Source organism: Momordica charantia (assembly GCF_013281855.1).
Source record: "Momordica charantia cultivar OHB3-1 chromosome 7 unlocalized genomic scaffold, Mcharantia_2.0 BLBB01000007.1, whole genome shotgun sequence".
Classification (NCBI taxonomy): domain Eukaryota; kingdom Viridiplantae; phylum Streptophyta; class Magnoliopsida; order Cucurbitales; family Cucurbitaceae; genus Momordica; species Momordica charantia.
The window spans coordinates 11194624-11266712 of record NW_028275165.1 but is presented as its reverse complement, the minus strand read 5'-3'; the positions used below and the strand labels follow the sequence as shown (position 1 = coordinate 11266712).

The 72089-nt window shown below is 42.6% G+C and overlaps 3 long non-coding RNA genes and 3 other non-coding genes across 6 annotated transcripts; 5 read left to right on the top strand and 1 right to left on the bottom strand.

The window, feature by feature from the left end:
* Nucleotides 1–1087: 1087 nt before the first annotated feature.
* Nucleotides 1088–3903, bottom strand: LOC148210343 (uncharacterized). Its single transcript, XR_015792181.1, has 3 exons — nucleotides 3723–3903; nucleotides 3600–3634; nucleotides 1088–2390 (listed from the first exon to the last, which is right to left on the bottom strand). It is a non-coding gene; the product is annotated as an uncharacterized LOC148210343 (long non-coding RNA).
* A 19013-nt stretch (nucleotides 3904–22916) lies between these two features.
* On the top strand, nucleotides 22917–23023 carry LOC148210342 (small nucleolar RNA R71). Its single transcript, XR_015792506.1, has one exon. It is a non-coding gene; the product is annotated as a small nucleolar RNA R71 (small nucleolar RNA).
* A 12106-nt stretch (nucleotides 23024–35129) lies between these two features.
* On the top strand, nucleotides 35130–37820 carry LOC111024005 (uncharacterized). Its single transcript, XR_002603263.2, has 2 exons — nucleotides 35130–35916; nucleotides 37516–37820. It is a non-coding gene; the product is annotated as an uncharacterized LOC111024005 (long non-coding RNA).
* A 12389-nt stretch (nucleotides 37821–50209) lies between these two features.
* LOC111024004 (uncharacterized) lies at nucleotides 50210–52008 on the top strand. The gene is made up of 6 exons (XR_015792177.1): nucleotides 50210–50906; nucleotides 50982–51149; nucleotides 51239–51343; nucleotides 51413–51485; nucleotides 51567–51662; nucleotides 51745–52008. It is a non-coding gene; the product is annotated as an uncharacterized LOC111024004 (transcript).
* Nucleotides 52009–56176: 4168 nt separating this feature from the next.
* Nucleotides 56177–56283, top strand: LOC148210341 (small nucleolar RNA R71). The gene has a single exon (XR_015792527.1). It is a non-coding gene; the product is annotated as a small nucleolar RNA R71 (small nucleolar RNA).
* A 3043-nt stretch (nucleotides 56284–59326) lies between these two features.
* LOC148210340 (uncharacterized) lies at nucleotides 59327–60478 on the top strand. Its single transcript, XR_015792180.1, has 3 exons — nucleotides 59327–59431; nucleotides 59526–59800; nucleotides 60265–60478. It is a non-coding gene; the product is annotated as an uncharacterized LOC148210340 (long non-coding RNA).
* Nucleotides 60479–72089: the final 11611 nt, after the last annotated feature.

Sequence of the window (72089 nt, the reverse complement as noted above, 5' to 3'; positions counted from 1 at the left end):
AGAAACTTCTAACACCTTTTACAATTGTAGGAGGGGGTAGTTTTGCAATCACATTTATTTTATCCCTATCAACCTCAATTCCCTTTTCTGAAATTATGTGACCTAAGACTATTCCTCCACGTACCATAAAATGACACTTCTCCCAATTAAGTACAAGGTTAGTCTCTTCACACCTTTTTAAAACATTCTCTAAGTTCCCTGAACAAACATCAAACGACTCACCAAACACAGAAAAATCATCTATGAATATCTCTACTGATATTTCTAGCATATTAGAGTAAATAGCAGCTATGCATCTTTGGAAGGTGGCGGGAGCATTACAAAGACGAAACGACATCCTCTGAAACACAACCAGAATACCTGTCTAGGAAGCAATAGCACTCCTTCCTTGCAAAACTATCAAGCATTTGGTCTAAAAGGAAGTGGAAAATGGTCTTTTCGAGTTACCTTGTTTAGGCGACGATAGTCCATACACACTCTCCAACCAGTTACCGTCCTTGTCGGGATCAACTCATTGTCATCATTTGTAATCATTGTCATACCACCCTTCTTGGGAACGCATTGAACTGGCTAACCCAGTTGCTATTAGAAATGGGGTAGATCACCCCGTTGTCTAACCATTTTATGATCTCCTTTCTCATTTTGGGGTTAAGTCTCATATGGCACTCAATAGAATTGGTGGCTTCTTCTTCTAGGATGATTTTGTGCATGCAAAATGTAGGGCTAATTCCTCTTATGTCTGCTATGGTCCATTCAATAGCTCTCTTATACTTAGATAAAACTTGCAAAAGCAAGGAGTCATGTTTATTAGTTAAGTAAGAAGAAATGATAACCGGCAAAGTATCATTTAGACCCAAATAAACATATTTTCAATGAAAAGGTAGGGGTTTCTTCTCCAATTTTGGAGGTTCAATGATGGAAGGTTGCAAGGCCTTCAAATCAGCTATTGTCGGCTGCAAAAGCTCGAAATGTTCCTGTTGGGGCAACATTGCGCCAGGTGCAATTTTGGCTTATTTTTCTGCGGCCTCCAAATCAGCTTCTAAGCCTTCCACAATCATTTCCTGTAGTTCCTCCATGATTGCCCCTATTGCAGAGCAGTCTTCAACTTCATCCAGGAGACGTATCGCATCAAGGACATTGAGGTTACCTGCTGATCATTGACCTTCATCATGATCTCTCCTTTCCGAACATTGAATACTGTGTCTCGAATTGCTAAAAATGACCTCCCAAGAATGATCAACACCTCAAGATCTGCTTCACAATCCAAAATTATGAAATCTGCAGGAAAAATAAACTTATCGACTTTCATAAGCACATCTTCTATTTTTCCTTCCGGTTTCTTTATGGACGTATCAGCTAGTTGTTAAGTCACAATAGTGGGACAAGCTTCTCCTATATTTAACTCTTTAAAGATAGAAAGAGGCATAAGATTAATACTAGCTTCTAAGTCACATAATGCTCTGCCTAAGTTCTTACCACTTATTAAGCAAATGATAGTAAAATTACCTGCATCCTTAGGTTTAACAGGCAATGGATTCCATAGAGCATCACTACTACACTTTGTTCAGGCTACCGTCTCATGCTTACTTAATTTCTTCCGCCTAGATATGTTGTCTTTTAAAAACATGGTGTAGTTAGGCATTTGCTCTAAACCATCTATGAGAGTTATATTTATATGCAACTATTTTAGAATCTCAAAGAACTTAAAATTATTATCTTGATTCTTTTTAACTAGCCTTTTGGGGAACGGTGGAGGAATATTAATATTACCTACCTGGGGGGTAGTGCTGGGCACTACGTGCTTACCTTTTTCCGCTTTCTTACCTTTCTCTTCTGAACTTATGGGTTCTGCTTTCTCTTCTTGTCGTGGATTGGAGGTGGATGCCGGAACATGTGTAACTGTAACGCCCCAGAATGTTATATACCATCCGAGGCAACGCTAAATACTTCACCCGGCTAGCCTTAACTCTAAACACGAGATAATCAACTCCCTGGGAAATAATTTAAATGAAATAAAGCTTCGACTCCCATACGTTCCACCAGAAATATCAATTTTATAAACTGTCAAAACTTCGCCCTCCGTGGGCAATTTAAAAAAAAAAACAAAGACATCTCATATTCGCCTCAGTGGCTAAAATTCTTAAATAAATAAAACAACCGCCCACCTAAACTCCAACGACAACAGTGACGCGTTTACCAGCATCATCGATAACAAAATAAAATAGTTCTAAAGAATACAAAATTTCTCCTTGGTCCACACCTAGCAATAACATAAATCCCAACGCTACTCGTACCAAACGACCCCTCCCTCTATCCTCACTAACTCGACTAGTGATCCCTCCTTGGTCAAGCCCTCTCCCCATCATCACCGCGGTCGACCCTGTTCACACCTGAAACAAATAATGATAAAGAGGGAGGGTGAGTACGTAAGGTACTCCGTAAGTAGCACTTCCTACCTAACACAAAAGTCATGCTCACAGTCACGGCATATTCAATAAAAACGATAGCAAGGCAATTAAATAGACAATGAGAGATAGCGAACAATAACTTGACATTTACATACAACAACCATGCGTCAGAACAACCAAGGCTACAACCAAAGATTCACTAGCCCTTGTACCACAGTATTAAACCTCCCTCTACACCCCCCCTGTGTTACTCCCCGTTTAACTTCTCGAGGCATGACGGCTCTTGACATTTATTCCCAAGATACCGCCCCCCTCCTTTTTCAGTACTTGATGTTCGACCTTGCCATTTATTCCCAAGGCCTAGCAGCACTACTTCGCAAGCACCACTCTACTTTAGTCCTTCAAGCCTAACTCCTCGAGTCGCATTGACCCTTGACATTTATCCCCAAGGCCTCAATACTCCTCTACAGAAACTTGATGTTCGGCCTTGCCATTTATTCCCAAGGCCTGAACTGTGCACCGGTCCTTGCCGTTTATCCCCAAGGTACCGATGACTTCCCCGCGTATTGGTCCTTGACATTTATTCCCAAGACCCCAATACTCATTTACAGAAATTTGACGTTCGGCCTTGTCATTTATTTCCAAGGCCACTACTCAAGGCTTTGAACCTCCAAGCGATTTATATGCATTTTCAGATCAGAACACCCATAGGTAACGGACTGCCAACCCGTCCCTTCACCCTTCACCCTTCACCGCTTCACTAACCCTCCCATGACCACCTACAGGTAAATTTCCCACATTCCAATTCACTGCACAGTTCACAAGCATGTTTTTCCTTGCAATAAACAAGACACACCCAACAGCTCACAACTAAAACAATGTAAACTAAATTATCAGTTTAACAACGCAGGAATTTCATTTACAACATATTTGCAATACGTCATGAGCCAGTTATTTCTAACCACAACAATTCAGAATCTACTAGTCACCTACAACAATAAGAACAGAAGGCATGTTTCCTCATAAGTGTTCAATAATAGAAAGACGACAACAAAATCATTAGAAGTTCATAAATCAACACTAACAACCCCTACATGCTCAATTAAATTATTTTAGCAAAAAAAAAATCAGCATCAAAACCATTCCGTTAGTGCTAAATAACGCACGCACTCGCCCCCTGGTGCTACTTACTCAACCACGTCCTTAAGTTTGCGTCGAACTCACACCTACGCACAAAACAGAAAAATACAGCAACATAAATATACTGTTCAGCCTTCGAAAACAACTCTAAGAGGGTTCAACGGGTCTCATTACCGCAAAACGACTTCGTGTAGGTGTGGGTAAATTAGATCTAGCTTGCACAGGGGTGGGTAGCGTAAATCGGGCTTCGAACGGATGGAGTTAATCACCGGATACCACCTAAAACACTGCTGTCCACATTTTTGCAGCAGCGAAAAATGCCCAAAATGACCTCCAACGGCTTCGATTTGATGTCTGTTACTACAAAACAATCACTTAGGTGTGGGTAATCTAAATCGATTTCGTTTAGGTGTGGGTAATCCAAATCTAACTTCGAACAAGGGTGGGTCAAAGAAAAATTACCGGGCTTCCCGGATCTAAGCTATTCGAGTCGTTGGAGTTTGTCGGATCGAGGGAAAACACCGTGAACAGCCACCACGCGTCGTCCCGCCGCACCTGCTGCTGCCCGAGACCACGCGCCGCTGCCTGCTGCTGCCCGACGCTGCCTGCTGCTCCGGCGCTGCTGCTGCGCTGTCCGACGTCGTCTGCTGCTGCCCGAGCCCGACGCTGCACCTGCTGCTCCGATGTCACCGCTCTTCGTCGCGTCGCCTGAACGGAGTTGCTCGCCGGAGAAGAAGAACCCAAGTGGGGGGTGGCCGGCGGCTTCAACAAGAGAGGGAAAGGGAGGAAGAAGAAGAGGGAAGAACAAGGGCTAGGGTTTTTTTCTTTGTTTTAAAACTTTAACCCCCTTTGGGCTTGGGGTTCTTTTCCTTTTGTTTAAGGCCCACTTACCCAACCCCTCCTTGTTAAAACAAGCCAATAATATAATTTCGTAAATGGCCCAATGGCCCAAACAAGTGTCATATAGCGGAATCCGTACTGAACCATAACTTGATAAATAACTACACGCTACTAACTCACCACTAATTCTGTAACAATACACACCAGCGGAGATGCCACACTTAAATTAAATAAAGATAACTGATGACTCAAATAAAATAAAATGAACTAAATAAATAAATAACTAAATCCAATCTATTTTGTTATAAAAATTTCCCGGAACTCGAGGCAAGCTAACCTGAGTAACGCGGGGCGTTACAGACTTCCCCCCTTCAAAAACTTTCGTCCTCGAAAGTTCGTTGCTCGAACAATTCAGGATAATGGGCCCTGATTTCGTCTTCTCTCTCCCAAGTAGCCTCTTCTATTTGGTGGTTCCTCCACAAGACCTTCACCAAGTCAATCACCCGGTTCCGCAGCACTTTGGTCTCTCTCGCTACGATCCCAATGGGTACTTCTTTATAGCACAAAGTTTCATCTACCTGCAGTGGTTCGTAATCCAAGACGTGGGAAGGGTCATGGACGTATTTCCTCAACATGGACACGTGGAACACGTTATGCACTGCACTCAACGACGGTGGCAGAGCCAACCGGTAAGCGACCGGGCCGATGCGCTCCAAGATCTCAAAAGGACCAATAAATCTTGGACTGAGTTTTCCCTTCTTACCAAAACGTAGGACTCCCTTCACCGGTGCCACACAAAGGAAAACGTGGTCACCGACATCAAATTCCAATGCTCTTCGCCTAACATCAGCGTAACTCTTCTGTCTGCTTTGGGTCGTCTGCATTCTTGCTCTAATCTTTTGGATGGCGCCATTAGTTTCTTGTACCAATTCTGGTCCTAACAGGACTCTCTCACCGACCTCATCCCAATGCACCGACGACCTACACTTTCTCCCATATAACGCTTCATATGGGGCCATGTCAATGGTCGCCTAATAACTGTTGTTGTCTGCAAACTCTGCTAAGTACTTGTCCCAAGAACCACCGAAATCCAATGTGCAAGCCCTCAACATATCATCCAGAACATAGGGAGGTTGTGCCAGGGTGAAACGAGGCGAGCATGGAACTCACAGTATAAACTTACACGGAGAACGTGAGGGAAAAAATATATATTTATATACCGCATATATCATATATACTTGGTATATTTTATATATACCTAATCCTCTCACTTGGTATTTTAAAACTAGGGTTTATTACTTAGGTAAAATCCAGCTAAATGATATTGTCTAAGTTTATTAGTTTTCCCAATATAACTTTTAAATTGGGTTTGTTTAACATCAACGTGTTAGTTCATTATTAAACACTTGAACGAACTAACCACATCACTGCATGCTATAAAATATTGACTAACTGAACCCCCAGGTCGATTCCCAACCTAAACAGAACCTTCATTATATATGATTCTCTTTTAGGCAATATTTTATATTAACCTTTTATTTCATCTTTTTAAACCTATGTAAAACCAATAATAAAAAGTATATAACCTAAGGTATAATCAATTTCAAACCTCTTTAAAATTAATTATTACAGTCATAGGGTTCATGCAACTATTGATTATAGACTTTAATTTCTATTTACCTAACTTATAACAGTTATAAATTGAGAGAAATTAAAACTATAATCATGCATCAATGACATACATAAGTATAACATTTATATTTATTAAAGTAATGTCATGTTCAATGCAACTTTATTTTCATCTAATAAATACAACACTCATATTAATCAATTATGAAAATAAATCATGATAGCATACATTACGACTATTATATACATATGATGCATGAACATGCTTAACTTATTGTGGCATTTTAAATTATATGACATACTCTTATGTAACATATCTTTAATTAAACATACATTCACAATGCATAATAATTAAACAGCAAAATCTACTAGTTTTTAGAATCCTATAAGAAATTAAACAAAAACAAAAATTATCCTAGTGCCTAGGTGCTGCCCCACTGCAATGCCTCGAGTTGATCTCGGTAAAAGGGTGCACACTACTTAGGTGTCACTGACCGGGGCCTAGGCACTAGGCACTGCCCACTCGACAGCGCTCGGGTCTTCTGCTGATCAGCGCCTAGGCACTGCCCCTAACACCAAGGTGCTGTCCTCTCAGGGTTGCACGGAGAACTCTGATTTTGCATAATTTTTTCTGGTACTCTTTCACAGCAAGTCCTTGCCACGAACGACATGGACTTACAGACTCGATTTACAGCATTAAACACCCAAAACAATGGGCATTACATTGATTGAATCAACGGAAAAGCTGTAAATATAATGCCAAAAATAAAAAAACATCTATTTTGTGAACCACATACATCAAATGTAGAAAACAATGCCCACCTTTCTTTTCTATATAATTAAAAAACAAGATCGAAAGCATAATCAGGGCTCTGATACAGATTGAAGGGATCAAATCCCACAGCGAAAGTGCGAGAACGCTTGTGCTTCGATTTTGTTTAAGAAATACGACAAAGAAAATACAAAAGCATTATTAAAAATTGAAGTAGTGAAACATACATTTGAAGACACTTCTTCAAAAATGACGATGTCGAACCTGACTTTTGAAAGTGAGGGAAGTTTGGATTTGAGAGAGATAACTTTAGAGAGTTGTGGTTTTTCAACAAAAACCCCAAAACACATCATCCATCCTAAAGGGAACACTTATTTACTCCCCTAAAGTCAGAGAGGAGTGAATTCTATCTTGTCAAGTTATGTTTCGAGCTCCCCACTCGGTATCGTCCCTAAAATGGTAGTAATCTCGGGTCCGTGACTCGGGTCACTCTCACCCATTCAAATCAAAGAACGAGACTTAACATGCACGAGTCCATAACTCCCTCAAAATTGAGATCAAGTTACATGATCAGCCGATTAAAATATTAATCTATTAGCCAACGATGTTTATTTTTCTTTTTCTTTCCCCCACTCTTATTTTCTCCCAAATCTCTTTATTTTTCAACTTGATTTTTTTGTCTTCTTTTGGACTATTTTTTCATACTCCTTTTCAAAAAAATGTTTACTTGCGTATGACTCTTTTCTACATATGACACTTTTATTGCTTGCATTTTCTTTCTGACTATTTTTCAAAACATAAAAGCATTTTCTTTCTTAAAACAAAAAGACAAACATTGTCCCCCCCAAACTTAAGGGAAACAGTGTCCTGACTGGGGAAAGAAATTTTGAAAGATGTAAAATTTCGGCACCAAAAGGAAATTACTTCCAAAGCAATGAAAAAGTTTAGGTTACAAAACAAAAAGAAGAAGAACACACGTTTATAACCAAAACAAAAAGTGGAAAATGACTTATGGCTTTATAATAAAACTAGGAAATCCAACCCATTCATGACGTTAATTATACTCATTGACATAATACAAAAACAAAGAACAAAGGAAAACATTTCATAAAAAAGATGAGCATGTTTAGAGTTTAGAAAAGATGCTATTGAAGAAACTAAGGACAAACTCGTAGCTAGAACAAGGAAGTAGGCAGGCTTGAACTTTAAACATATGCAAGAACACAACTTATAAACATTTCTAACAACACAATATCCCAACAACCAACTTATAAGAAAAACTAATCTAAACGACCTATCATGCAAACTAGAAGAACAAAAACAACCTACACAACATAACATGCAAACTAATCAAGATCTAAGTATCAAAGCAAAGAGAGGGAGATACTCCCTTAATCATCATCTAAAGATTCATTGTCGGTGGAATCAGTAGGAAGACAGGAAAAAGAGGGTAAGTCGGCCGCAAGCTCATCGGGGAAAGAAGGTGCATTATCACCGTATATCTTCTTGAGGAACTCACATATGGCATGTTGAGTAGCAAAAAGAAGCTCGTACTTGTGCCTAAGCTCGTCATATTGCTCCCTAGTTACCACTCCTAGGGTCTCGGGATCCATGGTAGTAATGAGAGAGTCTTCGTCTCGAACAATCGAATACCCCCGAACTTTTCTTAGGGATGTGACCAGCTTCTTGGGCGTCACTACATTCACATCATCGGCCTCCACTCCCACCTGCAAACATAACTCAGTTATTAGTCCAGGAAAAACAAGAGGACCTACCATTTTCTCCGAGCAACTTCGTATCTCATTTCTTATGAGTTCTCCAAAATTTAACTCAACACCCTTCATCAAGATGTACACCATCATCGCCCTGTTGCACTTAATGGAGGAATCGTGAGTAGTGACAATCAACCGGTTCTTCACCACCTACATCCAAACCGTTGCTTGTTCATTGATGTCGAGGGGCTTTAGGGAAAGCTTCCCCGTTGTTGAAACGGTCCATGTCTTGCGTGGTTTACAAATATGCCGACGCGCCTCTTCCACTTGCTCGTTCGATGGATGCACCAAAATTTCATTACCTATGACATTAAACACATCAAACAAACCATAGTGAATGTTAATAATGGAAGGCGAGAACTTTACCACTTTACCCCTAACTATCGCTACATCTCCTCAAGTAGCTCTTCTGACCCTCTTATCACCCTAGCCCTCTTGGATTTTCTAGATGGACAAGTCTCGACCTCTTTTTGGGCAGCCAAACGTGCTACAGCGGCTCGGTTTCTCGTCCTGGAAATTACGTCAGGCACAGTTTCTGCAACATTTTTCTTCTTTCGTGTTTTCTTCACCACTTCTGTGTCAAGCACACCTCCTCCTCTGAGATTTCTTCAGTAGCAACAAATTTAGGGTCAGAAACATTCAAACTTGATAAAGAAAGGACTTACCTTTAGAAGAAGAAGATGAAGAGAATTCTTCCATGGCGTCATTATGGACATCCAAATGACCTAATATTCCTTATTGCTCTTATGCAGGGGCTCCTCATTATCTTTCTGAGATTCATGCACCAGAGTTCATATTCTTACTTCATATTGAGAGATATCGTCATTTTCTTATTCCTCCTCATACTCATCTCCATGCACTTCTTAGGGTAATTCTCCAATATCTTTATCTTCTCCCTCAACATCCAATCTTTCGTGTGTTGCCCCATTAATTCCATCATCATCCAATGGAACCTCTCCACTTGATCATTCAAAGCCACCAAAATTTCGGCATGTTTCGATGTTGTCCTTTCCTGTTCTGAATCATAAAAAACTAGGAGTTTTTAGTCAAGATAGGATATGGAAAAGATTGAGACAAAATACCTTGTAGAGTGGCCGGTGGAGTAACCCCAAAAATTGTGCCAACCGTAATTTAGTAGTGAATTTCAACCGTGGCTGAATCTGAATGCTCCAAAGGCTCTGTGCCGTGTTTTGAGTCTCCACTAACCTGTTAATGACCTTCAATATTCATAGCAATAGTAGCGGAAATAGGGGGAGGGATAGATACTTATAAAAATTCAGAAACAGGGTAATCTTTAGAGGAATTCAACCTACGGTGCATACTCATACTATTTAACTCAAGTTGAATCTCATCACTCACTTTTCTTAAGTTTTCCATGAATTCTTTCCATTTTATGTTTAGTTCTTCAATCTTAGCACAAATACCCTAGTTCTCTTTATCCCTAATTTCTTTCTTTTGATTTTCAATGTCCACTCCGTTTGGGGATTAAGTACCCTGGACACGTGGAGGACCCCTATTGGTGCTCCAAGATGGCCCATGAGTCATGCCTAGCTCGGATAGCTGAGATGGCTGCCACCAACGCCGGCGAGAGCTAAGTATGAGGGCCGAGGTGAACCTGGCTCAGGTCCGACCTGCCCAGAGGCTCGGTAGGGGCCAATGTGAGCAACTGTCTACGGCGTGATTACCGGACGTAACCGTTGGTCCCGAGATCACCGGGCGTAACCGACGGTCCCGTGATTACCGGGTGTAACCGTCGCGAGATTGGCGGGACTACCACTCATAAGTAGAGGACCTCACTCCACGATCAGGTACGATGATTGCTGGCTTGAAACTGAACTTGGAATCCGACCTATACTGACTTGATCGTCGGAGTGCTCACCTTTTTGTGCAGGTCCGCCCAAAGGTTCAGGTCGGTACGGAGGCCGAGTTCGAGCTACAATCAGGAACACACTGTTGTGCACATCTTTGCATAAACATTTGGCGCCGTCTGTGGGGACGACAATCTAAGTCATCCCAATTCCTTTAAACCAACACGCGAGCGAACATGGTTCAACCAGCGAACTCGACCAATACGACAGACCGAAGGACTCTAGCTGCCAGCGATGCCCACCAGAGGGAGGTCGGAGCAGCAGCGGTAGAGGGGCAAGGTCACGACGGCCTAGTAACGGAACCCCTCCGCAGGTCAGCACGGATCACCGCACCTGCCCTACCGCCTACGCACCCGAGGACGTCCAAGGCCACCCGTGGCCGAGGTGGGACCTCTAAGAAGGGCGCCCCGGGTCCACCCACGGATCCAACAAGCGAGAACCTTGATGCGCTCAAGAGAGAGATGGAGGCAATGCGCACACAAATGCGCTCCATGGAGGAAATGTATAACGAAATGATGCTAGCTGCAGGCGCAGGGTCCCGATCTGAAAATCGAGCGACGCGCGTGGACGTACGCGAGCAAAGGGGTTCCCACCTCGGCCCGGCCGAGGAGGAACGTCCCGAAGATAACGAGAGCGAGGGGCATACTCGCCAGAGGGGAGACCTCCGTGAGCATCTCAACAGAAAGAGAGGCTCGTCTCTCCGAAAAGGGCAGTCACCATCCCGCTCACACAGGAGTTCCAACCAGCAGGCTGAATCCTCTCACAATCCCGCAGGGATAATCACAAGGGAGGAGTTCAACCGGCTGAGGGGGGAGCTCGATGCTCAGGTGGAGGCCTTAAAGGCCAAATGTGAGCAGAAAGACGATTCATTGAGCGATGGCGACTTGGGAGAATCGGCTTTCACCTCGGACGTGTTGGAAGCACCAATCCCTCCGAAGTTCAAAGCTCCTATCATGAAGCCTTATGACGGGATGAAGGACCCCAAGGACTATGTTGAGGTCTTTGAAGGCCTCATTGACTTCCAAGCGGCATCAGACGCAATCAAATGTCGCGCCTTTCAGATTGCGCTTACTGGCAGCGCGCGATTGTGGTACCGGAGACTGCCAGCCAGGTCGATCTCGACCTACTCTCAGCTGAGAAGGGAGTTCTTCTTTTCGGCACTACGACAAAAAGACAGCGACCCATCTCGCCACCATCAGGCAGAAGGAGGGTGAGACGCTGCGGGAGTATGTCACCAGATTCCAGGAGGAACAGTTGAAGGTTGCACACTGCTCCAATGACTCGGCCATGTGCTATTTCCTCACCTGTCTAGCCGACGAAGCCCTCACGGTGAAGCTTGGAGAGGAGGCCCCGGCCACCTTCGCCGAGGTACTCCAGAAGGCGAAGAAAGTCATCGACGGACAGGAGCTCCTCCGAACCAAAACCGGCCGACTTGAACGAAAGATCGGCCGGGGCAGAAGCGGAAAAGATGAAAGGACAGATCCCAAGTCCAAGGACAAGGGATCCTTCTCCAGTGCCCGACCTTACGAGCACTTCACCCCAACCACGATTCCAATCTCCGAGATCCTAACGAACATCGAGGATTCCGGAATGGAAAAACTACTCAAGCGTCCGGAGAAACTTCGGGGAGCCCCGGAGAGGCGCAACAAGGACAAGTATTGCCGCTTCCATCGGGAGCACGGCCACAACACGTTGGACTGCTGGGAATTGAAGCGCCAAATTGAGGATCTAATTCAAGACGGCTACTTCAAGAAGTTCGTGGGAAAGCCCAGGACCAGCTCAGTGACTGGGTGTTTATGCTGAACGCACGCGCTAAGCGTGGTAACAATTATATAGATGCAAGCGCACACCTGTCAGAGTAATATAAAATGGACGGAGTATCCAAGTATCGATCCTCAAGGACTTCTAAACAATTTCCAAACTCTAAAGTTTTAAAGAATAGTGAATGTTGGAATGAGTGATTCTTGTAAAATGGGAAGTGGTCACAAATAATGGTTTGGATTTGGGATTTGGACTTATAATAATAAAACCTAGCCCGATTTACTTCAAGTTAGCCAACAAAGAATCAAGGACATGCTAAGGATAATATGCATTTTACTTTAGAAACTAACGACTACGCTTCTCACTTTACTTATGTCTAAGCAAGTTCAAAGTCCTAAGACATTCCCTAATATGTCTATTATGAGATATATCTTAGTTTTAGGATGGAAATAGTCGCAACCTCGGGTTAAGGTCCTATGTCTAGACTACTTAAGCGGAACCCTTATGTCTAAGGCGCTCCTCTCCTCGGTTTAACCACTCAACAATGCAAATAAGCAACCTTTTCAGTATTGACTTGTTAAGACTTACAGTGGCCTTCTCTAAATCCTAACTTTTTGGGAAAACATGTTGAGCAATGAATGGAAAGCAAAAACACTACTTCTTAGCAACCCTTTTTAGACATAAAAGGCTAACTATCCATAACCGGGCTAGAGACGGGAATTTAGAAAGACATATTGAAGAAAATACAGCAAGTAAAATGGTTGAATGTGGAATGCATGTGTGAAAAACAAAAGTTAACTAACGGAGAGTTTTTATCGGGATTGAGAGCTTCGCCCTTCTCTTTCAAGCAAGGGGGAGTGTCACGTGCTCTTTCCTCCAAAAACACAACTCTCTTAACTAAAAATAAAGTAAAGGCAAAGAGAAGATAAGCAAAGTGCTAGATTTTTATATATTTGAATAAGTAGGAAATAACTAAGTACAAATGGAAACAAAACAAAGCTCAATAAAAGAATGTAAAGTACTCGGGATTTAAAAACCAAAAGCAACTAATGAAAGCAACTCAAAAGTACTTAGAAAGCAACAAAGAAACACTAAAAATGATCAAGAGAAGGAAGCAAGGCTTGATGAATTTGGTGGAGAAGTTGCTGGAATTTATAGCTGTGCAGAATTGGTTAGGTAGGTCCTAAAACGGTGGTGAATCACCCATTTCCAACTCTTTTGACTGACCAAATCGTGCTCAAACTGATAGTGGAACACTTCTTCTACACGTATGCATCGGTTGGAACCACCAAAACGCATTGGAAGACGCGTTTCATTAAGGGCAAAGTTGGAAGAAAACCTGTTTTTCTGCAGGCATCCCAGGCGCCTGGCGCCTCCCATGTAACTTTTTCGTCTTTTTGCTTCTTTTGATTAATTTGCACTCCCAAATGGTCCTAAAATGTCATAAATACAATATAAGCCATCGACAAACCATAGTATATGAATTTTGCATGAATTGGAACTCAAACGATCGAGAAAAATCCGAAACAAAGCTGAAACATAGTAAAAACAGCATCTAAAATCTTCTTTTTACGCATGTAAACAAGCGTAATCACACCCCCAAACTTAACTTTTTGCTTGTCCTCAAGCAAAACTTAGCAACTTTAATCAGCTTTCTAACACATGGACAAGGAAAAGCAAAAGCAACCGAGATGTTCAATCATAAATTGTCTCAGGGAAAAGATGTCAAAGCCTACCATTCTATTGCCTTTGTAAACTTAGTCACTATAAACCAAGTTTGAAATGATAAAAACTTTTTCTTTCAAAATCTTTTTTTCTCTTTCAAAAACAGAAAACGTTTTCAAATACCCCTAAGGAATCTGCACACTCCCTCCTTACACTAAGACTTTTACATCTGACAGACCGGCTACTAGCCCCTGAGGTTTTCACACACTAACATCGGTTCCAACCACAGCTACTCGTAGAAAGACTCTGAACTAACAGCTAGGTCATAAAACGACGACAATGAGAAACACGAAGTCACTTATCACCATCTTTACTGCTATTTTCAAAGTCAACACCCAACCTAAAACTAAATGGGTGTCTACAGTAGGACTCGGGAATCATAAATACATTTTCTTTAACTCTCAATGTTTTTACCACTCTTTTCTTTCTAACACAAGTCTTTTCCCCACTCTTATTTTCTCTCAACAAGACTCTTTTTACTCTTTTGCAACTTTTTTTTTTTTTTTTTTTTTTTTTGCTTTCTTTCGTTGTTATTTTTTTTAGCTAAATGCTTTTTCAACATTTTCTTTCTTTCCAACTGACTCTTTTTCAAAAGAAAATAGCATGATTTTTTAAATATAAATAACACCTTATCTTTTTGAAACAACGACTGACACAACGACTGTCACAACGACTGTCCCCCCCAAACTTAAGAGAGACAGTGTCCTCACTGGGAAAAGACTTTTGCATCGGATGAAAAAAAAAACTTAACAGTAAAAAGGACAAGGACTTCCTATATAGGGGCAAAGAAAAAGCTTAAAGTTTGTAAAGATCAAAAAGACATAAAAGAAAATGAGTTTATCACATAAACAAAGGAAATAGCTCAAAGCTTAGTCAGGCATAGAACAGAAAACTCAACAATCTCTTATAATCATCATCGACATGAAATCACATGCACAGCACAGATGCTTCAAAATAGGCATGTGAAAAGCTAAACTAAGGTTAAGTGAAGGCATACTTTAAGTGATCAGAAGATAAACGATACTAATTTATTCATGCTTCAACTGAGCTCGAAACATAATCAATACAAAAAAAACATGCGTAGTAATGCTAGAATATGCAAACTACGTCATTAACCAAAAGAAGAAAACACAAAAAATAGCAAAGAAGGAACCTCCCCTTCATGAAGTCGGAGGTTGTGGACTAGGATCAATGTCAATACTGGGAGATGGATGACCAAGGATAGCAGCTAGCGCTGGAGGCCATGAAGGTAAAACCGCAAAATCCAATGAAGTCCTTAAGTTGTAGATATGTTGCACGACTTCTCGAACCTGATCTCGCAGTTGTTGGTTCTCCTCTCGAAGACGACGGATCTCCGATGTAGGAGACATCCCAGTACCTTCCCTTCTTTGTAACGCATGGGCGATAATACGCCGAATATTCTTCTCTTCCACAATTGGGGCATCTCTCTTAATTTGATCCTCAGGGAGCTGTACACCTTGTCGCAAGCATAAAGAAGTGACCAAACGTGGGTGATAAAGCTTACCACGTGTCCGGTGGGCACACTCATGGATACTGGTATTTATCAATTCTCCATAATTCACATCTATGCCCTTTAGCATGGCATAAACCAGCAATGCCCTATCCTGAGTGACATGCTCATCATGCTCCGTTGGCAGAATTCTGTTTTTGACTATGTATAACCATCCTGCAGCAGCTAGGGAAACATCCTCGGGTTTTAGTCGTACCTTGCCATGAGTAGTCAAATCCCAAGTGGCAGAGGGCTTCCCAACACATTCTAGAGCCTCATCAAGCTGTTCCAGAGTCGGAGTCACTAACATCTTATTGCCCACAGCATCTCTGATATTCTCAATGTTGAAGGTGTAGTTGATCTGAGTGGCATCAAACCGTATTTCCTTCCCGCGCACTATGGCTATATGTGACTGGGGATGGACTGCAGCATAGAATTCTCTGACTAACTCCAAAGCCTCACATTGTATGGGCTGAATGAGTGGTCTCCATTCTTTGTCTCTAGCGGTCTCCCTCCAATCATCAGGCACATCTCCTAGGGTGAGATCAAATCCCAATTCTGTCATAATCTTACGGGATTTCATTAATGAAGTTCGAGTGGCGAAATTTGCTGCGTTCCATTTCGTCTCGACCTCCTCTCCCTCAGACAAGTCGAGTTCAATTGTATCAACTGGCCCAGGTGCCACTACCTTTTTCTTAGCTTCAGCTGCTTTAGCTTTCGCAGCTCTCGTTTTAGGTTCATTCATGGGCACTGTTGGCTTCTTAGCCTGAACTACACGTCGTTTTGAACTCTTTTTCTCCCGCCTCTTGTATTGGAACATTTCCCTTATCGTCTGCGTGTCCTCAAGATCTTCTTCGCTGGTAGGTTCTTGAGTACTATTCTCCCCAACCTTGGATCTACCTGTATCACACCCAAGCGGGTTAACTGTATTAGAAGGAATAGTGTGAGCATCCCTTACCCCTGGTAGAGTGGCCATCGGTGTGACATATTCATCTGTTGCCAACGGAGTAGATCCAGTTGCCCCAGTAGGCAACTCTTGGTGACTACAAAATGCTCCTTCTGTAGGTGTATCCAATGGGGAAGGTTCCTGAGTATCTGTTCTCACCACTTCGTTCTCGATATCCTCTGTTTCTGGCATATTTGAACAATGTCCTCGTGAAACCAGTAGAAAATCATCATTACCATCTTCCGGTGTAATAATCAATGGAGATGAATAAAACTGCTCCTCGTCCCTATTCTCCATAGATGAATCCTTAGGTGTCAGACGCCTACTACTCCCATCTTCCTCAATTTCTGGGTCTATCATCACCTCCTTGCCCTTCCTCTTTTGCCCTATCGAAACCCCGGGCTCTAGCCTATGGCTGTGGCTCTTCTCTTGCTCTTCTCCATGCTCATCTCCTGTATCCATTGGCATATTGATTGGGGTTGGCATCCTAGGAGGCTCTAAGGGTTTTAGTTGTCCCATGTTGAAGGTACTCGATATGTTAGGGTTCAATTGGGGTGCTTGAGGTCCTCTTTCTAGGAATGGAAGTTGAGGTGGTGGGGAAACTCTAGGTGAAATCATCCCATAATTATGTGAAGGTACCCAATGACCCATTCCATAATAAGGTGGAAGGCTAGGAAATATAGTAGATGGATTTGGCATTCCATAAGGATGAACACTAGCTGGAATTTGCATTTGAGACAAGGGAAAATGATATGAAGGAACCGGGTTAAACATAAACGGTTGGTACATACCCGGATTGATCATTGGAGGAAGTTGTTGAGAATTTTCAGCCCTAAGCTCACTGTTTTGAGGTATATTAAAGGTGGGTAGTTGCTGAAAATTAACATAACCATGTGGGCTCATTATAGGATGTTGTGTAGGAGCTTGGGATGGAGGACATTCAAATGTTTGAAGCGGGTTTCCTCCCCTAACAGCAGCTAGCCTAGAATCTGAACCCATGTGGTGTTGGAAGTTCTCCAATGGTGGAAAAGGAATGCTTGTGGCATTTGGAGCTTGAGTGGAAGAGGTAGGAAGTGAAGTATGTTGAGAAGAAGAAGCCATAGATGTAAGCAAATGCTGGAAATTTCTTCTTCTCTTTGGTGGTGGCTGAAAATCGAAAACAAGGGTGATGAAGGGAGTGGGTTTTTTTTTTTCGAAAAAACAAGGGGAAGAAGAGAGTTGTGTGGGTTTTGGTGGAGTTGTAAAGCTTAGGCAATGGGTCTATTTAAAGCTTTCCCCAAACTAAATCCTAAATGGAAAGGGATTGACATTTAAGTTCAACCAAGTTTTCCTAAACCTAAAAGGAAAAGAAAACAAATTTGAATACAAAATAGGATTAGGGAAACAAAATTTGAGTTTGAAGAGAAGTTCTTAAAGCTAAATCATAGAGGATTAATGTTTGACCCAAAATAAAGCCCATGCTATCGAAAATTAAAACCCAAACCGTGAAGGAAAACGGAACTCGAACTGCCGGAAAACAGGGCAGGCGCCAGGCGCCTGCGTGATTTATTTTCGCAAAGGGCAGGCGCCAGGCGCCTGCGTAAAATTTTTTCAATGTTTTTTTTTTTTTTTTTTTCATTCTTTCTTTTTGTTTTTCAACGTTTTCCAAAAACATTAATAAGCAAAACTTTTTATGATTAGACAAAAAGAATGTAAGATACAAAAATTTCCTTCCTTTACTTTTGTTCTTTCCAAACAGATAAGAAGGAAAAACATTTTTCGCAAACATTTATTGACCTGAAAGTTGAATAGAGGTTTTTCCTCTATCCACTGGTTCTCCAAAATACGGCTTAAGTCTCTGCCCATTTACTTTAAAAACATTTCCCTTAGAGTCAACTAGATCCACTGCCCCATATGGGTAGACTTTAAAAATTTGAAAGGGACCAGACCATCTAGACTTAAGTTTTCCAGGGAAAAGTTTCAACCTAGAGTTGAATAACAGAACCAGATCACCTTCTTGAAGATTGTTCGGCCGAAGACGCCTATCATGCCACTGTTTAGTTTTTTCCTTAAACAACTTAGCATTCTCATAAGAAAAGTGCCTGTGTTCTTCTAATTCCAACAATTGTAACTTCCTCGCTTCACCTGCAGCCAACAAATCAAAATTTAATTTCTTAGTAGCCCAAAATGCTTTATATTCTAGCTCAAGAGGCAAATGACATGCTTTTCCAAAAACTAGCCTATAGGGGGACATGCCGAGGGGAGTCTTAAATGCTGTCCTATATGCCCAAAGTGAATCATCAAGCTTAAAAGACCAATCCCTACGGTTAAGATTTACAGTTTTTTCTAAAATGTTTTTTATCTCCCTATTAGATATTTCGGCTAACCCATTCGACTGAGGATGATATGCTGTTGCAACCCTATGACGCACATTGTATTTAGTCAGCAACTTTTGCATAGACCTATTCACAAAATGAGCCCCCCCATCGCTTATCAGACAACGCGGGGTTCCATAACGCGTAAAAATGTGCTTTTGCAGAAAACGAATGACAACTTTGGAATCATTGGTAGCAGTTGCAATGGCTTCTATCCATTTCGAAACATAATCTACTGCTAACAATATATAAAGCTTACCATTAGAAGATGGAAATGGACCCATAAAATCTATACCCCACACATCAAATATTTCAATCTCCAGGATCGGGGTTTGAGGCATTTCCTGGCGTTTAGATATATTACCTGTCCGTTGGCATTTGTCACAAACCTGGGCAAACTTATGTGCATCTTTGAACAGAGTGGGCCAAAAGAACCCACTTTGCAAAACTTTGGCTGCGGTTTTGTGTCCTGCAAAATGTCCTCCATATGGAGACATATGACAAGCGTCTAATATCGCCTCGTGCTCTTCTTCTGCGACACACCTGCGTAAGATATTGTCAGGTCCTAACTTATATAAAAAAGGCTCATCCCAACGATAACATCGAACTTCATTTAAAAATTTCTTTACCTGTTGCTTGTTGAACTCATAAGGAACTATTCGACTTACCAAATAATTTGCTATATCGGCATACAACGGAACTGAATCAACTCGCAAGAGTTGCTCGTCAATAAACTATTCACGTATAACAGTTCCATCATCACAGAGCGGGGATTCCAATCTAGACAGGTGATCAGCAACTTGGTTCAGTACCCTTCCTGTCCCTAACTTCAATATCAAACTCTTGAAGTAACAAAATCCACCGTATCAAACGTGGTTTAGCATCTTTTTTAGCAAATAAATATTTTAAAGCAGAATGGTCAGTAAAAACAATGACTTTTGTGCCTATCAAGTAAGACCTAAACTTATCAAAGGCGAACACAACTGCTAACAGTTCCTTTTCAGTAGTAGTGTAATTGAGTTGTGCACCGGTCAGAGTCTTACTAGCATAATACACAGGATGCAAGATCTTGTTTTTACGTTGTCCTAACATAGCTCCTATTGCATAATCACTAGCATCACACATGAGCTCAAAAGGTAAATCCCAATTAGGTTCGATAATTATAGGAGCTGAACTTAGAGCAACTTTCAACATTTCAAATGATTTTAAACAGTCATCATCAAAAACAAATGGTCTATCATGTTCTAACAATTGACACAAGGGTTTAGAAATTTTAGCAAAGTCTTTTATAAAGCGGCGGTAAAATCCCCCATGCCCTAAAAAACTTCTAATCCCTTTGACATTTGTAGGAGGAGGTAGCTTTGAAATGATGTCTATCTTAGCGTGGTCTACCTCTATTCCTTGCTTGGAAATTTTGTGACCCAAAACAATACCCTCTTGTACCATGAAATGACACTTCTCCCAATTTAGGACTAGGTTTGTTTGTTCACATCTCTCCAATACTTTCTCCAAATTAACTAAACATGCGTCAAAAGAATTTCCAAAAACAGAAAAGTCATCCATAAAAACTTCTAAAATATTTTCTACCATGTCAGAGAAGATGGCCATCATACACCTCTGAAAAGTCGCGGGTGCATTGCATAGTCCAAAGGGCATTCGCCTAAAAGCGAACGTACCATACGGACACGTAAATGTTATCTTCTCTTGGTCTTCTGGAGCAATAGTAATTTGATTATAACCCGAATATCCATCTAAAAAACAATAGAAATCCTTACCTGCCAGACGGTCGAGCATCTGGTCAATAAACGAGAGAGGAAAATGGTCTTTCTTTGTTACCTTGTTGAGTTTGCGATAATCAATGCAAACTCTCCACCCGCTCACAGTTCGGGTTGAGATGAGCTCATTCTCCTCGTTGGCCACCACGGTTATACCCCCTTTCTTTGGTACACACTGTACTGGGCTTACCCAGCTGCTGTCGGATATTGGGTATATAACACCGGCGTCAAGCCATTTAAGAATTTCTTTCCTTACAACCTCTTTCATCTTCAGGTTCAACCGCCTTTAACTCTCAATAGAGTTCTTAGCATCTTCTTCCAATAGAATTTTGTGCATGCAAAAGGCTGGGCTTATCCCTCGGATATCTGCTATCGTCCATCCAATGGCCTTTTTGTGCTTCTCCAAAATCTGCAATAAAGAATATTCATGAGTAGGTGATAAATTGGAAGCTATAATAACTGGTAAAGTGTCGTTATCCCCTAGATACGCATATTTCAAATGCGACGGCAATGGCTTCTGCTCCAACGTGGGTGGTTCCACTATGGACGGAAGTAACGACTTGCATTCTTCTTTTTGTATTTTTTCAATAGGATTAGCCACATCTTCTGGTCCTTCTGCTATCTTATCAAGCTCTTCTTCAATCTCTGTAACCAATAAGTCATAAAACTCATCAAACATAATAGGATTCAAGCTATTTATAGCAGAGCACTCTTCAAAGTCTCCTGGTAATTTCATGGCGTCTAGAACGTTAAATTTAACTTCTTCATTATTTACCCTCATTGTAATTTCTCCCTTCCTCACATTAAAAACTGTATCCCCAGTGGCTAGAAATGGTCTTCCCAAAATAATGGGAACGTCTAAGTCTGCCTCGCAATCTAGAATGATAAAGTCCGCAGGGAAAATGAATTTGTCCACCTGGACTAAAACATCTTCTATCTTTCCCTCAGGTCTTATGATAGATCTATCTGCTAGTTGGAGGGTAACCGTAGTAGGTCTAGCTTCTCCTATGCCTAAAGATTTGAAAACTGATAATGGCATAAGATTAATGCTAGCGCCTAGATCACATAATGCCCTACCTAAGTTTTTTCCTCCTATGGAACATGGAATGGTAAAACTGCCAGGATCATTACATTTCATGGGTAGCGGGCTGCCTACAGCTTCACTACTACATTTTGTCATGGCTACCAGTTCATGCTCTCCTATTTTTTTCTTCCTAGAAACTATATCTTTCAAAAACTTAGCATAATTTGGCATCTGTTCTAGAGCATCTACTAATGGTATATTTATATGCAGTTGTTTTAAAATATCTAAAAATTTTCTAAACTGGGAATCATTATTTTTCTTTACTAATCTTTGTGGAAACGGGGGAGTAGGGGTAAAAGAAGGCTGTACCTGTGGAGGAACACTCGGGGTGTCCTCATTACCTTTTCTAATATTTTCTTTTTCTGGTGTTGTTGGATTTTCTGGTATCTTTACAATTGGTTCAGTGGACGGAATCTGTACATCTGTTGTTGGCATTGTTGGTCCATCATATGCCAGTCCACTCCTGAGGGTGACAGCTTTGCACTGTTCTTTCCCTTCTCGTTTTGGTAATTCAGTATGGCCTGGAAAAGAACCTTGTGGTCTATTCTTCAATTCATTGGCAAGTTGTCCCAATTGGGTCTCGAAATTCCTCATTGATGCCGTTTGGGATTGTATCACTGCGTCGGTTCGGGCCATGTACTCCTTCATCATATTCTCAAGATTTGAGTTGTTATTTTGAACTGGTGGAGTCTGTGTTCTCTGATTATACTGCTGTTGCGGTGGTGGGATGTATTGCTGTGTAGGTGGAACATAGGGCTGCTTGTTCTGCTGGTTCTGCCCTTGATTAAAACCGCTCGAACCTCCTTGTCCTCCCCATGAGAAATTAGGGTGGTGCCTCCAACCTGGGTTGTAGGTGTTCGAATATGGGTTAAAGTTCCTATTGTTCCCATGTCCTACATAAAAAACAGAAGCAGGGTTATGTGGACAATTTCATAAATATGGTTTTCACTGCAAAATGAACAAATGAGATCGTTGACTTGGCAAATAGGGGCAGGAGTGCAATAATCCGACTGCACAGGTTGTATCGGCGTGGCTAATGGATTTTTTATTCCCAATGCCATCTCTTTCAGCCTCTGGTTCATTGTAACCATCTCTTTTTGCATCGAGGTCGCAATGTCCAGAGCCAAAACTCCAGCTGGATCTTGCTTCTTTGGTGCTGCCCTAGATCTTTGCGAACACCATAGTTCGTTATGTGAAGCTAAGTCATTTAGGATGTCAACTATCTCGTTGAATGTCTTCTTTGTAAAGGCTCCGTTGGCAGCATTGTTTAGCATCATCTTAGTAGGATGATCTAAACCTCTAAAGAAATGTTCTATCTGGATGCATGCCGGCAAGCCATGGTTCGGACATTTCCTGATTAGTTCTTTAAATCTCTCCCACGCCTCGTGAACAGGTTCACGATCATATTGTCTAAAGGAGATGATCTCCTCTCTGATATCAGCGTGGCGAGTAGGTGGGAAGAATTTTGTTAAGAACTTCTCCACTAACGACCCCCATGTGGTGATGGATCCCGGTGGAAATGCATTGAGCCATGCTCTAGCTTGGTCCTTCAAAGAAAATGGAAAAAGTGTTAGTCTCAGAGCATCGTCTGTTATACCAGGTAATCGAAATGCATTTGCAATTTGAATGAATGATTTCAGATGATCATGTGGATCCTCATGTTCCTGCCCTCCAAAATGTCCAATTGTCTGCAACATTTGGAACATCATTGGTTTAAGCTCAAAGTTTGCGTGGGCTGGAATAGGGTTGACTATCCCTGAATCAAAGTTCTGAAAAGCCGTGGCGGCATATTCTCGCATTGCCACGTCTCTGTTGTCCGCCATCTGGATATGGTTGAATTCATCATTTCTTGCATGATCCCTCATATTACCGTTAACAGCAGGTGGATCAACCGGATCACGAGGTGGAATATCTGCCATTGATGTGCTCGTACTCTCTACCTCACTTTCAGGACTGATTTCACCTTCTCTCTCTTTTTGCTTTTCTAGTTGTTTTCGAAGTCTTTGCTCCTTTCGAGTTTTTCGAAGGGTCCGCTCAATCTCAGGGTCAAGGGGTAGAAGAAAAGATCTTGTGCTCATGCACTTTACTTATGAGATATATCTTAGTTTTAGGATGGAAATAGTCGCAACCTCGGGTTAAGGTCCTATGTCTAGGCTACTTAAGCGGAACCCTTATGTCTAAGGCGCTCCTCTCCTCGGTTTAACCACTCAACAATGCAGATAAGCAACCTTTTCAGTATTGACTTGTTAAGACTTACAGTGGCCTTCTCTAAATCCTAACTTTTTGGGAAAACATGTTGAGCAATGAATGGAAAGCAAAAACACTACTTCTTAGCAACCCTTTTTAGACATAAAAGGCTAACTATCCATAACCGGGCTAGAGACGGGAATTTAGAAAGACATATTGAAGAAAATACAGCAAGTAAAATGGTTGAATGTGGAATGCATGTGTGAAAAACAAAAGTTAACTAACGGAGAGTTTTTATCGGGATTGAGAGCTTCGCCCTTCTCTTTCAAGCAAGGGGGAGTGTCACGTGCTCTTTCCTCCAAAAACACAACTCTCTTAACTAAAAATAAAGTAAAGGCAAAGAGAAGATAAGCAAAGTGCTAGATTTTTATATATTTGAATAAGTAGGAAATAACTAAGTACAAATGGAAACAAAACAAAGCTCAATAAAATAATGTAAAGTACTCGGGATTTAAAAACCAAAAGCAACTAATGAAAGCAACTCAAAAGTACTTAGAAAGCAACAAAGAAACACTAAAAATGATCAAGAGAAGGAAGCAAGACTTGATGAATTTGGTGGAGAAGTTGCTGGAATTTATAGCTGTGCAGAATTGGTTAGGTAGGTCCTAAAACGGTGGTGAATCACCCATTTCCAACTCTTTTGACTGACCAAATCGTGCTCAAACTGATAGTGGAACACTTCTTCTACACGTATGCATCGGTTGGAACCACCAAAACGCATTGGAAGACGCGTTTCATTAAGGGCAAATTTGGAAGAAAACCTGTTTTTCTGCAGGCATCCCAGGCGCCTGGCGCCTCCCATGTAACTTTTTCGTCTTTTTGCTTCTTTTGATTAATTTGCACTCCCAAATGGTCCTAAAATGTCATAAATACAATATAAGCCATCGACAAACCATAGTATATGAATTTTGCATGAATTGGAACTCAAACGATCGAGAAAAATCCGAAACAAAGCTGAAACATAGTAAAAACAGCATCTAAAATCTTCTTTTTACGCATGTAAACAAGCGTAATCACTCAGCAGAGAAAAAGGAAGAGCGAAAGCGTTCGAGGACGCCACCCAGGCGCACCGACCGACCTGCGGTCATCAATACCATTTTTGGAGGGCCAAGCAGAGGTCAATCCGGACATAAGAGAAAGGAGTTAGCCCGTGCAGCCAGGCGCGAGGTGTGCATCATCAGGGAGCAGGGGCCGACCTGCCCAATCACCTTCGACGGTGCAGATTTAGAGGAGGTCCACCTGCCCCACAATGATGCCCTTGTGATTGCTCCCTTGATCGATCATGTGGTGGTCACGAGGGTGCTGGTAGACGGGGGCGCATCCGCTAATCCTGTCCTTACCGACCTACCTCGCCTTGGGCTGGACGAGGTCGCAATTGAAGAGAAGCCCGACGCCGCTGGTTGGGTTCTCTGGAGAGTCGGTCATCCCAGAGGGTTGCATCGACTTGCCGGTCACGCTTGGGCAGGACCAAACTCAGGTCACTCAAATGACCGAGTTCGTGGTAGTTGACGGCAGATCGGCCTATAACGCCATCTTTGGGAGACCCATCATCCACTCATTTCGGGCCATTCCTTCAACACTTCATCAAGTTTTGAACTATTCCACCCCCAATGGCGTGGGCACGATCCGAGGAGAACAGACCGCTTCGAGGGAGTGCTATGCCGCCGCACTCAAAGGCCCGTCGGTCTGCGCCCTTGAAACTCTCAGGGATGGGACGCTCGAGTTCGAGGCCAACCTGCCGAGGAAGGAATTTGCCGCACCCACTAAGGAGCTCGAGCTTGTTCCTCTGCTTAGTCCCGAGAAGCAGGTAAGCATAGGAACCAAGCTGGGGGCCATCGACAGAGAGGAGCTAATCCACTTCCTCAGATCCAACTCAGACGTCTTTGCGTGGTCCCATGAGGACATGCCTGGCATAGACCCGCAGATTATGACGCATCGCCTCAGCATAGATCCATCATTCCGACCTGTAACACAAAAAAGAAGACCTATGAACAAGGAGAGGAGTGATGTAATTGTTGAGGAAGTTAGCAAACTTTTGAAAGCTGAATACATAAGAGAAATTTCGTATCCCGAGTGGCTCTCCAATGTTGTACTAGTTAAAAAATCTAACGACAAGTGGAGAATGTGCGTAGATTTTACGAATTTAAATAAGGCATGCTCGAAAGATTGCTTCCCACTGCCGAGGATTGATCAGCTCGTGGACGCCACAGCCGGGCACGAACTGCTCACCTTCATGGACGCCTACTCTGGGTACAACCAAATCAAGATGCATGTCCCAGATGATGATCATACCGCTTTCATAACAGACCAAGGGCTGTACTGCTACAAGGTCATGCCCTTCGGGTTAAAGAACGCAGGAGCGACCTACCAGAGCAAGCAGATCGGCCGGAATATGGAAGTGTATGTGGACGACATGCTTGTCAAGAGCAAGCAGTCTAAGTCGCATCTCCCCGACCTGACCGAAGCCTTCGAGGTCTTGAGGGCATATCAAATGAAGCTCAACCCTGCTAAATGTGCCTTTGGGGTCACCTCGGGAAAATTCCTTGGCTTCATGGTAAACAACCGGGGAATCGAGGCCAACCCCGAAAAGATTAAAGCCGTGATCGAGATGGAGGCACCGAAAACGCTGAAGCAGCTTCAGTGCCTCAATGGCAGGATTGCGGCCCTGAACCGGTTTGTTTCAAGGTCGACAGACAAGTGCCTCCCTTTCTTCAAAGTCTTACGAAAGAAGGGGCCGTTTGAATGGACAGCGGAGTGCGAGCAAGCGTTTCAGCAATTGACGAGCTACCTCTGTTCGGCACCCTTGCTTGCCAAGCCCATACCGGGGGACAAGCTCCAATTGTACCTAGCAGTGTCTGACAGTGCCGTCAGCTCGGCCCTAATCAGGCAAGAGGAAGCGCGGCAAAACCCGATCTACTACACAAGCAAGGCCATGACCGAAGCCGAGACTAGATACCCTCAGATGGAGAAGTTGGCTCTCGCTTTGGTCACCTCGGCTCGACGACTTAGACCATACTTCCAAGCCCATACGGTGGTGGTGCTCACTAACTTGCCCCTAAAAAGCATCTTCCATAAGCCAAAAGCTTCTGGTCGCGTAATGAAGTGGGCAATGGAGCTAAGCGAGTACGACATCCAGTTCGAACCCAGAACTGCGTTGAAAGGACAAGCAGTGGCAGATTTCATAGCCGAGCTCACACCACCTTCCGAGCTGAGTGAGTCCGACCTACCGTGGAAAGTCTATGTCGACGGATCCTCCAATGAGAAGGGGTGCGGAGCCGGGGTCCTCTTGCTCGGACCAGGAGGCGAGCGATTTGAGTATGCCTTGCGGTTCAGCTTCCGGACTTCTAACAACGAGGCAGAGTATGAAGCATTTATTGCCGCCCTGCGAATCGCTCGAGCATTGGGGGCCTCTCGTGTTAAGGTCTTCAGTGACTCCTAGCTGGTAGTGAGCCAGATCAAGGACAAATACCAAGCCAAAGACACCCGAATGGAGAAGTATTTAGGCAAGGTCAGATCATACCTCGCCCATTTTCGAACTTACGAGGTGAACCGGATTCCGCGAGCAGAAAATTCTAATGCTGACGCCTTGGCCAAGTTAGCATCGGCGTACGAGACCGACCTCTCAAGGTCGGTCCCCGTCGAGATCCTAGATAATCCTTCGATCTCGGAGCCAGATCTGATGGAGATCGGCGCTCCAGAATTCTTATGGATGGACCTGATCGCGGACTTCATTAAGGGCAACTCACCATAAGACCCCAAGGAGCGCAGAAAGTTGGCAAGGCGGGCAGCTCGGTTCGTGGTTCGAGATGGGGCATTGTACCGACGTGGCTTTTCCCTGCCTCTATTGAGATGCCTAACCCCTGAAGAGGGCCTGTACGTCCTCAGAGAGATCCACGAAGGGGTGTGCGGCAATCATTCAGGCGCCCGGTCGCTGTCAGCCAAGGTGATCCGACAAGGATATTACTGGCCGACCCTCAGCCAGGACGCCAAGAAGTTCGTTAGAACTTGCGACAATTGCCAATGCTACGGAACCATAATCCACCAACCTCCCGAGCTGCTCACCCCCATCTCAGCCCCGTGGCCATTCGCGCAGTGGGGGGTAGATATCATTGGTCCTTTCCCCTTGGGCAAGGGCCAGACCAAGTTCGCTGTGGTTGCGGTGGATTACTTCACCAAGTGGGCCGAGGCCGAGGCGCTCTCCCACATAACGGAGTCCAGGGTCACGTCCTTCGTATGGACGAATATCATATGTCGCTTTGGTATACCGCAGGCCATAGGACAGATAATGGGAAGCAGTTTGACAACGCCAAGTTCAAAGACTTTTGCAGCAAACTTGGCATAAGTCATCTCAGCTCGTCCCCCGCACATCCGCAAGCCAATGGGCAGGTGGAGGCGGTCAACAAGATCATCAAGCGAGGTATCAAACTTAGACTAGACTCCAAGAAAGGCAGGTGGGCCGAGGAGCTACCAGAGGTTCTATGGTCGTACCGGACCACCCAAAGGGAATCGACAGGTGAGACCCCGTTCTCCCTGGCCTTCGGCTCCGAAGCTGTAGTCCCGGTTGAGATCGGCATGCCATCTGACAGAGTCGAGCGTTATGAGCCTATAGCAAACGCGGAAGAGCTGCTCCTCAACCTCGATTTGTTGGAAGAAAGAAGAGCAATGGCCCAGCTACGCTTGGCGGAATATCAGGGCAGAATGGCCAGACATTACAACGCCCGCGTTCGACCTCGGACCTTTCAGGTCGGACATCTGGTCTTAAGGAGGATCCAAACCCATGTGGGTGCCCTTGATCCGACCTGAGAGGGCCCGTTTGAGGTCAAAGGCATAATCCGACCTGGGACGTACGTATTGGTCGATCTGAAAGGAGACGTCCTCGCGCACCCGTGGAACGCGGAGCACCTGAAGCGTTACTATCCTTGAAATAACAAAAGGATTTTCAATGCACCTGTAAACACTGTTCCAAAGGAATTTTGGTCGGAATAAGTGTGATGATTTAATTTCATGCTTCCGAGTTCGACAAGAAATTAAATGGGGGACACGGACTCCCACGCGATCGCATTCCAGCAGTTGGTTCAAATTCAATCCTTCGAAGCCTAAGGGTACGAGGTGCGATGTCAGAACCGCTGGCGAACTTAAAATTCAAAGTGGTCAAGCCTCCGAACTTGAGGGTACGAGGAGCGATGTGAAGAATAGCTACGGACTTGGGATTTTAGCCTTTTAACGTTTTTAAGTTAAGAGTGCGATGTTAAAAAATCCAGAGTTGGTGCAATGCATTGAATGCTAGACAGAGATTCAAATTCAAACTTTCAAATTATGTTAATTAAAGGCGCGACTTCAAAAGTAGGAGGTGCGAGGTGACGTTAGCTGCAGTTCAAAGGAGCAGCAAAGAAAAACGGTTGCCAACAACAAAGTGGAAGCCAATGGGAGTCTCTTTATTAAATGAAGAGCAGAGCCAAGGCTTATAGACCTTGCAGCTCTGCCCTGACACTTACAAAAAAAAAAAGAGGAAGAAGAAAAGGGGGGTCGCCTAAGAGCCTGCTGGGGGAGCGCCCTCCTGAGGAGAGCCGACCTGGTCCTCTTCGGGATCGGAGTAGTCAAAGTCCAGATCCCTGACATACTGATCCACCAATGCTTGGGGGCCAGGGGTGCTGCCAGGACCAGACGCCCACTTCTCGGCATACCTCCTTTTCAGACCGCTAAGATCGATCTGAAGGTCAGGCATGTCGGAAGCAATGCCCTTCATGAGGAACTTGAAGCCCGCGTCGGAGAAATCTTTGGCAAATCCATCGAAGTCAGGATGTTGCCTAAACGCTTCCTCCAGTAGGACTCCATTGTTGAGGCGCTCTTTCGCCGTCTCCAGCTCGGCAGTCGCATGCTCCAGCTCCTTATCTTTCGCTTCGAGCGCCTGGAGCATGTCGTCCTTTTCCTTCAAGAGCTGGAACTTCTCCCTCTCCAGGCCCCTGGTAATAGCGTGGGCAGCTCGAAAGTGGGCCTTGCGCCTGTCCTCCTCCTTCTTCAGCAGCTCGGCCTGAGACTCCACCTCGGCCTTCAAAGTCTCCACCTCAGATTGAGCCTTCAGCAGCTCATCCTTCATGGTGGAAGAAGCAGCCTCCAAGGCAGCGGAGAACTCCTCTTTCTCCCTCGCTGCCAGAACTTCCCTTCCATCCAGCTCGGCCTTGACAGCCAGAGCCGATTGAATGGAAGCAACGAATGCCTGCGAAATGGTACAAGGGAAAAGTTAGATCGAACTACCTGTTGGGCGAAATCAAGCAAAAATGGGGCACTAGTCTGACCTCGGCGGCGTAGTCGATGTTCCTCTGCAGAACGGACCCAGGGGCGCTCACAAATTTGGACGCCCTCCTCAGGCAGCGGTCCAAACTTGCAGCTGAGATGCGGGTCACCTGCTCCCTCACCCCGAAACTTGACGGCTCAATTCTGAACCGTGCCGTCACGTCGGACATCCAGCCCATCCTGGCCGCAGGATCGTCCACCCGATCAGCAAAACCTGCAGGCAAGACCCTGCTAGCTCCGACCTCCGAGGAGGAGATCGCCTTCTTCTTCTTCCTGCGCTTCGGAGGAGCTTCCTCCCTCGCCTCCTCGCCCAAAGGCGGGGCGTCCGGCGCCTCGGTCTGGGCGTCCACCGCCTCGGTCTGATCCCTGGGGCGCTTCTCCCTCGAGGGACCCCCAGAAGACTCCAGCTCGATCACCGGGGCTGGATCTTCCGAGGCAGGCCCTACCACGGCAGGGGTGGCAGGTTCCGAACTCTGGGCAGCCTCAAGAGCATGGGCTCGGCCCTTAGACTTGCGCTTCACGCCGCTTGCAAATCCGCAAACCATGGCTGCAAAATAAAAACAAGGGTCAGCACAAGGTTAGAGGAAAAAGAGAGAGGCAAGCTCGGCATACCAAGTTCAGAGTTCGGTCTAGAGGATTCAATGGGACGAACTGCAGGGTTGTAATCTAGTAGCCCGGACTCAAGCAGCAGTTCGTCGGTCACCAGGGTTCCGACCTTCCTACCCCTCGGAAAGCGCTCCTTGTAGTATTTCAGCGTATCGAATGAGGCTTGCGTAAGCTCGGGAATTGGTCGGATTGAAACTGCACGAGGACAAGATCCGAGTTAGACCTGAATGACAGGAGAAATTTACGAAAAGTAAGAACTATTCCGTACCTAGGTTCCCAAACCTAGTGGGGACGTCGAAGAAGGAACGACCTGACTCGTCCTTTGCGAGCCATTCCCCGGACGCGTAGAACCACTTCCTCACCCATCCCTTGATGGAGGTCGGCCCCTTAACTATACCGTCTGCGCCTTTCCTTGCGCACATGTAGAACCGACCAGGCTTCTTAGCTATCCTTTTCGCCTCGAAGCACGCGAGGAGCTGGTCTACGTCCAACAGCTCGGCCTCCTCACTATCCCGAGCTCGTAGCCAAAAGAGGATGGCCGAAGCAAAAATGACACCCCACCCATTGGGGGCCACTTGAGCCGGTGCCAACCCAGTCCGGAAGAGAAATTCTTGGACAAAAGGGTGAAGGGGAAGTCTGAGGTCGTACTCAAACATTTTGAAGTAGAGAGTGACCCATCCCTCTGGAGGATTGTCAGCTCTCTCCCCTTCCTCCGGAAGCCTGAGGAGGATGTTCTCAGGGATAGAGAACCCCCTACGAAGGGATCCGAGGTACTGCTCAGGTATCCTACAAGGGTATTCCAAGCCCTGACCTGAAGTGGAGGCGTCACTATCCTCCCCGTCATCGGAGATTCTAAAGTTTTCTATCTCCTCGAGCTCGGACTCTAACCTACGAGCTAACTCGGATCCTAGGTTGCTACTAATAGAGGACGACATGGCAATTACGTTCGAAAGAAAGAGGGAAGAGACCGACCTACCAAGGGTTCGAGCTGCCTTCAGATCGAACTCCAAGAATTCAAGGAACGTAAGGTATGAACTGAAGGATTGGGGGTATTTATAGCCCGTCGGAGGAATTTCCCACCGTACACGTGTAATCAACGAGCGGCTAGGATCCTCTATGAGATCCGAAGCGTCGGAATATTTGAATATTCCGACGATAAATCTTCCGCAACGGTTGTATTTTCCCACGAATAGGAAGTCGCCACGTGTCCAAAGCAAGTCGAATGAACTTCTCTGCCAGGTCGAGATCGGACCAGACAGAGAGGGGGCCAATTTTTGGGGATTAAGTACCCTGGACACGTGGAGGACCCCTATTGGTGCTCCAAGATGGCCCATGAGTCATGCCTAGCTCGGATAGCCGAGATGGCTGCCACCAACGCCGGCGAGAGCTAAGTATGAGGGCCGAGGTGAACCTGGCTCAGGTCCGACCTGTCCAGAGGCTCGGTAGGGGCCGATGTGAGCAACTGTCTGCAGCGTGATTACCGGACGTAACCGTTGGTCCCGAGATCACCGGGCGTAACCGACGGTCCCGGGATTACCGGGTGTAACCGTCGCGAGATTGGCGGGACTACCACCCATAAGTAGAGGACCTCACTCCACGATCAGGTACGATGATTTCTGGCTTGGAACTGAACTTGGAATCCGACCTATAATGACTTGATCGTCGGAGTGCTCACCTTTTTGTGCAGGTCCGCCCAAAGGTTCAGGTCGGTACGGAGGCCGAGTTCGAGCTACAATCAGGAACACACTGTTGTGCACATCTTTGCATAAACACACTCTCTCATCTTTGCAGCACTTTTTCCTCCAAGGATTTGTTTTTTTTAAGATAGACCTTAGTAACTCCCCCTAATTTCTTTTTACAATGAACTTCTTAACTAACCCTAGCATAATGTGATTCTACATTGATTTTTTCAGAATTTGCACCACCTATGGATAGATTTCTTTTAGGGTTCATTCTTAAACCTTCCTCAAAATTTCTTCCTTGTTCCCTAGGATCAAAAACTAGCTTTTCACGAGAAATCCTCGGAGGTTCTAAAGGAATCATACCCGGTTTAGTTGGCGGCGGCAACAACACCTTCTTCTTCCCCTTATCTCTGTCACATTGATTGGAGAAGGAAGAGCCTTCCATGGTTCTTTAGCTTGCTTCACGATCAACAAAAAAAAAAAAAAAACTCCTCCAACAAGCCCTATGTGTGCTAAAAAAGAGAGGGAGGTGAGAGACATGAAGATTCTTGAAGATTTCTTGAGAGTAGATTTGAAAACAAAGTGAGGGAGATGTGAGGAAATCACAGATGAGGGTTTTTTGAAAACTTAAAGCTTTATGTTTTATGTATTAAAACATTTTAAAAACAAAATAGGGTTTAATAATGGACCCCTTTTGATTTAAAAATAACCCAAAACCCATTTAAAACACAACCCAAATAAAGCCCATGGAAATCATGCCCAAAACTAGAATTTTTTATTTTTTTTTCTTAAATTGTTCCTGGTGCAATTTGGACGTGGGTCAGATCTTGATCTTGCAAATTCAAATGCAAAAACAAAAATTACATTTGGATCCAACCGAGGGACTATTTTTGCTGTTTTTTCATGTATCTTTCAGTAGTACAGAGGTTTTGCCTCTGTCAATATGCTCACAAAAATATTTATTTACTCGATGCCTATTTACCTTAAAAATATTACTTTTCAAATCACTCAAATTCACAGCTCCATGTGGATTATAACGTTCAACTACAAATGGGCCCGACCATCTAGACTTAAGCTTACTTGGAAACAACCTTAATCTAGAATTGAACAATAATACTAAGTCTCCAGGTTCCAAATTGTTATCCACTATTTTCGTATCGTGCCACTTTTTGGTTTGTTCTTTATACATCTTAGCATTCTCATAAGAAAATTGATGAAACTCATCCAACTCATGTAACTGTAGCAACCTTGCTTCACCTACAGCAAAATAACTCAAAACTTAGATTCTGCGTAGCCCAAAATGCTCTATGCTCTAATTCTAGCAGAATATGACATGTTTTACAAAAAACAATGAGATAAGGGGACATACCTAAAAGAGTTTTATAAGCGGTTATATACGCCCACAAAGCATCATCAAGTTGAATAGCCCAGTCCTTCCTATTCACATTCACAAACGTCTTTAAAATTGATTCTATTGTCTTATTTGATATCGCCGCAATGCATTTAGTTGAGGGTGATATGCAGTAGCAATCTTATGATGAATGTTATATTTTTTTAACAAATTACTTACTGCTCTATTTAAAAAGTGTGTGCCCTCATCACTAATGAAGCATCTAGGTGTACCATATCTAGGGAAAATAAATTTTTGCAAGAAGAGAGAAACTACCTTGGCATCATTAGTCGGGGTGGCCAAAGCCTCGACCCATTCCGAAGCATAGTCCACAGCCAAGAGAATGTAATTCTTACCGAATGAAGGTAGGAACGGACCCATGAAGTCGATGCCCCAAACATCGAAAAGTTCAACTTCCAGTACTGGGTTTAAGGGCATCTCATGTTCTTGTGTCAAGTTACCTGGTCTTTGACAACGGTCACAACTTTGAGTGAATATGTGAGCATCTCAAAATAGGGATGACCAAAAGAAACCAATTTGGAGGACATTCGCTGCTGTTTTACGTCCAATGAAATGTTCACCATATGGTGATTTGTGGGATGCTTCCATAATCTTCTTCTGTTCATGCTCAGCAACACAGCTACGGAGAATATTGTAAGGTCTTAATTTAAACAAGAAAGGTTCATCTCATCTATAAAACCAAACATCATGAAATAACTTCTTTATCTGGTGCTTACTCAAATCATTAGGAATTATACTGCTAACCAGATAGTTTGCATAATCTGCATACCAAAGGACTTTAGAAATAGCTAACAGATGCTCACCCACAAACTTCTCTTTAATTTCCAAGTTGTCATGTTGCAAAGAAGACTCTAGCCTAGACAAATTGTAACGCCCCGCGTTCTCTGACTCGTTTATTTTAAGAGATAAATAGTGTCTTTGGATTTTTCCCTAAGTTGATAACTTTAATTCTTGGATTTTCTAACTTTGAAATTCTAATTTTTGGCTAAATTATAATTAAGTTTAATTTCATTGGATTAAGATAATTTAAGTTCTCGACCTGTGTAGGAGATTTTTTTTAGTTAAATCTTAAATTCAGGGGTTTTAGGATTTCCCTTCCTAAATTCTACTTTTTCTTGAATTATTATTCTGGGGTTTTAGAGTTTAAGTTAACTATTTTATTCCGGGTTGTTGTGGGGTTTATTTTATTTCTAAAGCATAATTATTGGGCTTTTGTGTTATTTAGTTGGGCCTCCTTTAAGGATAAGGGGTTGGACTTTTAGTTTTAAAACAAAGAGAATGTAATAAAAAAAAAAAGGGAAAACAAATTTAGGGCACCATCTCATTCTCTTTCTTCCTCTCTGTTGTAGCCGCCTCCTTCCCCCCACCCCAACTTCTTCTGTTTCATCACTCTCTCGGTCGTTGCCCCTTGCCGACGTTATCTCCGACGACCTACCCATCAGTTTCGACGGCAGCGAACCAAAGATCCGACGTGATCATGAGATCCCGTTAGCGTTAAGCATTCAGCAGTGGTTCGTTCATCTCGAACAATGGTGACGCGTGACCCTCGTTGTAGAAGCAATAAATTTTTTTGACGTGCGACGACGTGGTTCTCGACTGCAGCAGCGTCTTGACGATTTTTGCTTTAGATCTGACTACCAAGCTTTCGATTTGCACGACCTATGGTGGCCCGAGCCAAGAATCGACAGCGATTCTACACCAGGCGCGGCGGTTCGGTGAACCCGTAGTGTTTGAGATGGTTTTTCAGCGTTGGGTAGCGTCTCGGCTGTTTGACGGCAGCACACGACATGTAGCAGACGAGATTCGGCGGCTTGTGTCGTGTCTTCAACATCCAGCGGCGTCGGTAGCAGATTCAACGCATTTTCCCCTATTGCAAAACATGGACAACAACGCTTTTGTGGCGTTTTATTCTTTCCAGCGATATTCGGCATTACCCGTTGTTTTTCGACACCGGATCAACAAACCCGAAGCCTTTCGAACTCGATCTTAGAAGCTCGAACCTTTCCGGAAGTGACCCAAGCATAACCCAAGTGTTTCGGTGTGGGTTGGTAGGAACCCTTCGGTGAGCTTGGTAGCGCATTAGAACTTTGTTGTAAGTAGTTTCTTACTGGAGGGATTGGTTGTTGTGTGCTGATATGATATGGTTGTTTGCTCGTGTGCCCATGTGTGATATTTGCATGATTGCTTATCGTTGTTATCATTTAGTAAACGTCATTGTTGATAAAACTGTTGATATATCTCAGGAAAATTATGTGGTTGTGTGAATAAATTGTAACCAAGTAATCTTGGATGACTATGTTTGAATTGTGGTTATGTTTTAATTGGTTTTCATGATGAAAATTGTATACTGGTACTATAATCTGTTGTTTCGAAAGCATATTGAAGATTTATGAGAAATCAGTTGTGTTTGATGTATGCTGGGTATCTATCGATTATATTTTGGTTAAGATGTTGGTTGTGCCTCTTCTGTGAACGATGCCTGTTGGAGCTGTTGGATCATGCTGGACTATTTTAAATTGATTGGTTTTTACATATGATCATTTTGGTGTATCGCATAGTGGACTGTTATGAGATTGTTGATGCATGAGGCATGGCGTAGTAGCAAGTAGGACTCTTGTGAAAGTTTTGAGACATAACAAAGTAAGTAGACAAGGGGCGTGTGCGTGCGTTAATGTGTGTTAGTTGGTTTTGGTTTCTAATGTGTTGTTTTGTGATGTTTGATGTTGTTTTGATACGCTATTGTGTTAGGTAACTCTCGTTTGTGTTAATCTGTATACTTGGTGTAGTGTTGAATATTCGTCGGTGATAATGGTGGAATTTTGTCTTGTTAGACTGCTGAGAATTGTTGTGGAATGATGTGTGATTACCAAGGGATGCTTGTTAAAATGGAATTATTGCGATTATGTTTTCTTATGATGTGGGCGTGCTAGTATAGTTTATAAAAATGTTTCTTTATGATGTGAGCGTGCTGGTCGGAGTCATATTATTTTCTTATGAGATGTGGGGGTTATTGAAGCATATTTTCGGACCCTGTTCGCAGGCTAGGGGTTGAGGTGGAGTTGGTTATGGTAAGGGGCGTTGGATTTTTGGGGGAAGTGAATGGGTGAGTGTCAGGGCCTCGGGTATAAATGGTCGGGGGCTGATACATCACTAACTGAGTATCGAGACCTCGGGTAAAAACAGTCGAGGGTCGATACGAGCAGTCTTTTGGAAGGAATACTATTGGGGCCTTGGGTAAAAATGGTGAAGGGCCGATAGATGGTGAAGTCATCGGGGCCTTGGGTAAAAATGGTCAAGAGTCGATGCACAGTTCAAGGCCTTGGGGATAAATGGCAAGGTCGAACGCCAAGCCTCTGTAGACGAATGTCGGGCTTCGGGGATAAATGGCAAGGGCCGATACGATTCGAAGGAGTAAGCCTTGGAGGAATCAAGAGAGAGAACTAGTGTGTTAATTTGTAAGGATGAGTTTGACATGTACGGTACATGTATAGTTAAACATTTGCATAAACTGCTTCTTGTGATATGTTTTTATTTATTCAAAGCTCGAGAGTTGTGCTAAGCATGATATGTTGATTCCTTGATAAGCATGATATGTTGTTTCCTTGATAAGTATGCTGTTGTGCGTGACCCTTCAGATAAGGGCTGCTTACTGAGTACTGTGGTTGTACTCATCCCTCTTTTTCCCCTCTAGTTGCAAGTGTCGAGCTAGCTCTTGGGATGGTGATGGCGAGGAGAAGACTTGATTAGAGAGACCATTTAACTCTGCATCGTTAAGTTCCAAGTTGAATAGGATAGCTATAGTTGTTTGTTTTTGGCTTAAGTCTGTTTTTAGATTAATAAAGTGTATTGTGAAGTCCCATATTTAGAGGATGTCCTAGGATTGATAACTCGTTGTCTTGAGAACCGTAATTTTATGTAGCTACTTGACTTGTGGTGACGTAATACGTTGAGGATATTTATCAGTATAATGCATTTGTTCAAGTTGAACTTGAGTTATCTTTTGCTTTGTTGTTTTTGTGAAAGTTAGATTCGCGTAGTGGATGGTTTACGATTAGTGAAGTTTTCATTGAGAAGTTCGTAAAGTTAGTTTGTTATCAAATTATTAACTGTGAAGGATTTGAGTTTCGTTAGAACGTTGGTGGTGTTTGGGCTGTTTAGTGCAAGTTTTTGTAAGTGTTATTGATCAGAGTAGCGTAGCGGAAGCGTGGTGAGAGTTGGTCATAATTTATACGTCTAGTGGTTTAAATTCTCTAGTACGAGTAGGTCGTTTTAGGTGGCTTTTGGTAATGGTCCTCGTTGGGATGTTAAAAAAAAATCCTGGGGCATTACGGTTCATGTGACGCCCGAGAGGAAGGGTACATGAATGAACGGATACCACATCCGAATGAGAGGGATCCTGAGATTATTGAAGAATGGTCAAGAAAGGGTTAAAAAGAATTGATAGTCAGTACCTATACCAACAAGGTGCACCTTCATTTTCGATGGCTCAATCGTAAGAACTCCAAAGTTAAGCCTGCTTGGTTTGGAGCAATGTTAGGTTGGGTGACCTCCTAGTTGCTTTACTAGGAAGCATGTGAGTGAGGACAAAGCATGCTGGAATACCGGGGCAGAGAGATGCCGAAACCGGATTTCGAATCCTGGGCCTGGGGTGTTACACAAATGATCTGCTACTTGGTTTTCTGTTCCTGTTCTATCTTTTATCTCTATATCAAATTATTGTAGCAATAATATCCATCTAATTGACCTGAGCTTAGCTTCTTTTTTATCAAAGAAGTACTTTAATGCAGAGTGATCCCGCAAAGACTATAACCTTAGTCCCAATCAAATGTGAACGAAATTTATCAAATGCGAAAACAACAGCTAAAAGTTCTTTCTCGGTCATAGTGTAGTTTAACTGACTATTATTCAAGGTCTTACTTGTATACTAAACAAGATGAAGAACTTAACATTTTCGTTGACCCAACATTGCACCTACAGCAAAATCACTTGCATCATGCAGTAGTTCAAATGACAAGTTCCAATATGGTTCAATTATGATTGGTGTTGAGCTAAGTGCATCTTTAAGTGTCTCAAAAGCTTCCAAACAATTTTCATCGAAAACAAAGGGTCGATCCACTTCCAACAACTGACACAAAGGTTTAGAAATTTTCGCAAAATCTTTTATAAAACGGCGGTAGAAACCCGCGTGTCCTAAGAAACTTCTAACACCTTTTACAGTAGTATGAGGGGGTAGTTTGGCAATCAAGTCTATCTTGGCCCTATCGACCTCAATTCCTTTTCTTGAAATTCTGTGACCTAAGACTATACCTTCACGTACCATAAAATGGCACTTCTACAATAAAGAACAAGGTTAGTCTCTTCACACCTTTTTAACACAGCTCTAAATTCTCTAAACAAACTTCAAACGACTCACCAAACAAAGAAAAATCAGAAGGGATGTGAACCTCGGAGCGGAAGCGGACCGTTGTTCGTGAAATTTGGGAAACAAAATCAAAAAATTCAAAATGAAAATGCAGGGGAAAACTTTACCTTTGAAGAACGTTTCTTCAACGTTTTCCACCCGAACACTACCATCGTGTCTTCCTCGCTATCCTCTTGGGTCTCGAGATTGTGCTTGTGGGAGCACCTCGTTTGGAATGAAAGAGAGTATTGAGAGAGCTTGAGAGAGATTCAAATGGGAGTTCTTTCTTTTTCGTTCTGTAAAAATTGCAGAACCTTTCTACAACCCAATTGACAAAGAAAAAAAGAATGACGTGGGGTAACTCCCCACGTCATACCAACTTCCCACTCCCCTGCAATTTTGCAGTGAAGTTTAATATTAATATAAATATTAATAATAATAATATATAATTAATATATATATATATATAATATATATATAATATATATATAATTAATTAATTATATTAATTAATAAATATGAATTAATTATTAATCTACTTAATAATTAATTAACATATACATATATCAAATAATTAACACTTAATTATTTATCACATAAATAGCTAGAATCATATTCTAAAGCATTTCTCTCGTATAACCTATAGTTTTAATGTACATCTTATGCACATTATTTTTAACCTATAGTTTTAATATGAATCTTATTCATATTAATTTTATTTGAATCTCATTCAAATAATTTCTCTCATAATATATACTTTTAATTTATAATTAACTATATATTATAATGTATCAATATACATATAATCCCTTAAGTAATTTGAACAATTCAAATTCTTCCAAAAATTTGATCCTCGTTTTACCCGTTATAAGCTAGCAAGGGGACCTAATAGACCTACAGATCTGAAGCTCTAACGATACGAGATTAATCGGTCAAACTCATTTACCGAGTTAATCAACATTCGTTAACTACGGGTCATTCCACTAAAGACCCGCAGTTGCACTCTTCTCACTGCAGAATGTTTTCGTGTCCACGAATATACGACCATTAATGACAAGTCAATCTTTCACGAGTGCTCGTAACTCAAGTTGGGTCAAATTACTGTTTTACCCCTGAGTTACATCTTACTCATTAAATACCACTGCTTCTCTAATGAACAATTCGGTTATGGTCCGACCAATAACCGGAAGTCCCTCTCGGGACAATGAGAGGGTGGGGCCCCTTGTTTAAGTCCCGGAGTCAGCATTTAAGGGAGCACTCATCTACTCTCCTAAAGTCGGAGAGGAGTGAATTCCATCTTGTGAAGTTATGTTCTCAGCTCCCTACTCGGTCCGTCCCCAAAATAGTAGGAATGTTGAGTCGGCAACTTGAGCCACTCTCACCCATACAGATCAAAGGACGAGCCCTCACGGGCAGGAGTCCATAACTCACTCAGGATTGAGAATGAGTTGCCTGATCATCCTAAGAAACAACAATCTATTAGTTAACGGTGTTACATCTAAAGATTGACTGTTTCGTAGTCCGGTCTTATACAAACTCATTGTATAGGATACCCCCACTCGCATGTCTCTAAACGAACGACCTGGATCGAGTCGTCTGTATTCTTTACATAGTGGGCCGTATCCATAGTGTTGCCAGGATAAGGTACCCAGCCTTATCCATATACTATAGACCCTTTAGGTTATTCACGGGACATTATCCACTTGTATATCAGGGTATATCAAATATATACCTCGTATATCAGGGGTATATCAAATATATACCCAGTATATATATTGTCTCGGTTACACTAAAATAACCTCGGATGTTTAGTTTATTGGATTTTGGACAATGTAGTGCAATGAATTCAACAACAAATTTATTGAATAAAACTTCATTGAATATACATTTGTTTTTACATAAATACAAAGTACGAGTTTAGGGCAACACACCCAACAAACTCCCACTTGAACTAAACTCGAGTGGGGTGTATATTATCATAAAGCAAAGGGAAAATACAATAAACTAGGGCATACACTATTCCCATTACATTTCTCCCACTTGCCCTAGACTAATCGTACAAAGCTCGTAGACCTAGACTTTCTAGATGACCCTGAAACACTTTAGCTGTAAGTGCCTTCGTAAAAGGATCAGCAATATTTTGCTCCGAAGCGATCTTTGTGTCAATCACATCTCCTCGTTGCACTATCTCCCGTAAAGGTGGTACTTCATTTCAATGTGTTTGCCTCTCTTGTGGCTTCGAGGTTCTTTAGAATTTGCCACAGCACCACTGTTATCACAATAAAGTGTGATGGGCAAGTTCATGTTTGGAACGACTTCCAAATCTGTCAAGAACTTTCTAAGCCAAACCGCCTTTTTTGCTGCTTCACAAGCTGCAACATACTCAGCCTCCATGGTGGAGTCTGCGATGCATCCTTTTTTGATGTTTCGCCAAACTACCACTCCTCTGTTAAAAGTGAATACTGACCCCAACGTGGATTTCCTTGAATCCTTATCTGTTTGAAAGTCAGAGTCAGTGTATCCTGTAAGGATCAAATCCTTAGGGCCATAGACGAGCTTGTAGTCCCTCGTTCTCCTCAGATACTTGAGAATTCCCTTAACAGCAATCCAGTGATCATATCCTGGGTTGGATTGGTACCTACTGACCTTCCCTACGGCATAGCAAATGTCAGGCCTCGTGCACATCATAGCGTACATCAGGCTGCCCACTACTGAAGCATAGAGTATACGTCTCATATCCTCAACTTCTTGAGGTGTCTTACGACATTGTTCCTTAGACAGATGAATTGCATGCCTGAAGGGTAATAAACCTTTCTTGGAATTCTGCATCGAATATCAAACAAGCATCTTGTCGATATAAGTTGCTTGAGACAGAGCTAACGTTCTGGTCTTGCGATCCCTTAGAATTTGGATGCCAAGAACATACTGAGCTTCTCCCAAGTCTTTCATTTGAAACTCAGTCGCTAGCCACTTCTTTATGTCAGTGAGGTATCCTACATCATTCCCAATGAGTAGGATATCATCTACGTACAACACTAAGAAGGCTACAGTGTTGTTGACGATCTTCTTGTATACACAAGGCTCATCAACGTTTTGGTCAAAACCATAAGATTTGATCGTAGTATCGACCTTATGTTCCAAGATCGAGATGCTTGTTTCAGTCCATATATGGACCGTTTAAGTTTGCAAACCTTTTGCTCTTGACATTGAGCTATGAACCCTTCGAGTTGAGACATATAAATACTTTCTTCAAGATTGCCATTAAGAAAAGCAGTCTTGACATCCATTTGCCATACCTCATAGTCATAATATGTGGCAATGGACAAAAGTATTCTAATGGAGTTAAGCATAGTTACAGGAGAGAAGGTTTCTTCATAGTCCACCCCTTCCCTTTGTGTGTAGCCTTTTGCCACAAGTCTCGCCTTAAAAGTCTGTACTTTTCCTTCGGCGTCTCATCTTCAGTTATAGATCCATTTGCATCCTATGGGTTTTACCCTGTCAGGTTGATCTACAAGTTCCCAAACAGAATTGAAGTACATCGACTCCATTTCCAGGTCCATTGGTTTGACCCATTTGTCCTTGTCAATATCTTCAATTGCCTTTTTGTAGGTCAATGGATCCTCGACGTCATCATCAGGTATGACAACTTGGGTTTCAGTTAAACCCACGTAGCGGTCAGGTTATGACACAATCCTCCTACTATGTCGAGGCACCCTCAACTCTTGAGGTGGATGTGACTGACGTGATGTACTGGCTTCATCAATAACTCATTGTAGTGCCAGTTTGATCAACAACTCTTGTTGACGTGTTTGTAGCCTCTTCGGAAATCTCGTTAAACTACCTTACTTCGTGGTTTATGATCTCGAATATGGTCTTCTTCCAATAAAGTAGCATTTGTTGATACAAACACTCTATTTTCTTCAGGATCGAAGAATATACAACCTCTTGTCTCTTTAGGGTAACCTACGAATAGGCATACTTTTGAACGAGGTTCCAATTTCTTTGGACTAGTCATGAGCACGTGTGTCGGGCATCCCCAAATGCGGAAGTGGCGTAAACTAGCTTTACGACCCTTCCATAGTTCAAAAGGTGTTTCAGAAACACTTATTGATGGAACTACGTTCAAAATATAAACCGCAGTCTCCACTGCGTAACCCCAAAACGAGTTAGGCAACTGAGCATAGCTCATCATTGATCGAACCATGTCCAACAGGGTTTTGTTTATCCTTTCTAATATACCGTTTTGTTGAGGTGTACCAGGGGCTGAGAGTTGGGACGTAATTCCATGTTCTATCATATAGTCCTGGAATCTCAAGTCCATAACTCTCCACCCCGATCTGATCGAAGTGTTTTAATGGTTTTACCTAATTGATTTTCAACTTCAGTCTTGTACTCCTTGAACTTTTCAAGGGCTTCAGACTTATGTTGCATTAGGTATAAATAACCATACCTTGAATAATCATCTATAAAAGAGATGAAGTATTCATACCCTCCTCGAGCTTTAACATTCATCGGACGACTAAGGTCTGAATGTATAAGTTCTAAGGGCTATTTGGCTCTATAACCTTTTCCAATAAAAGGTCTTTTAGTCATCTTGCCTTCATGACAAGACTCGCATGGTGGTAAAGAATCGTCTTCTAACTCACTTAGAATGTCATTCTTAACAAACCTCCCAATCCTATTGAGATTAATGTGTCGTAATCTTAAGTGCCAAAGATAGGTATTCTCTTTTTGAGAAACCTTTTGCCTTTTATTTTGAGTTCTAGCATTTTTAAACAACTCGGTATTTAAAACTGCTTCAGTTATGGTTTGTCTTAGCACATACAAGTTGTTTTCAAGCAAAACAGAACAAATATTAACACGATTTCCCGAAATGAACGCTTCAATCAATTGAAATGAAATGGAATACATATGTTCTAACAAACAAGAAACTGAAATTAAGTTCCTTTTAATTTTAGGAACCACGTACACATTATCTAATAATATATACATATTCTTGTTTGTAAACAACTTGAGCTCCCCCACCACCACAGTTGAGACGACCTCTCCCGTTCCGACCTTGAGAGTCATCTCTCCAGGGTCAAGCTGCTTCCAGGAACTAATTCCCTGAAATGAATAACAAACGTGATTAGTGGCTCCTGAATCCAATATCCAGGCAGAGTCATCATTCTCCACTAAACATGTTTCCAAAACAAGGAAATCATATTTATCTTCGTTGGATTTCTTCTTTTCGGCCAAGTACTTTGAGCAGTTGCGCTTCCAATGCCCGTCCATATTACAGTGGAAACACTTTCCTTTCTCTGCAACATTGGCCTTGCCTTTCTTGGCAGCGGCAGCAACGGAGTCAGGTTTAGACCCCTTACCAGCAACCTTCTTCTTCTTAAAAGTCATACTTCCAGAAGAAGAGGGCGCAGACTTGGTTCTAAAGGACGAACCTCGGTTGAACCTTTTTTAGGTTGCAACGTTTGCCTCCCCTTCTTGTCCCTTACTTTTCATAAGAGCTGATAGGTCTACAGCTCATTTAAGAGCGTGGTAAGAGTGTACTCCAGCTTATTCATAACCGCATTGCTGCGGAATGGTAGGAAACTCTTTGGAAGAGATTCCAGAATGAAGCTGACCTAACTCTGCTTGTCTATGACGACCCCGTTCGACTCAGCCACGTTGAAGTGGACCATCAGGTTGAGAACGTGTTCTCGCACTGAGGAACCCTCCTTCATGTGGGTGTTATAAACGAACTTAAGGGCTTCATGTCGAGCCTATGAGGACGGTTGTCCAAACATGCTCTGCAGCGAGTCTATGATCTCCTTAGCGGTGGCCGTGTCCTCGTGCTTCTTGGCAAGCACATCAGATATGCTCGCCAGGATGTAGACCTTGGCCTTGTCATTGGCCTTGGTCCACCTGTCATAGGCGTTGCGCACCGCCACAGTGGCGTTAGGTGCAGGAGCTTGAGGACAATCCTCTTGCAAGACGAACCTAAGATCATCTATCACGAAAATAGTGTTTAGATTCAATTTCCATTGTTTGTAATTCTCGCCGTTAAGTTTTTGAGCTGCTAGGAGTGCAATAATGGAAGCAGACATGCTGAAAGTAAAAACAACCTATATCAGTTTCATGCATTAGCCTTTAAACCCAATCAAGTTTTAGCAAAAGTAATTAAGCACCCTAACAAAATTGTTTTGCAACGACGCTTCAGTGATTTAGAGTAACAGCTATCGTAGGGTAGATAGGTACTCCTTCACTGAGACTTTCTCAACTAAATTTTACACTAGAATAACTCTTATTCCTATAAATATTAGTCATTGTTTATTTTGTCTGGAAATTGCTAACTAACTTAACAACTCCCCGTAAGTGTGACCCGTCATTTTCGGACCTCATAGATCCACCCCAATATTCCCGCCGTAGGGAAGGAAAATATTGGAGCAAAACCTAAGAGACCATTATCCATTTATGGAGTTTGCCTTGGTTTTGATTCCATACAATGAACCCTCCATAGGGATGGTCGCTTCAGGATGACACACAGGTTATGTATGAAACCTCACGGTGCAAACCAATGACAGAGACTGCAGGATGTGTTGTCACACGTCCTTCTCCCACTTACTATGAATACTATCTTCATTCACTTCGATATTGAACCATGCAAACACCTTCCGTAGGGAGGCCGCGCTCAGGGCGACACCAGGCCGAACATGGAACTCACAGTGTGAATAAAGGAGAACGTGATAGAGAGAGAAAAGTATGTTATATATACTTTGTATATCAAATATATACGTTGTATATTACATATTCTCTTTAGCTCCAATTAGTATTCTAAGACTAGGGTATATTACTTAGATAAATCCCGGCTAAGTGAAAATAATTAAGTGATTTTTTAGTCGGCCCAATATAACTATTATATTGGTAGTTGTACAATAATGTTTTAGTTCATTAAACACTTTAATAAACCAACGACATTATTGCATGTACATAAAATATTGACTAATTCAACCCTCAGGTCATTCCCAGGTAGAGGTGTTCCCTTACGGTCAGGTAACCTAGACAGAACCTTCCTTATACAGGGTTCCCTTATAGACAATATTTTATATTTAGTCTTTTATCATTTTATTTTAAACCTAGTTAAAATAAAATAAAAGACTACCCCTTAATCATATTAGAAGATATAACCTAAGGTCTAATTAATTTTAAACCCCTTTAAAATTAATGAACTTAAACCCTATGTTTGCATGCAATTCTTTATTATAGATTTTAATTTCTTTCTACCACATTTTATAACTCTTATAAAATTTAAGAAATTAAAATTATAATCATGCATTGTAAGCATACATTAATATAACAATTATATTAACCAAAGTAATGTCATGCTCAATGCAACTTTATTTTCATCTAATTAATACAACACTTATATTAATTATGAAAATAAAACATGCATTCATACATTATACGATTTATAACTATATGATGCATGACCATACATACATACTATATATCAAACATACATATTATGCATATAACCTATGGTGGGATTTTAAAACTATATGGTATACAATATGCAATATGATTTTAATTAAAATATACATTCATAATGCATAAATTAATTAAATAGCAAGTGTGGAATGGTTTTTGGCACCCTAAGAAAGCAAAATAATACAAAAAAGAGAAACGACTGCAACCGCCCTCGAACCGCGAACAGGAACCACGGAAACGTGCCAAAAAACATCGGGACAGCGCTTCGACGCCTAAGGGCACCACCGCGGCGCTATAGTACAGAGCCGTGCAGTAAGTGATGTCCCTACAGCGCTTGGCGCTGCTGCATAGCGCCACGGCGCTGTCTGTGCAGTCTGCTTCGTCTTCTGCGCTGTTTTCTGCAATTTTTCACCAAATCCGATGCCACGAACAACTTTCGAGCGACCCGGACTTATAGATTAAATGCAGAAACAATATGCCCAAACCAACGGGCCCTTACATGATCAAATTAAGAAGAAAAACGCTATCTAAATGCCAAAAACCGTAAATTTTCCAACCCGTAAACCCATATTTCGAAAATATGAAAAAACCCACCAAAAACACCGATTTACTCCCAAAAAATCAAAACAAAAACTTGGCTCTGATACCAATTGAAGGGATATGAATCCCGGAGCGGAAGCGGACCATTGTTCGTGAAATTTGGGAAACAAACTCAAAAAATTCAAGATGAAAATATAGGGGAACACTTTACCTTTGAAGAACGTTTCTTCAATGGTTTCGACCCGAACACCACCACCGTGTCTTCCTCGCTATCCTCTTTGGTCTCGAGACTGTGCTTGTGGGAGCACCTCGTTTGGAATGAGAGGGAGTATTGAGAGAGCTTGAGAGAGATTCAAATGGGAGTTCTTTCTTTTTCGTTCTATAAAAATTGCAGAATCTTTCTGCAACCCATTTGACAAAGAAAAAAAAGAATGACGTGGGGTAACTCCCCACGTCATACCAACTTCCCACTCTCCTACAATTTTGCAGGGGAGTTTAATATTAATATAAATATAAATATTAATAATATATATATAATATATTAATAATATATATATATATAATATATTTATAATATATATATAATAATAATAATTAATCCATTAATCATATTAATTAATAAATATTAATTAATTATTAATATAATGAATAATTAATTAACATATATATATATCAAATAATTAACACTTAATTATTTATCACATAAATAGAATCATATTCTATAGCATTTCTCTCGTATAACCTATAGTTTTAATGTACATCTTATGCACATTATTTTTAACATATAGTTTTAATATGAATCTTATTCATATTAATTTTATTTGAATCTCATTCGAATAATTTCTGTCATAATATATAGTTTTAATTCATAATTAACTATATATTATAATGTATCAATATACATATAATCCCTTAAGTAATTTGAACAATTCAAATTCTTCCAAAAACTTGATCCTCGTTTTACCCGTTATGAGCTAGCAAGGGGACCTAATAGACCTACAGATCCGAAGCTCCAACGATACGAGATTAACCGGTCAAACTCATTTACCGTGTTAATCAACATTCGTTAACTACTGGTCATTCCACTAAAGACCCGCAGTTGCACTCTTCTCACTGTAGAATGTTTTCCTGTCCACGGATATACGGCCATTAATAACAAGTCAATCATTCACGAGTGCTCGTAACTCAAGTTGGGTCAATTACCGTTTTACCCCTAAGTTACATCTTACTCCTTAAATACCACTGCTCCTCTAATGATCAACCCGATTATGGTCCGACCAATAACCGGAAGTCCCTCTCGGGCCAATGAGAGGGTAAGGCCCCTTGTTCAAGTCCCGGAGTCAGCATTTAAGGGAACACTCATCTACTCCCCTAAAGTCAGAGAGGAGTGAATTCCATCTTGTGAAGTTATGTTCCCAGCTCCCCACTCAGTCTCGTCCCCAAACTGGTAGAAATGTTGAGTCGGCAACTTGAGCCACTCTCACCCACAGAGATCAAAGGACGAGCCATCACGGGCAGGAGTCCATAACTCACTCAAGATTGAGAATGAGTTGCCTGGTCATCCTAAGAAACAACAATCTATTAGTTAACGCACTACAACAAATATGAGTTTTAATGTCGGACAGAAAAAAAATACGGAGGAAACTATGACGGACAAAAAAACAAGGAGGAAATAATGACAGACAATTTAAAAAATAAAAATAGAAAAGAAATTATATTTCAATGTCGGTCAAGGCCCGACATAGTAGATCATCATTTGGGCCCGCCATCAAAAGTGGCCCAAATTTTATTTTTAACCCCAACACTAACTTTCCACCAAATTTTGTGGTCTTTATTTCTCACCTCATTGTTGCGTGAAATAGGTAGAATAGCGAGTCTGGTGGCGACAGTCGAAGTCCGCAGCTTTGATCGATGGCAACAAGAACATATGATGGGGAACTCCATGGTTTCAATTGACAGCGACAACAACGAGGACGACGACCTCCATGGCTTTGATCGACGGCAGCATCCATCCCTTTGTGCAGTGGGTAAGTTTCTTATGAATGTCAGAATACTCCAATTGACTGTTTAGAATCTCTATTGCTTCATGATTTGTACTGACAAAGGGCTGCAATTTGTCTAGGGTTTGGTCGACACCCACCAACTGTTTTCGATTGTTTCACATCCCCTGTTCATATGTCCTTTTGAAATTGTGGGTTTCGTCGATACTGCTTTGTTTTTTTTTTTGCCGTAAAGGATATTTTTGTGAGGAATGATTGAATTTTGTTTTTGAGAAGTTGCGTTGTTCTTTTTCTGTGGAAATTGTAGTTAGGTTTAAGGTCGGTCAATTGGTAATAAAATCAAATAATACAAATTTGATTGTTTGCAAACTCGGACTCTGTGTTTTCACTTCTCATCTTTTTTTTTTAGTATAAATATCACCATGTTGTTCACTCATTTGAGATACTTGCACCTAAGGCCAAGCATGCAAATTTGTAGGTTTGGAATAATTATAACCATTTAGTGTTATTCTTTTTGTGGTTCTCTTGGTTTCTTTGGCTTGTGTTTTTGTATTACAGAAATTATCCATTTATTTTACTTTTCGAGTTTTATCTCTTACTAAACAATTGTATTTGGAGATGTCTTTGAAGATGATAGTTTATATTAATTGCTCTCGATATTTATGCCATATAATGTTGGTTTTTAATGGTCATGATGTTAGTTTTCTTTCCATTGCATGTAAATTGTAATGTATGCTAATTTTTATATGTTAGTTTTATTTGCCTTCTGGGTTTGTGATTTTTTCTGCCTTATAATTTCCTTATGTTGGCAAAATTTGTTTCTTTACGTTTTCTTTTCTTTTTCAAAATAAAACCAATTGGTCTTTTAGGGTCATTTTGAAATGAATTTTGAACCAAATGGTTAGAATTTAGATAATAAAAAATATTTTAACAGGTTCTAAAAACACTTATAAAGCGTTTTTTCTTTCCAAAAGTACTTATAAGAAGTTGTTTCATTAATATATATATATATATATATATATATATATATATATGTTTCCTAAAAAAAAAAAGACTATGATCCCTTAATAATTATCAAAACGGCCCTAATATTTTCCTTTTATTTTCCTTATTCATCCGTTTAAAGTAAAACACACATTTTTTTATTAGATTTTAGTCTTTTTCAAAACCAAAAAATTAAGATGTCCAACAATTCATGGAATGCCATTAGGTGTGGACAATGTGAGAGTCATGGTAGACATTGTCATTGGTGAAAATGCTACACTACCAATTCCTGTTAAGGGGGAGATAGAGACATTAAATCAAACCATTGGTAGCTTCATGGCATGGCTTCGTAGACTAGTAATTTTAGATGAGGAGAAAAAGGTATGTCTTGTTCTAACTTGAGTGAGGTTTTAATTTTTCATTTGTTAAATATTTGTCATTTTGTTTGTCAAAGGTTCCTTCTCCTTGAACGTTGAAGCCAATAACACAATCATCTAAACATATTGATGTCCATATGACTATTAAACTCCTAAATCAATATGCCATGCATACGATGAACCACAAGGATGTCATTGGATTCAATATTGCTGATTACATATTTGGAAGAGAGAAGATCATTAGTTCAACACGTGAGGACATCATGCAATACTGCGAGATGATTGAAATAGGCTAGATGTGTGTGCTCACATACATTTCGTAAGTATATTAAATCTATTTCATATCTTAGATTCGTTAACTAAGAAGTTTAATGTTTTACAATTATATTTTTAGGTATCTTTTGAATAAATGTAAGAAGAAGACATGTAAGAAGTTCTTGGTGGTTGACCCAGACAACATTGTACCACAAATAATGTCTCAAGAAACTTGTTCCAGACATCTAGCCAACAGGTTAGACATGGGTAACTTAGAACAAGTAGTACTCATCCCACGTAACAGTGGGTAAGCTAGCAATTTAACTTCATTTTATTTATTTATAGTTTCTTTTATCCATGCATGAATGATAATATTATCATGTTGGTTATTAATAGTTTTCACTGGAAGTTGTTTGTTATACATCTCTGAGAGAATTGTGTTTATGTATTGGACTCTCTAAGAAGTAAGATTGAAGAAAATTATAAGGGAATCATAAACACGTAAGTGCCTTGAACTCTTATAGTTAAAATTTTTACAATTATGTTATTCTAATGTTTCAAATTATTTAGATTATTGAAAATGTGGCAAGCCAAACATTCTACTCAACAATCTCGCAGTACTACAATTTGGAAACCTGTGAAGGTAAATTTGCATAAATCATAACAATGTCGTAGTAAATCCTTTGTATAACTCATAATTTTGTTATTTTTCAAATTTTCATAGTGTCCTCGACAACTAGGTTCTATCGAGTGTGGGTACTATTTGCAAATGTATATACGAGAAATAGTGCGGAACCCTCATGCTCCTATAACTGAACTTGTACGTATTATCATATACCTTTATGTGTTTATATATGATTTGTCATTATATTAGAATTGTCTATCTTTTTCTTTTTTTGTAGTTTAATACAAAAAGTGCCTATCAACAAGAAGAAATTGACGAAGTTCGAATAGAATGGACATCTTTTGTTGGACGATTTGTGTAGTACCTATGAATTCATTAGTTGTGTTTATTTGATGTAAGTGTTTGGTTCAGACTACTTTCTGTTTAGTACTTGGTAGATTAGAAATACATTGTCTTGTTTATAATATGTGGAAGTTTGAATGGTGTATATATGGTACTACATAACATATTAGTTTTGGATTATTATAGAAATATTTGATTGATAATGCTGAATGTGTTGGATTGTTTTGTTTATAATATATAGAAGTCTGGATTCTTATGCTGAATGTAGTTTTGTTGGAGAGACGGGCGATCCCATTTGTTCTTGTGTGGAAGGGTGTTAATATAGAAGTGTTTGTTTTGTTTATAACCATGCTAGTTTTGAGTTATTCTAAAAGTGGAGAGGTTATGTTGAAATTTGTATTTGTGATTATTTGTTTTTTGAGTTTAAGGTTAGTTCTTGAGTTAAGTTTTAGAAGATCATGATGTTGAAATTAGTTTTACTTGCCTATTATTTTTTGAGTTTCAATAATATTGAGAATTATTTTGTGAGAATAAGTTGGAAGGAGATATATTGGTTGGTTAGTTTTGAGTTATATTCTAAATTGGAGAGGTCATGATGAAATTTGTACTTACTTTTGATTGTTTGTGTTTTTGTTAAGCTTTTATAGAATAGGTTGGAAGGGAGAGATATATTGTTGGCTAGTTTTGAGTTATTCTAAAAGTGGAGAGGTTATGTTGAAATTTGTACTTTTGATTATTTGTGTTTTGAGTCTAAGGTTAGTTTTTGAGTTAAGTTTTATAATAGATATTGTTTTATAATGGATGAATGTGTTAAAAGTTTTAGTTGCATATTGAAATATTATCATAGGTTTGAAGGAAATATATATAGTTGGTTAGCCACGTCTGGGCAACCAAATATTTTTTTAATTAATTTATTCACAAAATAATGATGGTCAATGCCTGTCACAAAATATAGTCATTCCACGACGAACATACGATGGCGTACAAACAATGACACACATACAATGTCGGTTGTCACCCGTCATGGTTATCATTTCATGACGGGCATGTCCGTCATGGAAAACGCTATACATGACGGGCGCTGCCCGACCTTAAATAGTCCTTTCATGACGGCCATGTTCGGATGGAAAGAGAATATACATGACGGGCAATGCCCGACCTTAAAACTGTCCGACATGAAAGGGAAACAAGGACACTCGTATAGATGTCGGTCAGTGACCGACATGGTTATTATTTAATGACAGGCAATGCCCGTCATGAAAAGGCAAATTTGTTGTAGTAACAGTGTTACATCTAAAGATTGACTATTTCGTGGTCCAGTCTTATACAAACTCATTCTATAGGATACCCCCACTCGCATGTCTCCACACGAACGACCTGGATCAAGTCGTCTGTAACCTTTACAGAGTGGGCCGTATCCATAGTGTTGCCAGATAAGGTACCCAGCCTTATCCATATACTATAGACCCTTTAGGTTATTCACGGGACATTATCCAGTTGTATATCAGGGTATATCAAATATATACCTCGCATATCAGGGGTATATCAAATATATACCCAGTATATATACTGTCCCGGTTACACTAAAATAACCTTGGATGTTTAGTTTATTGGATTTTGGACAATGTAATGCAATGAATTCAACAACAAATTTATTGAATAAAACTTTATTGAATATACATTTGTTTTTACATAAATACAAACTACGAGTTTAGGGCAACACACCCAACAAAATCATCCATGAATATCTCTACCATGCTTTCTGCCATGTCACAAAAGATCGCAGTTATGCATCTTTGGAAGGTGGCGGGATCATTACAAAGACTGAACGGCATCCTCCGAAACGCAAATTTCACGTAATGACATGTGAAAGTGGTCTTTTCTTGGTCCTCCAGAGCAATTGTAATTTGGTTGTAACCAGAATATTCATCTAAGAAGAAATAGCACTCCTTCCCTGCAAGACGATCAAGCATTTGGTCAATAAAAGATAGTGGAAAATGGTATTTTCGAGTTACCTTATTTAGGCGACACGGTAGTCTATACACACTCTCCAACCAGCCACCGTCCTTGTCGGGATCAACTCGTTCTCATCGTTGGTAATCACTGTCATACCACCCTTATTGGGAACGCATTGAACCGGACTAACCCAGCTGCTGTCTGGAATGGGGTAGATCACACCAGCGTCTAACCATTTTATTATCTCCTTCTTGACCACCTTTTTAATTTTGGGGTTCAGCCTTCTTTGGATCTCGATAGAATTGGTGGCTCTTTTTTCTAGGATGATTTTATGCACGCAAAAGGTAGGGCTAATTTCTCTTATTTCCGCTATGGTCCATCGAATAGCCCTCTTGTACTTAGATAAAACCTGCAAAAGTAAAGGTTCGTGTCCATTATACAAATATGAAGAAATGATAATTGGCAAAGTATCGTTTAAACCCAAATAAGCATGTTTTAAATGAGAAGGTAGGGATTTCTTCTCCAGTTATGGAGGTTCAATAATGTAAGGTGGGAAGGCCTTCAAATCAGCAATTGTCGGTTGCAACAACTCAAAATACTCATACTGTGGCAAAATTGCGCCAGAAGCAATTTTGCTTCTTCTTCTACGGCCTCCAAATCTGCTTCTAAGTCTTCCACAATTATCTCTTGGAGTTTCTCCATGATTGCCCCTATTGTAGAGCATTCCTCAACTTCATCCGCGATCCGCATCGCGTCAAGGACGTTGAAGGTGACTTGCTCATCATTGACCTTCATAGTGATCTCTGCTTTCTGAATGTTGAATATTGTTTATCTAATTGCTAAAAACAGCCTCCCAAGAATGATCGACACCTCAAGATCTTCTTCACAATCCAAAATTATGAAATCGGCGGGAAAAATAAACTTATCAACTTTAACAAGCACATCTTCTATTTTTCCTTCCGGTTTTTTAATGGACCTATCCACTAGTTGCAACGTGACAGTATCAGGACGAGCTTCTTCTATATTTAACTCTTTAAAGACATAAATAGGCATAAGATTAATGCTTGCCCCTAAGTCACACAATGCTCTCCCTAGATTCTTACCACCTATTGAGCAAGGGATAGTAAAACTACTTGGGTCCTTACATTTAGCAGGCAATGGATTCCCGAAAGCATCACTACTGCCCTTTGTTAGGGATACCGTCTAATGTTCTCCTAACTTCTTACGCCTAGAAATAATATCTTTCAAAAACTCAATATAGTCAGGCATTTGCTTTAAAGCATATATGAGAGGTATATTTTTATGCAACAGTTTTAAAATCTCAAAGAACTTTTTAAAATGACTATCCTTATTTTTCTTAACTAGCCTTTAGGGGAAAGGTGGATGAATCTTAATATTACCTATCTGCGGAGTAGTGCATGGGACTACTTGCTTACCTTTGTCAGCCTTTTTACCTCTCTTATGAACCTACGAGTTTTGGTTTCTCTTCTGGTTGTGGAGTAGATGTGGATGCAGGAACAGGTCTAACTGCATCGGTTTTTTCATTTGGAAGGGAGAGTCCATCATAACTCAGTCCACTTCTTGTGACTACTGCCTTACACTGCTCATTTCCTTCACGATCTCACTTTGGATTCTCCGTGTGTCCTGGCAGTGTACCTCGTGGTCTATATTTTTGGTCATTCGCTATCTGCCCCACTTGCATCTCCAAGTTTCTTATTACAGCATCAGTTATTGTCATGAATTCTTTCATCCTGGCCTCCAAACTTCCATTTTTACCACTTTGCTGAGTGTTATTTTGAGCTCTTTGTTGACTGTATTGTTGTGGCTGCAATGCTAGATTCGTGGGAAAACCAAAAGGAGTGTAGTTTTGCTTGTATTGTTGCGCACTGCTACTTGCTACTCCTTGGGTACTCCAATAAAAGTTTGGATGGTGCCTCCATCCAGGGTTGTAAGTATTTAAATCTGGATTGAAATTCCACCAAGCACCTTCACCTACATAGAAAACAAACGCTGGATTAGCTAGACAGTTCTCATACACATGGTTATCACCATAATAAACAAAAGATATGTCTGTAATTTGTAAAACAAGGTAGGGTTCAAGAATCGCCGCTGAAGTGAGGATTTTGATTCCCTTCTCCATTGTCAATTGTTTTAACATCTGGTTCATAGCTGCCATTTGGGCTTGAATTGAGGCTACTGTGTCTAACATAAATATTCTGGCTGATGCTTACTTCTTTGGCAATGAACTTCCTATTTCTCCTTGGTCATTAATTTATGTCATTTTGTTCAAAATATCAACGATCTCATTAACTGACTTTTCTAACAATGAGCCATTGGTTATGGTGTTCAATGTCATTCTTCATTAACGATCCAATCCTCTATAAAACTATTCAATTTGCACACATACGGGCAACCCATGGCTCGGGCATCTTCTAAGTAACTCCTTAAAACGCTCACAAGCTTCTTGAACTACTTCGTTCTCCTTTTGTCGAAAAGACACAATGTCTTCTCGAAGGTCAACATTCCTTGTCAAAGTATGGTACTTTGCCAAAAATTTATCCGTCGGTCCCGCCCACGTGATGATAGAATTTGGTTCTAGCGCGTTTAGCCAAGTCCTTGCATCGTCCCTGAGAGAAAAAGGAAACATTTTTAGTTTTAGTGCATCCTTAGATACACCAGGAAATTGAGATGCATTAGCTATTTCAATGAAAGATTTGTGATTAGAGTAAGGATCTTCGTTAGTTAACCTTCCGAATTGGCCCATCATCTGCAACATCTGGAACATGACTGGCTTATGCTCGAACTATGTAGCTTGGGGTAATGGATTACTTATCCCTGAATTTAAGTTATGGAACGCATGAGTGACATAGTTCCACATGTGTACATCTCGGTTATCTGATACTAGGATCGGATTAGGCACTTTTTGTGCTCAGTTTGCTACTCCACGTGCCATATATCCATTCACAGGTGGATTTTGTGGAGGTAGAGGATCTTGTGGATTTCTATTCATCTCGACGGTCTGTTCTTAAACTTCTTTCTCTTTTTTATTTTCTCTTTCTTTTCTCAACCTCTTCTCACGCTTTATCCTTTTAAGGGTCATTTCAATCTCTAGATCAAAGGTCAACCAACCAGACCCTGTGCTCTTACACAACTCCCTTTAAAGGTTAAATATAACAATTGAGTCCAATGACAGAGGTATGCAACAATCACACATGAAACAATTCACTTGAAAATAATACGATTTTGAAAACTAAGTCCACGGCAACGGCACAAAAAACTTGTTGGGACTTTCTTTACCTTGAAAAAGATTAGAGACTAGCACAAGCACACGCAGTCACAAGTAATACTCGAAAGTAATCCAAGGCTGAACCCTCAGGGACTTGTTGCTTTTCAAAATCAACTAATGTCGTGAAATGGTTCAAATATGCAATTGTGGTTTATGGAGAAAATAGTGATGAAATGTTGTTGTTTGAGGGTTATCAAGCAATGTAACTGAAGGGATTGGATCCCGAAGCGAAAATGCGCGAACGCGTGTGCTTTGATATTGTTTTAGAATTACAACAAATAAAAGACTTAAGCATGAGTAAAAAAGAAGTTAGTGATGCATACCTTTGAAGACGCCTCTTAAATGTAGACACCAACGCCACCACAAAGTCTTCATCGCTATCCTATGGATATTAAGAACTCGGTTTGTGGGAACCGTCTTATAATTGAAAGGAAAATTGAGAAATCGATAGAGACATTTCCTTGTTAGAGTTTCGGAAACTGTATCAACTGACATTCGGGCCACTGAAAAGAAATGGGAGAAGCTCTCTTTTATAGGGAAGGAGTGAGGGAGAAGTCACCACTTCCCTACTCACTTCCCACTTTCCACCATTAAAGGTGGGAACTGGGAAAACCACCCCACTCTTAATTTATTTATTTTTTCTTTTATTATAATTAAAACAATAATTTTACAAAAAGAATTATTAATTTAATTAAATTAAGTCTAATTTCATTTAACCAAATTAATACATCAAATTAATTTAATTAAATCATATTTTATTAAGTTAAACTTTAATTAATGATCTATATTAACTTTTCCCTATGATATATAAATTTGAGTTTTAGAGTAGTTTTTGAAAAAACGAATGTTTTGATTTGGTTGACATGGAAGATCAGCATGATGTTTTATGAAACCTTCTTTTTGAAATACATGTGTTTGCCTTTGTTTTTATCTTAATGAAAAACTAAGTGAAGTTTCACCTATTGGAGATTGGAAATGGGAAAGGATGTGGTTTGCAAGCGATGTAGTTTGAACAAAAATAGTTGTCTAGTTTAGAAATGGGAGAAAAATCTTGTGTCTGGTTGGGTATTCATTTCTAACGAGAGATGTTAACAACTTTGACTAATATTTTTTCAGTATACACCTGTAATCGATATTTGGATGCATATTTTTTCAATTGGAGATTGTTATATATGATAGATCCTTATTTCCTTACTTGATAATTGATTAATTTGCAACTTAGTGGAATGAAGAATTTCAACTTTTGAATCATTGTTCTCTAACGCTTGGATTTTTGACGTTTTGTTCATTACTGTTTCATTGCAAATTCGACCCAAAGTTTGCTTTCTCACTAAGCTCCATGGGATATTTGATTTGACACTGCATCTTATTGTTAACATTTTTTCATATAAAACATTAGAGTTTGTTGTAGGCCAGATAAGTAAATATAAATCATAGTATCATTAGATAATATATGCAGAAATGAATTTCGTTACTGCTTCAACATAGTCGTATAAGCTACGGCTCCATTTTGTAACCAAGTGAAGCTTGCCACCTTCATAGATTTTAGTTAGATATTTGTTTGGTTCCTTTCCTTAGTCTACTTTTTCTACTAAAGGATATAGTTTGAAAGCATGGTAACATATAGGTCCCAATAACAAATTGTAAATTGTATACGGTATTATGGAACTTGAAGTTTTTTTTTTTTCTTGGGTTTAGCTTTGACATTTGTGTTTGGCCATTTTGTATTACATTAATTTATTAAATTTGTTTTACGAGTCATATTAAGAATTTTTCTCACATTTGGAGGAAAGTTGTAGCTGATATTGGACATTTTGATTTCCAAACATCCTTCAGCCACACTTTACGAACTCTTGGCAAAGTTAATCATGCTCTACCATCTTCTCTAGAACACAAAGAAACACCTCCTAATAGTTGAGAAACTTAACTATTGTACTTTAAATTTACGAACTCTTGGCAAAGTTAATCATGCTCTACCATCTTCTCTAGAACACAAAGAAACACCTCCTAATAGTTGAGAAACTCAACTATTGTACTTTAAATTAAGAAACTTATCGCATTGTACTTTAAATGGTGCCTATTTTAGCAGTTTATGTACTATTGTAGGGACGTTTTTAAGTATCAACCTGGTCAAATTAGAGCATTTGGGATGCGTGCTTGAGTCTCTGGAAAAACACCTATTTACCAAAGTGTATCAAAGAAATAAATTTTCTCGTGGAATGTTTGTCTTTATTATTATTTTTATTTTTAAATAGTTGCTTTCTTATGTTGTGCTATTTTTCTATTGTGAATTGGAAAACAATAGAGGAAACTATCTCATTCTTATTTTTGTTTTAGGTTGCTCGTGCTATATATTAAATAACTAAAGGATGAGAACAAGGTAAACCTTATCTACACGAAGTAACATACGAAGATATTCTTTTAACGGTATTTTACATTTTATATCATTTTTTATTCCTCTCTGTTTATGCAAGGGTTTGCACAGTGGTTCTTCGGGAATAGAGCTCGAACCCGGTCTCCGGTTCCAACCTGAGTCCTAGGATGGACCTGCACAAGAGGGTAAATACTCTGACGCTCAAGTCAGTATAGGTCAGATTCCCTATTTAGTTCGACGTGAAATTCGATACCTGAGCGTGAAATCAAGCCCTCTATTTATAGGTGATGGATCCGACAGTACACACGACCGGCGGTTATATGTCTTTTCTCATGTCGAGCCTATCGGGTTCGAAGCACGTCGGACACAAGACAGGTCGAACCGTAATGCCCATACTTAGCCTTTCTTGTAATGAACGAACCCGGTCTCCTCGGCAGGGCCGAGGTGGACCTAGGCAATCCTTTTTATTCAATTTCTCAAAACACTAATGAGGGTCCTCCACGTGTCTTGAGTATGTTTACCCCCAAACACTATCTATTGTGGTATTGTCCTTCCATTTTTTATACTTGTTTGTGCTTGTGATGCACCATGACCATAAGTCTGTGAAGCTTGGAAGAATTGTATATCCCTTTTGTTGATAGTACACTTGCTAAGACAGTAATCTATATTAAACTCAAACATATTTGATAGGTAGGAAAACTATTTTTAGTATAAATATGTAAGCAATTTTTCTTTTTTAGTTTAATTTTGTTTTTATGAATCAAATACTAATTTTTTTTTTAATGTGAATGTAAAAATAAAGTTGTACAAATAATATTTTGTTTTTGTTTTTTTTATAGGTGAATGAAAGGTTGACATGCGTGATCCACTAGAATGACAAGGATTCGTATAAGACATGTCTACTCAATCCGTATAAGAATGGACTTCTTGAAATTAATCTATTTTAGACTGGTGTACTTGTTCAGGCTTCATATATGTTAACTTGGGACTATTGTCTTATAGTTGATAGTTCATATATATGCGAACATTGTATGATTACATATACAAACTTTTGTGAGGATTATACGGTATTTTACTTTTATGTGTTAGTAATTTGAGAATTCTCTAGAATTTTTAATGTTTCCTATGCATGAATATGAAATTACATTCCTCCACATTCATAATTATGGGCCTAATTATGCAATAATATTTAATACAATCTGATACCTATATAAAGCGTCTCAAATTGTGATTTGATGATGTTATAAGAATTTAGGATACCGTATGAAAAATAATATAAATATAGACAAAAAAGTATCATTATAAAAAAGTTATGTAAACTATAGTATTTTCTCAAAGTTAGGGAAATTTGGTATAACATTTTATAACTGATATTAAATGTTAATTGTAGCATTTTTAATGTATTTAAACAATTTAATTGAATCAAAATAGCTAACAAAACGCTATAAAGAAACCAATCACTTTCCATAACATCGGCTACTACGGCGTAGGAAAAAGCTATGAAAGATTTATAATAGCGTTTATTTGGTGCTATCGAATGTCTACCATAACATTTTTGTGAACCTATAAAATGCCATTAATAGTGTTTTTCTCTACCTATGAATAATTTATTAGAGTGTTTTTTAACACGCTATGTAAAATTTCTATAACGGTTGAATAATGCAATTGAAAGTGGACTTTTTATAGCATTTTGCATAGCACTGAAAAAACGCTATGGAAAGTCTAAAATCGCCTACCACCGCATCTAAAAAACGCTATGGAAAGTTAAAGATAGCGTTTTTTGGATGCTATTGAATGTTAAATTTCTTGTAGTGTATCCACTTGGATATTGAATATATACGTATATATACACCATATATCAAATATATACGTTGTTTCTCAAATATATACTGTACATCTATTATATGTTATTCCAGTTACATGACATAACATTTTATCTGGATTTGAGTTAATGCAATTCTAAAAGAAATATCAATAACAACTTTATTGAATAAATATTTGTTTTCTGTTTACAAACCACCAGTTTAGGGCATAAAATCCAACATAAGCAACAATTGAAGAAAATTTTGTATGAGAGTAAGTTTTATCTCTAGGATGATCCGTTCTTTTATTACATGATTTGTCAAGATAAGATGATTAGCAGATGTGTAGCTGATGCAAAAGCATGCTAGGTTTTAGTAAAATGTCATTCAGCCTCATACGGTGGGCATTTTGGAGGATAACGTACAGCGTCAAAAGGGTTTTGTTTGGGGATTAAGTACCCTGGACACGTGGAGGACCCCTATTGGTGCTCCAAGATGGCCCATGAGTCATGCCTAGCTCGGATAGCCGAGATGCCTGCCACCAACGCCGGCGAGAGCTAAGTATGAGGGCCGAGGTGAACCTGGCTCAAGTCCGACCTACCCAGAGGCTCGGTAGGGGCCGATGTGAGCAACTGTCTGCGGCGTGATTACCGGACGTAACCGTTGGTCCCGAGATCACCCGGCGTAACCGACGGTCCCGGGATTACCGGGTGTAACCGTCGCGAGATTGGCGGGACTACCACCCATAAGTAGAGGACCTCACTCCACGATCAGGTACAAGGATTTCTGGCTTGGAACTGAACTTGGAATCCGACCTATACTGACTTGATCGTCGGAGTGCTCACCTTTCTGTGCAGCTCCCCTCAAAGGTTCAGGTCAGTAGGGAGGCCGAGTTCGAGCTACAATCAGGAATACACTGTTGTGCACATCTTTGCATAAACATTTGGCGCCGTCTGTGGGAAGCGACAATCTAAGTCATCCCAATTCCTTTAAACCAACACGCGAGCGAGCATGGTTCAACCAGCGAACTCGACCAATACGACAGACCGAAGGACTCTGGCTGCCAGCGATGCCCACCAGAGGGAGGTCGGAGCAGCAGCGGTAGAGGGGCAAGGTCACGATGGCCTAGTAACGGAACCCCTCCGCAGGTCAGCACGGATCACCGCACCTGCCCTACCGCCTGCGCACCCGAGGACGTCCAAGGCCACCCGTGGCCGAGGTGGGACCTCTATGAAGGGCGCCCAGGGTCCACCCACGGATCCCACAAGCGAGAACCTTGATGCGCTCAAGAGAGAGATGGAGGCAATGCGCACACAAATGCGCTCCATGGAGGAAATGTATAACGAAATGATGCTGGCTGCAGGCGCAGGGTCCCGATCTGAGAATCGAGTGACGCGCGTGGACGTACGCGAGCAAAGGGGTTCCCACCTCGGCCCGGCCGAGGAGGAACGTCCCAAAGACAACGAGAGCGAGGGGTATACTCGCCAGAGGGGAGACCTCCGTGAGCATCTCAACAGAAAGAGAGGCTCGTCTCTCCGAAAAGGGCAGTCACCATCCCGCTCACACAGGAGTTCCAACCAGCAAGCTGAATCCTCTCACAATCCCGCAGGGATAATCACAAGGGAGGAGTTCGACCAGCTGAGGGGGGAGCTCGATGCTTAGGTGGAGGCCTTAAAGGCCAAATGTGAGCAGAAAGACGATTCACTGAGCGATGGCGACTTGGGAGAATTGCCTTTCACCTCGGACGTGTTGGAAGCACCAATCCCTCCGAAGTTCAAAGCTCCTACCGTGAAGCCTTATGACGGGACGAAGGACCCGAAGGACTATGTTGAGGTCTTTGAAGGCCTCATGGACTTCCAAGCGGCATCAGACGCAATCAAATGCCGCGCCTTTAAGATTGCGCTTACTGGCAGCGTGCGATTGTGGTACCAGAGACTGCCAGCCAGGTCGATCTCGACCTACTCTCAGCTGAGAAGGGAGTTCCTTTCCCAGTTCTCTTCTCGGCACTACGACAAAAAGACAGCGACCCATCTCGCCACCATCAGGCAGAAGGAGGGTGAGACGCTGCGGGAATATGTCACCAGATTCCAGGAGGAACAGTTGAAGGTTGCACACTGCTCCGATGACTCGGCCATGTGCTATTTCCTCACCGGTCTAGCCGACGAAGCCCTCACGGTGAAACTTGGAGAGGAGACCCCGGCCACCCTCGCCGAGGTACTCCAGAAGGCGAAGAAAGTCATTGACGGACAGGAGCTCCTCCGAACCAAAACCGGCCGACCCGAACGAAAGATCGGCCGGGGCAGAAGTGGGAAAGATGAAAGGGCAGATCCCAAGTCCAAGGACAAGGGATCCTTCTCCAGTGGCCGACCTGAGTATCGAAGGGTGGAGAACGGACCTACCAGGAGCCGACCTTACGAGCGCTTCACCCCAACCACGATTCCAATTTCCGAGATCCTAACGAACATCGAGGATTCAGAAATGGAAAAACTACTCAAGCGTCCGGAGAAACTTCGGGGAGCCCCGGAAAGGCGCAACAAGGACAAGTATTGCCGCTTCCATCGGGAGCACGGCCACAATACGTTAGACTGCTGGGAATTGAAGCGCCAAATTGAGGATCTAATTCAAGACGGCTACTTCAAGAAGTTTGTGGGAAAGCCCAGGACCAGCTCAGCAGAGAAAAAGGAAGAGCGAAAGCGTTCGAGGACGCCACCCAGGCGCACCGACCGACCTGCGGTCATCAATACCATTTTTGGAGGGCCAAGCCGAGGTCAATCCGGACATAATAGAAAAGAGTTAGCCCGTGCAGCCAGGCGCGAGGTGTGCATCATCAGGGAGCAGGGGCCGACCTGCCCAATCACCTTCGACGGTGCAGATTTGGAGGAGGTCCACCTGCCCCACAATGATGCCCTTGTGATTGCTCCCTTCATCGATCATGTGGTGGTCAGGAGGGTGCTGGTAGACGGGGGCGCATCCGCTAACATCCTGTCCTTACCGACCTACCTCGCCTTGGGCTGGACGAGGTCGCAATTGAAGAGAAGCCCGACGCCGCTGGTTGGGTTCTCTGGAGAATCGGTCATCCCAGAGGGATGAATCGACTTGCCGGTCACGCTGGGGCAGGACCAAACTCAGGTCACTCAAATGGCCGAGTTCGTGGTAGTTGACGGCAGATCGGCCTATAACGCCATCTTTGGGAGACCCATCATCCACTCATTTCGGGCCATTCCCTCAACACTTCATCAAGTTTTGAAGTACTCCACCCCCAATGGCGTGGGCACGGTCCGAGGAGAACAGACCGCTTCGAGGGAGTGCTATGCCGCCGCACTCAAAGGCTCGTCGGTCTGCGCCCTCGAAACTCTCAGGGATGGGACGCTCGAGTTCGAGGCCGACCTGCCGAGGAAGGAATTTGCCGCACCCACTGAGGAGCTCGAGCTTGTTCCTGTGCTTAGTCCCGAGAAGCAGGTAAGCATAGGAACCAAGCTGGGGGCCACCGACAGAGAGGAGCTAATCCACTTCCTCAGATCCAACTCGGACGTCTTTGCGTGGTCCCATGAGAACATGCCTGGCATAGACCCGCGGATTATGACGCATCGCCTCAGCATAGATCCATCATTCTGACCTGTAAAACAAAAAAGAAGACCTATGAACAAGGAGAGGAGTGATGTAATTGTTGAGGAAGTTGGCAAACTTTTGAAAGCTGAATACATAAGAGAAATTCCGTATCCCGAGTGGCTCTCCATTGTTGTATTAGTTAAAAAATCTAACGGCAAGTAGAGAATGTGTGTAGATTTTACGAATTTAAATAAGGCATGCCCAAAAGATTGCTTCCCACTGCCGAGGACTGATCAGCTCGTGGACGCCACAGCCGGGCACGAACTGCTCACCTTCATGGACGCCTACTCTGGGTACAATCAAATCAAGATGCATGTCCCAGATGAAGGTCATACCGCTTTCATAACAGACCAAGGGCTGTACTGCTACAAGGTCATGCCCTTCGGGTTAAAGAACGCAGGGGCGACCTACCAGAGAATGGTGAACAAAATGTTCGCCAAGCAGATCGGCCGGAATATGGAAGTGTACGTGGACGACATGCTTGTCAAGAGCAAGCAGTCTAAGTCGCATCTCTCCGACCTGACCGAAGCCTTCGAGGTCTTGAGGGCATATCAAATGAAGCTCAACCTTGCTAAATGTGCCTTTGGGGTCGCCTCGGGAAAATTCCTTGGCTTCATGGTAAACAACCGGGGAATCGAGGCCAACCCCGAAAAGATTAAGGTCATTATCGAGATGGAGGCACCGAAAACGCTGAAGCAGCTTCAGTGCCTCAATGGCAGGATTGCGGCCCTGAACCGGTTTGTTTCAAGGTCGACAGACAAGTGCCTCCCTTTCTTCAAGGTCTTACGAAAGAAGGGGCCGTTTGAATGGACAGCGGAGTGCGAGCAAGCGTTTCAGCAATTGAAGAGCTACCTCTGTTCAGCACCCTTGCTTGCCAAGCCCATACCGGGGGACAAGCTCCAATTGTACCTAGCAGTGTCTGACAGTGCCGTCAGCTCGACCCTAATCAGGCAAAAGGAAGCGCGGCAAAACCCGGTCTACTACACAAGCAAGGCCATGACCGAAGCCGAGACTAGATACCTCAGATGGAGAAGTTGGCTCTCGCTTTGGTCACCTCGGCCCGACGACTTAGACCATACTTCCAAGCCCATACGGTGGTGGTGCTCACTAACTTGCCCCTAAAAAGCATCTTTCCATAAGCCAGAAGCTTCTGGTCGCCTAATGAAGTGGGCAATGGAGCTAAGCGAGTACGATATCCAGTTCGAACCCAGAACTGCGTTGAAAGGACAAGCAGTGGCAGATTTCATAGCCGAGCTCACACCACCTTCCGAGCTGAGTGAGTCCGACCTACCGTGGACAGTCTATGTCGACGGATCCTCCAATGAGAAGGGGTGCGGAGCCGGGGTCCACTTGCTCGGACCAGGAGGCGAGCGATTTGAGTATGCCTTGCGGTTCAGCTTCCGGACTTCTAACAACGAGGCAGAGTATGAAGCATTTATTGCCGGCCTGCGAATCGCTCGAGCATTGGGGTCCTCTCGTGTTAAGGTCTTCAGTGACTCCCAGCTGGTTGTGAGCCAGATCAAGGATGAATACCAAGCCAAAGACACCCGAATGGAGAAGTACTTGGGCAAGGTCAGATCGTACCTCGCCCAGTTTCGAACTTACGAAGTAAGCCGGATTCCGCGAGCAGAAAATTCTAATGCTGACGCCTTGGCCAAGTTAGCATCGGCGTACGAGACCGACCTTGCCAGGTCGGTCCCCGTCGAGATCTTAGATAATCCTTCGATCTCGGAGCCAGATCTGTGGAGATCGGCGCTCCAGCATCCTCATGGATGGACCCGATCGCGGACTTCATTAAGGGCAACTCACCACAAGACCCCAAGGAGCGCAGAAAGTTGGCAAGGCGGGCAGCTCGGTTCGTGGTTCGAGATGGGGCATTGTACCGACGTGGCTTTTCCCTGCCTCTATTGAGATGCCTAACCCCTGAAGAGGGCCTGTACGTCCTCAGAGAGATCCATGAAGGGGTGTGCGGCAATCATTCGGGCGCCCGGTCGCTGTCAGCCAAGGTGATCCGACAAGGATATTACTGGCCGACCCTCAGCCAGGACGCCAAGAAGTTCGTTAGAACTTGCGACAATTGCCAACGCTACGGAACCATAATCCACCAACCTCCCGAGCTGCTCACCCCCATCTCGGCCCGTGGCCATTCGCGCAGTGGGGGGTAGATATCATTGGTCCTTTCCCCTTGGGCAAGGGCCAGACCAAGTTCGCTGTGGTTGCGGTGGATTACTTCACCAAGTGGGCCGAGGCCGAGGCGCTCTCCCACATAACGGAGTCCAGGGTCACGTCCTTCGTATGGACGAATATCATCTGTCGCTTTGGTATACCGCAGGCCATAGTGACAGATAATGGGAAGCAGTTTGACAACGCCAAGTTCAAAGACTTTTGCAGCAAACTTGGCATAAGTCATCTCAGCTCGTCCCCCGCACATCCGCAAGCCAATGGACAGGTGGAGGCGGTCAACAAGATCATCAAGCGAGGTATCAAACTTAGACTAGACTCCAAGAAAGGCAGGTGGGCCGAGGAGCTACCAGAGGTTCTATGGTCGTACCGGACCACCCAAAGGGAATCGACGGGTGAGACCCCGTTCTCCCTGGCCTTCGGTTCCGAAGCTGTAGTCCCGGTTGAGATCGGCATGCCATCTGACAGAGTCGAGCGTTACGAGCCTACGGCAAACGCGGAAGAGCTGCTCCTCAACCTCGACTTGTTGGAAGAAAGAAGAGCAATGGCCCAGCTACGCCTGGCGGAATATCAGGGCAGAATGGCCAGACATTACAACGCCCGCGTTCGACCTCGGACCTTTCAGGTCGGACATCTGGTCTTAAGGAGGATCCAAACCCATGTGGGTGCCCTTGATCCGACCTGGGAGGGCCCATTTGAGGTCAAGGGCATAATTCGACCTGGGACGTACGTATTGGCCGATCTGAAAGGAGACGTCCTCGCGCACCCGTGGAACGCGGAACACCTGAAGCGTTATTATCCTTGAAATGACAGAAGGATTTTCAATGCACCTGTAAAGACTGTTCCAAAGGAATCATGATCGGAATAAGTGTGATGATTTAATTTCATGCTTCCGAGTTCGACAAGAAATTAAATGGGGGACACGGACTCCCACGCGATCGCATTCCAGCAGTTGGTTCAAATTCAATCCTTCGAAGCCTAAGGGTACGAGGTGCGATGTCAGAACCGCTGGCGAACTTAAAATTCAATCCTTCAAGGCAAAGGGGGCGATGTGAAAAGTTCAAAGTGGTCAAGCCTCCGAACTTGAGGGTACGAGGAGCGATGTGAAGAATAGCTACGGACTTGGGATTTTAGCCTTTTAACGTTTTTAAGTTAAGAGTGCGATGTTAAAAAATCCAGAGTTGGTGCAATGCATTGAATGCTAGACAGAGATTCAAATTCAAACTTTCAAATTATGTTAATTAAAGGCGCGACTTCAAAAGTAGGAGGTGCGAGGTGACGTTAGCTGCAGTTCAAAGGAGCAGCAAAGAAAAACGGTTGCCAACAACAAAGTGGAAGCCAATGGGAGTCTCTTTATTAAATGAAGAGCAGAGCCAAGGCTTATAGACCTTGCAGCTCTGCCCTGACACTTACAAAAAAAAGAGGAAGAAGAAAAGGGGGGTCGCCTAAGAGCCTGCTGGGGGAGCGCCCTCCTTAGGAGAGCCGACCTGGTCCTCTTCGGGAACGGAGTAGTCAGAGTCCAGATCCCTGACATACTGATCCACCAATGCTTGGGGGCCAGGGGTGCCGCCAGGACCAGACGCCCACTTCTCGGCATACCTCCTTTTCAGACCGTTGAGATCGATCTGAAGGTCGGGCATGTCGGAAGCAATGCCCTTCATGAGGAACTTGAAGCCCGCGTAGGAGAAATCTTTGGCAAATCCATCGAAGTCAGGATGTTGCCTAAACGCTTCCTCTAGTAGGACTCCATTGTTGAGGCGCTCCTTCGCCGTCTCCAGCTCGGCAGTCGCATGCTCCAACTCCTTATCTTTCGCTTCGAGCGCCTGGAGCATGTCGTCCTTTTCCTTCAAGAGCTGGAACTTCTCCCTCTCCAGGCTCCTGGTAATAGCGTGGACAGCTCGGAGTTGGGCCTTGCGCCTGTCCTCCTCCTTCTTCAGCAGCTCGGCCTGAGACTCCACCTCGGCCTTCAAAGTCTCCACCTCAGATTGAGCCTTCAGCAGCTCATCCTTCATGGTGGAAGAAGCAGCTTCCAAGGCAGCGGAGAACTCCTCTTTCTCCCTCGCTGCCAGAACTTCCCTCCCATCCAGCTCGGCCTTGACAGCCAGAGCCGACTGAATGGAAGCAACGAACGCCTGCGAAATGGTACAAGGGAAAAGTTAGATCGAACTACCTGTTGAGCGAAATCAAGCAAAAATGGGGCACTAGTCTGACCTCGGCGGCGTAGTCGATGTTCCTCTGCAGAACGGACCCAGGGGCGCTCACAAATTTGGACGCCCTCCTCAGGCAGCGGTCCAAACTTGGAGCTAAGATGCGGGTCACCTGCTCCCTCACCCCGAAACTTGACGGCACAATTCTGAACCGTGCCGTCACGTCGGACGTCCTGCCCATCCTGGCCGCAGGATCGTCCACCCGATCAGCAAAGCCTTCAGGTAAGACCCTGCTAGCTCCGACCTCCGAGGAGGAGATCGCCTTCTTCTTCTTCCTGCGCTTCAGAGGGGCTTCCTCCCTCGCCTTCTCGCCCAAAGGCGGGGCCTCCGCCGCCTCGGTCTGGGCGTCCACCGCCTCGGTCTGATCCCTGGGGCGCTTCTCCCTCGAGGGACCCCCAGAAGACTCCAGCTCGATCACCGGGGCTGGATCTTCCGAGGCAGGCCCTACCACGGCAGGACTGGCAGGTTCCGAACTCTGGGCAGCCTCAAGAGCATGGGCTCGGCCCTTAGACTTGCGCTTCACGCCGCTTGCAAATCCGCAAACCATGGCTGCAAAATAAAAACAAGGGTCAGCACAAGGTTAGAGGAAAAAGGGGGAGGCAAGCACGGCATACCAAGTTCAGAGTTCGGTCTAGAGGATTCAATGGGACGAACTGTAGGGCTGTAATCTAGTAGCCCGGACTCAAGCAGCAGTTCGTGGGTCACCAGGGTTCCGACCTTCCTACCCCTCGGAAAGCGCTCCTTGTAGTATTTCAGCATATCGAAGGAGGCTTGCGTAAGCTCGGGAACTGGTCGGATTGAAACTGCACGAGGACAAGATCCGAGTTAGACCTGAATGACAGGAGAAATTTACGAAAAGTAAGAACTATTCCGTACCTAGGTTCCCAAACCTAGTGGGGACGTCGAAGAAGGAACGACCTGACTCGTCCTTTGCGAGCCATTCCCCGGACGCGTAGAACCACTTCCTCACTCATCCCTTGATGGAGGTCGGCCCCTTAACTATACCGCCTGCGCCTTTTCTTGCGCACATGTAGAACCGACCAGACTTCTTAGCTATCCTTTTCGCCTCGAAGCACGCGAGGAGCTGGTCTACGTCCAACAGCTCGGCCTCCTCACTATCCCGAGCTCGTAGCCAAAAGAGGATGGCCAAAGCGAAAATGACACCCCACCCATTGGGGGCCACTTGAGCCGGTGCCAACCCAGTCCGGAAGAGAAATTCTTGGACAAAAGGGTGAAGGGGAAGTCTGAGGCCGTACTCAAACATTTTGAAGTAGAGAGTGACCCATCCCTCTGGAGGATTGTCAGCTCTCTCCCCCTCCTCCGGAAGCCTGAGGAGGATGTTCTCAGGGATAGAGAACCCCCTACGAAGGGATCCGAGGTAGTGCTCAGGTATCCTAGAAGGGTATTCCAAGCCCTGACCTGAAGTGGAGGCGTCACTATCCTCCCCGTCATCGGAGATTCTAAAGTTTTCTATCTCCTCGAGCTCGGACTCTAACCTACGAGCTAACTCGGATCCTAGGTTGCTACTAATAGAGGACGACATGGCAATTACGTTCGAAAGAAAGAGGGAAGAGACCGACCTACCAAGGGTTCAAGCTTCCTTCAGATCGAACTCCAAGAATTCAAGGAACGTAAGGTATGAACTGAAGGATTGGTGGTATTTATAGCCTGTCGGAGGAATTTCCCACCGTACACGTGTAATCAACAAGCGGCTAGGATCCTCTCTGAGATCCGAAGCGTCGGAATATTTGAATATTCCGACGATAAATCTTCCGCAACGGTTGTATTTTCCCACGAATAGAAAGTCGCCACGTGTCCAAAGCAAGTCGAATGAACTTCTCTGCCAGGTCGAGATCGGACCAGACAGAGAGGGGGCCAATGTTTGGGGATTAAGTACCCTGGACACGTGGAGGACCCCTATTGGTGCTCCAAGATGGCCCATTAGTCATGCCTAGCTCGGATAGCCGAGATGGCTGCCACCAACGCCGGCGAGAGCTAAGTATGAGGGCCGAGGTGAACCTGGCTCAGGTCCGACCTACCCAGAGGCTCGGTAGGGGCCGATGTGAGCAACTGTCTGCGGCGTGATTACCGGACGTAACCGTTGGTCCCGAGATCACCGGGCGTAACCGACGGTCCCGGGATTACCGGGTGTACCGTCTCGAGATTGGCGGGACTACCACCCATAAGTAGAGGACCTCACTCCACGATCAGGTACGAGGATTTCTGGCTTGGCACTGAACTTGGAATTCGACCTATACTGACTTGATCGTCGGAGTGCTCACCTTTCTGTGCAGGTCCGCTCAAAGGTTCAGGTCGGTAGGGAGGCCGAGTTCGAGCTACAATCAGGAACACACTGTTGTGCACATCTTTGCATAAACAGGTTTCATAGTGGATACTTTTGGCCAACAATCTTCAAGGATGCATATGATCTAGTCCAACATTGCAACGAATGTCAGAGGGTTGGAAACATCTCCAAACGGTCATAATGCCTCTCACATACATCTTATAGGTTCGATGTATGGGGCATAGATTTTATGGGACCATTCCCTCTTTCCAATGGACATCTATTTATACTTATTGTAGTTGAATATGTGTTAAAATCGGTTGAAGCTATAGCTTGTCCCACCAGTGATGCAAAGGTGATAACGAAGTTCTTTCATAAGAATATATTCACGTGGTTCGGTACACCAAGAGAAGTGGTCAATGACGAGGGCTCCCACTTAATCAACAAGGCTGTAGCATCGCTATTGGCGAAGTACAACATCAGACATAAAGTCTCTACAACATATCATCCCCATACAAATGGGCAAGCTGAAATTTCAAATAGAGAGATAAAAAGTATTATGTAGAAGGTGTTAGGTAGGC